Source organism: Aulonocara stuartgranti, assembly GCF_965226115.1.
Source record: "Aulonocara stuartgranti genome assembly, chromosome: 16".
NCBI lineage: Eukaryota > Metazoa > Chordata > Actinopteri > Cichliformes > Cichlidae > Aulonocara > Aulonocara stuartgranti.
The window spans coordinates 35,263,408-35,335,496 of NC_138952.1; the positions used below are offsets into that span (position 1 = coordinate 35,263,408).

General features: G+C 42.4%; 1 long non-coding RNA gene across 1 annotated transcript; it reads left to right on the forward strand.

Moving 5' to 3' along the window:
• The first annotated feature begins 27,414 nt into the window (after nucleotides 1-27,414).
• On the forward strand, nucleotides 27,415-28,133 carry LOC309691387. Its single transcript, XR_014271987.1, has 3 exons — nucleotides 27,415-27,588; nucleotides 27,778-27,885; nucleotides 28,004-28,133. It is a non-coding gene; the product is annotated as an uncharacterized lncRNA (long non-coding RNA).
• The last annotated feature ends 43,956 nt before the right edge of the window (nucleotides 28,134-72,089 follow it).

Here is a 72,089-nt window from a genome sequence, read left to right on the forward strand (position 1 = left end):
GAAGATGCATTCAGTGCTCTTGCGGGTTCTAAGTGGTTTTCGGTCCTAGACCTCAAGTCTGGATACTACCAGGTTGAGATGGAGGAAGCAGACAAGAATAAGACCGCATTTGTTTGCCCACTTGGATTTTGGGAATTTAATAGGATGCCCCAGGGGATCACAAATGCGCCTTCGACGTTCCAGAGATTGATGGAGAAGTGTGTAGGAGATATGAATCTCAAAGAGGTTCTGGTGTTCATTGATGACCTGATTGTCTTCTCATCATCCCTGGAGGAACATGAACAGCGTTTGAAACATGTCCTGCAACGACTGATGTCATATGGCTTGAAACTGGCACCAGAAAAGTGCAAATTCTTTCAGACCTCGGTAAAATACCTTGGTCACATTGTTTCCGCAAGAGGAGTAGAGACTGACCCTGACAAAATTGAGGCCTTAAAGACCTGGCCCATCCCCACAAATCTTAAGGAACTTCAGTCCTTTTTAGGATTTGCTGGATATTATCGAAGGTTTATTCAGGGGTACTCTGTCATTGTCAGACCACTTAACGAACTAACCTCGGGCTACCCACCAATTAGGAAGCGGAACAACAAGCCAAGGACACGCGCAAATTCAGAGTATCGCAACCCAAAGGAACCCTTTGGTCAGCGTTGGACACCTCAATGTCAGGAGGCCTTTGACCAAATAATAGCAAAGCTAACCTCCGCTCCAATCGTGGGATTTGCAGACCCCCAGCTTCCATATGTTTTACATACGGACGCCAGTACCATTGGCCTTGGTGCTGCCTTATATCAGGTACAAGATGGACAGTCCAGGGTCATAGCTTTTGCAAGTCGTGGTCTTTCAAAGAGTGAGAGGAAGTACCCAGCCCATAAGCTGGAGTTTTTGGCCCTTAAGTGGGCAGTCACGGAAAAATTCTCTGACTACCTATATGGTACAGACTTTGTAGTAGTGACTGACAGCAACCCTCTTACATACATCTTGACCTCTGCAAAGCTTGATGCAACAGGGTATAGGTGGCTGTCCAGTCTTTCCACCTATTCATTTAGTCTTCAGTACAGAGCGGGAAAACAAAATATGGATGCTGATGCGCTCTCGCGTCGTCCTCACAGTCCACCAGAGGATGATTATGCATCTAAGAAGGAGAGTGAGAGAATCCGGCAGTTCACACTGTACCATCTGAGCAACCCTGAGAGTCCAGAGACTGTTCCCTTGGATGTAATTCAGGCTATTTGTGAGCGCCATATGGTCACCTCAGCCGTAGCTAATGTTGGATCCACCACTTCTGGGTTGACCTTAGTTGAATCCCTCACTCACCAGTCCACAGCTATTCCCGACTGCTTCCAACAGGAGCAAGTGGATGGGCTTCCCATTGTCCACTCAATTTCTGAGAAGGAGTTGAGGCAAAAGCAGACATTGGACCCTGCTATCAATGCAGTGATTGTACTCTTGGAGACTGGCGAAACTCCACCTCCCAGCCTTAGGTTAGAGCTACCAGAACTTCCCCTGTTACTCAGAGAGTTAAATCGGCTTGAAATACAGAACGGGGTGCTCTACCGTAAGCGGCAAGATGGTCCCAACACCTCATATCAGCTTGTGCTCCCTGAGGAGCTAAGAGCCACAGCACTTACAAGCCTTCATCATGATATGGGCCATCTTGGAGTCGAATGAACAGTAGACTTGGCAAGGGCCAGATTTTATTGGCCGAAAATGCACATGACCATAGAAAAAATGGTCAAATCTTGTGAGCGATGTATTCGTCGAAAAACACCTCCAGAGAAAGCTGCTCCATTGATAAACATTAAGACCTGCAGACCTCTCGAACTAGTGTGCATGGACTTTTTATCAATAGAGCCAGATCGCTCAAACACGAAAGATGTATTGGTCATAACTGACCATTTCACAAAGTATGCTGTGGCAGTGCCAACTCCAAATCAACGAGCACAGACTGTAGCAAAGTGTCTCTGGGACAACTTCATTGTCCATTATGGTTTTCCCGAAAAGCTTCTTAGTGATCAGGGTCCTGACTTTGAATCAAAGACCATCAAGGAACTCTGTGAACTTACTGGCATGAAGAAAGTGCGTACAACCCCCTACCACCCTAGAGGGAATCCGGTTGAGAGATTCAACCGCACTCTTCTCCAGATGCTTGGGACACTGGCTCGGTCAGATAAACTCCACTGGAGAGACTTCGTCAAGTCTCTGGTACATGCTTATAATTGTACGAAGAGTGACGTGACTGGATTTTCCCCCTATGAATTGATGTTTGGGAGGCAACCAAGACTGCCCATTGACTTAATCTTTAGGTTGCCCACTAATGCTACTAAGCAGACTCATTCCCAGTACGTCGGTAACCTAAAATCTCGCTTGGAAGAAAGCTACCGGATTGCCACAAATAATGCACAAAAGAATGCAGGTCGCAACAAAGCCAGATTTGACCGACGAGTGGTTGAATCAACATTGCAGAGTGGAGACAGAGTTCTTGTACGAAATGTGAAGCTGCGTGGAAAACATAAGCTGGCAGATAAGTGGGAAACGGATGTTTATATTGTCCTTAAGCGAGCTGGAGAAATGCCGGTCTACACAGTTAAACCTGAGGGTAAAGATGGACCCGTGCGAACTCTACATCGTGACTTGCTTCTCCCATGTGGATTTCTGTCAGCAGCTGCAGAACCCGAGACAGTCAAAACCCATCCAAACAGGAGACCCAGAACAAGGCAGTGTTCCGTTGTCGAGGGTGAAGATGAAATTCCCTCTGATATGGATGATGTATCTGATTGGACATTTCGCCCTCTCATTACATCAAAGTCCGATGTATATGTCCCAGTACATGAAACTCACAAGTTGAGTAAACCTCCTTGTGTGGTCAGACAATCAGCAGAACCAGAGGTGCCTACAGTTTCACTTCCACCTGATCCTCCTGCCACTAAATCCCTTGTAGAGGAAGGTGAAGGAATGATTCAGGATGTACCTGACCGTGACAACTCACCTGAACGTGACAACTCACCTGAACGTGACAACTCACCTGAAGCAAACATATTGCATGGGCTTGACTCAGCCAAAGGACTTCCTCAAAGTTCAGAATTGCAGCAGTCTGAGGAAGCTCCTCAAGATGATGGGACGAGCTCTGATGCAGCATGTGAAGAAGGATTAAGTGATGTGAACAGACCTGTTACTGAACAGCCTGAACCTGTGATGATCCAGAATAATGGACTTCAAGATACTGAGCCATCTCTTCGTCGTTCTAACAGATTGCAAGCAAAGCCCAAGAGACTGCATTATGTGACACTTGGGAATCCTCTGATAACGGTGGTGAATTCTCTTTTTCAAGGCCTAAGTGAGGCATTGACTAGCTCTTTAAATGGATTTGAAGATCCAACTAGTAATTATGTTGGAAAGGTCAAAGCAGTGTAACTCAGTGCCACCCTGCAGATGCCCAGGGACGGGCATACCATCAAGAGGGGAGGGTGTAACCCACATAAAATGGGGGTACCACTTTAAGGACTGATATGAGGAGAGATGGACAGCCTGCCCAACCAATCGAAATGCACAGGTCCCAGTATGTTTTGACCAATGGGAGAGCAGTCTGCCGCTGTATGTCCCACCTACGTGCTCTGTGTTTGCTGCTATGTGTGGAGGTAGTCGCGTGCTGGCAGGAGAAAAGAGAGACTGAAGCTTTTGAGCTGGAAAAAAAGTATTAGATATAAGTTGCAACCAACTGTGTTGCACATAAGTTCACTGGTTATCAGCTACCTTTCATGTTAAAAGTAGCCACAGTGAGTAAGCAGGCAAATGCTGCATTTTTCTGGTGACTTTAAAAAGTACCGCGTGGCGCTAAACTGTTAGCCTTTGTTAGCTCTGGTTGCTATCAACTGCCTGGAAGTTCATCTCAATCTGCTTCCAGAAGTAAGAGCCCTGCATTTTCCGACCGAGAGACACTATGCCATTGTCTTCGGCCGTGATGCGCTGAGATCGGTCAGGTTTTTTTTGTATGCTGAATTGTTCCTGAGGTGGATTCCTCCGGTGAAATAGGATTCCTCCGGTGAAATAGATGGCGAGCCTTCCCACCTGGACTTAGAGAGACTGAGATTCGCTTCTTTTCCACTTGATGATCTGCTGCACCTTGCGGTGTGGTAGGACTGTATCACTCACACTTTCACGCACAGCTGGTTATACATAAGACCACTGACTGACATTCTTTCATCCCTATTTTCTTTCACACCCTAGGAATTTTTTGGACTTTACCCCTTGGACATTTTTTATTTGGGACTTTAAATAATGAGCTGTTGTGTAGAGCATTCTCCACATGTGAAAAGAGTGTGAGATTTTCATTTGAATGTACATTGGATTTGTGTAATCTGTTTCTATAAGAGTTAAGGAGTCAGGTTACTAGGGTGCACCCGAGCATTGAAACCCGAACATTGAAAACCAAAAATAACACTTGGCCAAGTCATTGCTTTAGTAGTTTGTGTTTTACTTTTCTTTAAATTTTTGTAAGTTTCCTTTCTACCATTGTAAAGTGTCTTTAACCTGTGCTTGTCAACCTTATGGTTTATGTCACTAAAGTTGGCTGGTTCTTTTGAGTTACATTCTTGTCTCTGTGTCTCATTTGAACACACCCCTGTGCTCCTATAGTCGAGCCTATTGGCCCATTGATATATTCTTTTCAACAATTCCCCTTACTGTGTTACACATCCGTGTCACATTAACAAAGGGTGGACATTTCCAACCTGAACAGCAAACAGCATTTTTGGCTGTTTCCACATGTGATTGTTTGATGAATCACATGCAAGGGTATTTACCCCGATAAATCAAATTTACACTCTAATTTATCATTTTAACAGATATGTTTTTCCTGCTAATCAAATTGGCCAACATCCACCCACCCATTGTCTTCCACTTATTCAGTTCACACATGTTGCCTTTAATGTCATACAAGTCTTGTTGCAGAAAAAGATGCCCAAGCGCTGTTGGACTAAGCTACATAACCTTCAAAGCTTTTAAAGGGATGTTGATGTTTTTAAAAATATTTCCAGTTTACACGCAAAATATTGTATTCCAGCTGTCTTTGTTACTTCCCATCATTTGAATGTTTTAACTTAATTTTATAGGCATGACTCGAAGGGGCAAACATCTCTTTTGTTCTGGCACCAGCTAAATCTAGTCTTTTCCACAGCTTCTTTTTACCAAACCTGCACCTTTGTGATCGATCTCAGTTATAGTTCAATCCAATAAAAGCTTCAAGCTATCATAAATTATTTGTGATATCTGATACTAAATTGTGCACCAGCCCACAAGAACTAATTATTTTGATAATCATGGCCAAGATCAAGGTTAATGACTCCCTCAGGCTAGAGTGTGGGTTACATTATCTTCAAAAACAAGACAAACATTTACATTTACTTTATTCATGAATAGTGCTTTTTCACCTGAAAGAAAATCCTAAAAAACCCCATGAAAGATGATGGGGTATGTGGTTGTATTTGTGAGATACCTTTTCAGCTGAGTAGAAGTAATTCTCCTTGATTCGTTCCCAGTCACACATCCAAATGAGTTTGGATGAGAAACACAGCAGGGGGCCTGATGGTGCCCTGATATCCCAAACCCAATCTAATCCATGCCTCTACATGGAATCATTGTCCCGTCTGTTGAATCTGCAATGAATTTATGCATTGCAGATGTGTTTGTTGATAAATAAATACATACATAAATACACAAAGAAAGAAGAAACACTCTAAACTGAAGTCAAACAAAAGGAACGGCTGAAAGAGTCATTTTTAATGTAGTGGCTTCAGTTTGGTATCCCAGAGTGCAGGACAACAGACGGTGTTTTGTGATGAACTGGAATTTTTCTGTATGTATTTATCCGTGACACAAATGCATATTTTCTGTTTAGATATAACAGTACTTCTGTCCTGGAGAAAATACATTTACATGCTAAGTGTCAATCAGTTAATTCACAGAGCGTTATAAGCACACAAAGCTTATCAGCATGTTTTTATTCACTGCTTTGCTTTTATGGATGCAATTTGACAGTTTTTGACAGTTTTTGGGACATACTTTACATCTTTATAATGGTCACTTTGTGAAAAACATGAGGCTTTTCCAGGAAAGGAGAATCTTTTGAATATATATGAATCTTCAGCTTTTCTGCCGCATAATCAAAGATAAGAATTGGGCTCTAACCCTCTTTTGCCTTGAAATACTGATATTTCACCAACTGCAATAGTGGCTTGCAAAAGTATTCGGCCCCCTTGAACTTTCCCACATTTTGTCACATTACAGCCACAAACATGAATCAGTTTTACTGGAATTCCAGGTGAAAGACCAACACAAAGTGGTGCACACGTGAGAAGTGGAACCAAAATCATACATGATTCCAAACATTTTTTACAAATAAATAACTGCAAAGTGGGGTGTGCGTAATTATTCAGCCCCCTGAGTCAATACTTTGTAATTGTAATAATTCCCTCAATTACTTTGTAAATAAGGTGATGGACTTGAGATCCAAAATTTCCTCAAGTTCCACCCCTTATGAAGATACCCCTTGCTGTCTTGGATCATTTACCTCCTTTTCTCCAATCACACTTAATGACTTAATTATAGTTTTAGGTAAAGTGAAATCCTCATCATGCTCTACATTCTAAAATCAGCCAGGTTCTTGCCTCTTTCCGTCCTTCAGTCAAGTCAAATATTGAATATCTTGGAGTAATATTTAACTCTTCTCTGGGCCTTGACTCTCATGTAAAATCTTTGTCTCATTCCTGTTTCTATCATTTAAGAAACATCTCTAAACTGCGACATATGGTGTCTTCAGCTGAACTGGAAAAACTCATTCATGCATTTGTGTCATCACGCTGAGATTACTGTAATTCCCTGTTTACTAGTTTGGATAAATCATCTTTCTCTCGCCGCCAGGCAATACAAAACGCAGCAGCCAGACTACTACACTCAACAAAAATATAAACGCAACACCTTTGTTACTGCTCCCATTCCCCATGGGATGGACGTAGAGACCTAAAATTCATTCCAGATACACAATATAACCATCCCTCCCAAACAGTGGTCACAAATCAGTCCAAATGTGTGGTAGTGGGCACATCTGCTATATTGAGATAATCCATCCCACCTCACAGGTGTGCCACATCAGGATGCTGATCTGACATCATGAGTAGTGCACAGGTGTACCTCAGACTGCCCACAACAAAAGGCCACCCTGGAATGTGCAGTTTTTTGCGCTATTGGGGGTCTGGGGACCCAGAACCGGTCAGTATCTGGTGTGACCACCATTTGCCTCATGCAGTGCAACACATCGTCGCATGGAGTCTATCAGATTGTCAATTGTGGCCTGTGGAATGTTGGTCCACTCCACTTCAATGGCTGTGCGAGGTTGTTGGATATTCGTGGGAACTGGTACACGCTGTCGTATACGCCGGTCAAGCACATCCCGAACATGCTCAATGGGTGACATGTCCGGTGAGTATGCTGGCCATGCAAGAACTGGGACATTCTCAGCTGCCATCTGCCCTGAACAATGTGAACCATGATTCATCCGTGAAGCGCACACCTCTCCAACGTGCCAGACGCCATCGAATGTGAGCATTTGCCCACACAAGTCTGTTACGGCGACGAGCTGGAGTCAGGTCAAGACCCCGATGAGGACGACGGGCATGCAGTTGAGCGTCCCTGAGACGGTTTCTGACAGTTTGTGCAGAAATTGTTTGGTTGTGCAAACCAATTGTTCCAGCAGCTGTCTGGGTGGCTGGTCTCAGACGATCTTGGAGGTGAACCTGCTGGATGTGGAGGTCCTGGGCTGGTGTGGTTACACGAGGTCTGCGGTTGTGAGGCCGGTTGGATGTGCTGCCATATTCTCTGAAACGCCTGTGGAGACGGCTTATGGTTGAGAAATGAACATTCAATGCACGGGCGACAGATCTGGTTGACATTCCTGCTGTCAGCATGCCAATTGCACGCTCCCTCATTGCTTGTGGCATCTGTGGCATTTTTCTGTGAGACAAAACTGCACATTCCAGGGTGGCCTTTTGTTGTGGGCAGTCTGAGGTACACCTGTGCACTACTCATGATGTCAGATCAGCATCCTGATGTGGCACACCTGTGAGGTGGGATGGATTATCTCAATATAGCAGATGTGCCCACTACCACACATTTGGACTGATTTGTGACCACTGTTTGGGAGGGATGGTTATATTGTGTATCTGGAATGAATTTTAGGTCTCTACGTCCATCCCATGGGGAATGGGAGCAGTAACAAAGGTGTTGTGTTTATATTTTTGTTGAGTGTAACTCGTCCTACCAAGCGTGTTCACATCACTCCCATCTTATATTCTTTACATTGGCTCCCGATAGAGTTTAGAATTTGCTTTAAAAATCTTGTTTTAACATACAGAGCACTAAATGGCCCCAGATTATTTATCCAAGCTTCTTATAAAATACACTGCTGCTTGTCGTCTCCGCTCAGACTCAGAGTCTGTTGGTTGTTCCCCTTACACGACTGAAGACAAAAGGGGGCGGAGCCTTTTAGTCTGTTGCACCAAGGCTGTGGAATAGTTTACACTACAATTACGTTTGCTTGACTCTGTGGATTCTTTTAAAAAGCAGTTAAAAACGTTTCTATTCAAACAAGCCTTTTGTTGATCTACATATTTTATATTCTTTACATTTGATCTTTTACACTGTGTATAATGTCTATTGATTGTATTGTTTATTTTAATATTTGTGTACAGCGCTTTGTGACTGCCTGTCTGTGAAAAGCGCTTAATAAATAAACTTTACTTACTTACTTTGTAGAACCAGCTTTTGCTGCAGTTCCAGCTGCCAGTCTTTTAGGGTCTGTCTCTACCAGCTTTGCACATCTACAGACTGAAATCTTTGCCCATTCTTCTTTGCAAAACAGCTCCAGCTCAGTCAGATTAGATGCACAGCATTTGTGAACAGCAGTTTTCAGATCTTGCCACAGATTCTCGATTGGATTTAGATCTGGACTTTGACTGGGCCAGTCTAACACATGGATATGTTCTGTTTTAAACCATCGCATTGTTGCCCTGGCTTCATGTTTAGGGTCGTTGTGAACCTCCGCCCCAGTCTCAAGTCTTTTGCAGACTCCAAGAGGTTTTCTTCCAAGACTGCCCTGTATTTGGCTCCATCCATCTTCCCATCAACTCTGACCAGCTTCCCTGTCCCTGCTGAAGAGAAGCCTCCCCAGAGCATGATGCTGCCACCACCATATCTGACAGTGGGGATGGTGTGTTCAGAGTGATGTGCAGTGTTAGTTTTCTGCCACACATAGCGTTTTGCATTTTAGCCATGATCCAAAACAACAAGGGGTATCTTCATAAGGGGTAGCACTTGAGGAAATTTTGGATCTCAAGTCCATCACCTTATTTACAAAGTAATTGAGGAAAGTATTACAATTACAAAGTATTGACTCAGGGGGCTGAATAATTACCACACCCCACTTTGCAGTTATTTATTTGTAAAAAATGTTTGGAATCATGTATGATTTTGGTTCCACTTCTCACGTGTGCACCACTTTGTGTTGGTCTTTCACCTGGAATTCAAATAAAACTGATTCATGTTTGTGGCTGTAATGTGACAAAATGTGGAAAAGTTCAAGGGGGCCGAATACTTTTGCAAGCCACTATAGTTGCAGCAGTTTTGTCGGCTGCACATCCATGATGCAAATCTGCTGTTACACCTCATCCCAAAGGTACTCTGTTGGATTAAGGTCGGATGACATTAGAGGAGTAATTCAACTCAATTTAATTCATTTTTATTTATATAACTCCATATCACAACAATAGTTGCCTTAAGCAGAGTTAACTCACTGTCATGTTCAATAAAGCAGTCTGAGATCATCTTACTAACATGTGACAAGGTGTGTTATTCTGCTAAAAGTCAGAAGGCTGGCTGTAGCTCAGGAGGTAGAGAAGGTCATCTACTGGTTGGAAGGTTGGTGGTTTGATCCCTGGCTGCCAAATATCCTTGGACATGATATTAACCAAGATGTGTCCATCAGAGTATGAATTGTGTGAACTTAAACATGAAAAAGGTGCTCGTGTGAATGAGAGATGTTGTATAAGAGGGCTCTGGGAAAGTAGAAAAGCTTTATAAGAATCAGCCCATTTAAGCTCGGCATACACGATTTTTCAGTCGTGCGACCACTTTGGGGATCTGCCCGAGTTTGGCCTTAATCGTGTATCATGCATCTTGTAGTATACATGGGGAAGCAATTAACACCTCACGACCAGCTCCCGATCATCAGTCATATGGTCTCAAGAAAATCAAACCTGTTTGAAATCCTGTCGGCCCTCGTCAGAGTGTCAACGCTGCCTCTCACACTGCACACGCGCAAACAGAAATGGAAGTAGAAAGATGGAGCAGCACGGCAGTGCGGTGTGAGATCTGGACACAAGTAATGGAGGCACAACTTGTAGAACTTTGGCAAGCTCATCCGAGCCTTTTCGATGTGGCCTCACAAATTTATCACGACCAAAACAACCGTGAAAAGAGTTGGATGGAAATTGCTGCTCAATCACAGCTGCCTGGTCAATGTTCTCCATTAGCAATTTAGCAAAGTTGATGGTGGTGGTGTGTATCTGAGTGAGTGAAAGACAGAGAGGGAGGGACAGATTTTGTGTTATAAGCTTCATGTTATGGACGCACAGTGTGAGCACTCAGGTCGCATCAGAGCATCAGGCCGTATAGTGTGAGACTCTGCATCGTGACCTACGAACTTCTAACCCCTGCGATTCAATCGTACAGTTTGAGCTGGAGCTGAATAACATGACTAAAAAAATTGCACAGTGTTTGCCCAGCTTTACCAGAAGAGGGTCACTGTGGTCATAAATGGATAGAGAAGAATTCTTGGGTAATCTACCCTCATGAAGGGAAATTTAAATGCTACAGTATTATGTATTTAAACACCATTTAACCAATACCCAAGTAATGCTCTGTGGGCTCTAAAGGACCAAAGGGTCTCAAAGAAAATATCCCCCAAATCATAACAGCACCGCCATCAGCCAGAATCATAGATACAAGGCAGGATGGATCTGTGCTTTCATGTTGAAATTATGACTGTGCTGCACCACTGAAATGATGGGCCAACTCATCTCCCGTGCAACATATTTATTTTTACAGAAAACTGTAAAGACAGAAAAATGTCTGATTAATCAGTTCTTTCGGCGCGCGGGCCGTACGCTGCCTCTTCACCACTACACTACTTCTTCTAGTCTAGCGTCAGCTACCGATGCGTACAAGACCGAGCGCCCTCCTCTGGTGGAACTTATACAACAGTAAAACTGACATTACAGTGGCCCGCTAAAAGAAAGTGGCTACTATTTTCATGTCTCTGTCTTTAACATAGTGCCACAACTGTATCATCTGAACATTGTAGAAACCAAGACTCATCAGACCTCGTCCAAACCTGTCCACCTGGTTATTTGTTTATTTGTCGTCTCCTTCTCTGTCCTCTGGAATAAACAAGGCATTTCTCAGAGTACTGCCAGCCGCTGAATATTTTTTCTTTTTCAGACCATTGATATGTGCACAACATGTTAAATTGTATACATATATGATACATATATTGTATACGAGGCAGAGAAAATGTGCAGGTGATTGTGTATATAAAGGTTTCACAGGCTGTGGAGGTGAACCTCACTCTGTGATGACATACACTGTCTATTTAACTGTCAGAAAACCTTTCCCCATCTTTGTACAATATAAACTTTAATTTGCAGCACACAAATGTACAGTACACACATTTTCACCCTGGCATCAGGTGTGATGGCGCATGGCAGCAGGTTGTCTACTTATTGTGAAGCAGCTTATGCAGGTGCCTCAGAGGTCTGAGAGGGTCAGGGGTGTGAGGCAAAGGGGACACTCATCCTTCCACTCCTTACAGCTTCTTACCCTGCACCTGTCTGCAATGTGGAGGTTTGCACAGGAACTTGAGCTGGGTCAGGAGGAGCAGTTAGCAGCTCCCAGGACACATTTTGGGTTGGTGGAATGTCCAGAGCATGTGTTGTGTGTCTGCATGTTTTTGAAGCCAGTTTGAAGTGTTAAAGCTAAACCTTTCCCGGTTGCTTTATACACTTGTGCTTATGTAGATACGACTTAACATACTACATAAGCACGGTGTCTATCTCAGTTATATGCAGTGTTGGTCAAGTTACTTGAAAAAAGTAATCAGTAACTAATTATGGATTACTTCCCCCGAAAAGTAATCCCATTACTTTACTGATTACTTATTTTCAAAAGTAATTAGTTTCTTAGTTACTTCTTACAAAATGATTTACAACCTGAATAGGTAATAAAACAATAGATCTTTCAGCCCAATTCTACTTTTTCTGCATAATCCATCATATAAAATGTAATCAAATGAAAAAGTCTCTTTTTGAAACTAGTTTTATTAGTTTTAATCTTTTAACTTTACGCATGAAGCAAACATTAAAATATATGCAGCATTCTCTGACTGGAAGAAATTAGTTTAACATTTAAACCTATTTTCTGCACATTCCAGCACATAAAATAAAATAGTTTTTTGTGTTTACACTCACTCTTTCAAATAAATGCACGTAAAACACAGCAGAAACTAAATAAAGTCAAAGACTCAGCGGTCCTGTTGCTCTATTTTCACCTGTATAGGAGGAGTGGGGCAGGCGGAGGTTTGCCCTGGTGCAGGTGTGTCGTAGCGGTCAGTGGAAGGATCTGGGAGTTTCACATTCTCGTGGCAGCGTACTGTCGGTGCTTGCTCAGACGTTTAGGGGTTTCTTTCGCTGTAAAAAGAAGTTTTCTTCCCATGCAGTGAGCAGCAGACGCTAATGTTTTTGTCACTTTTTACGGAATTTAGTAACGCAGCGTGCTTATGGGAAAGTAACAGTAATCTAATTACCTTTTTTGCAATAGTAATCCCTTACTTTACTCGTTACTTGAAAAAAATAATCAGATTACAGTAATGCGTTACTTGTATCTCTGGTTATATGTAAGAACCTGCTCTACAGATGCAGGAGGCCCTTTTGTTCAGATGCTTAGGTTTGAAACATAACATGACTATAAAGATACACAAAGCAACCAAAGGATATATGGATATGGATATTCTCACTGCATTTTCCTTTTCTGTTAAGTAATGGATTAGCTATGATATAATATACAGTGCTCCCTCGTTTATTGCGGGTGCTACATTCAAAAAATAACCCGCTAAGTGAATTTTTTTTAAACAATTATTATATATAATTTAAGGCTGTAAAACCCCTCACTGCACACTTTATACACTTTTCTCAGACAGGCATTAACATTTTCACACTTTTCTCTCTTGTTTAAACTCTCTTTAAGTTCAAACCTTCGTAAAAGTCCAGTGTTATAGAATGAAACCAAAGATCAAAACCTGTTTTCAGTCCCAAACATTTATTTGAGAAATAAATATACAGTATATTTGTTTTCCTATAATTTATAATGACGGATTTTAGAACTAACGAATTAAAATTTAATGATCAACCTACGAGGTCGGATACATAAGAAATTATTAATAGTGACTCAGGAGTATTTCACAGTTCCTCTGACCACGCCTCTTCGTCCTGGCGTCGCTTCACTGTAGTGTCTTTTTCCACTGAAGGCCAAGGTGCCGGTGTCTTTTTACGAGATAAGAACATAGTTATGGGTAGTTGTTGGCGCTCTTTTTTCTTCTGGTCAAGTAGATTCTTATAAACAGACATGCCACCTTCGATTATGTTTGAGAACTGTAATGAACGAAACATCAAACATCTTGCGCAGCTAGCTGAAGTTCATTTGCCATTCTCACCATGGTTGCCAAGCGATCAAATGTTAGTCCATCCTCCTTGTCTATATCAACACTTGCGTCCTCTTCATCCTCTTCTCCCTCGTCCTCGCTTGTCAGCTTTGTCATCTCTGCCAGGTCTTCATCAGTCAGCGGTTGTGACTGCGTATCAATCAGGGCATTAATGTCATCAGGAGTCATATCATTAAAGCGATCTCCCCCAAGCAGTTTAGCCAGATTCACAGCTGTATCTACCGCAGAGTGATGGATCTCATCAAGAGAGCATTCGGTAGGGTTGTGCACTGCTTCAGGCCACAGTTTTTTCCAGCAGGCATTTAAAGTTTCAGTTTTCATCTCCTGAATGGCTCTCTGAGTATTTTTGAGACAGGGCGCAATGTTGCATTCACGCCAGTAGTCCTTTAGTGAGAAATCTTGATCCGACTCCATAGCCACAACAAGATGTTGCAGGGTGTTGTGCGTATAGAGAGCCTTGAAAGCAAGTATGCTACCTTGGTCCATGGGCTGAATCAGCGGTGTAGTATTTGGCTGCAGAAATTCAATTTGCACACCATCATATGACAAATCATCAGCGTGGCCTCCAGCGTTGTCTACGAGCAGAAGTTTAGTCCTTTTCCTCTCAAATAATGCTTGACCTCCGGGATGAAACACTCAATTCAGATTGAGGCTTTTTTCATCCAAGCCTTTGCTTTGCATCCAGTAAACAGGCAACGCATTCTTATTTTTGTTTTTTAGTGCTCTTGGATTTCTTGACCTATAAATAAGCCCCGGTTTTATCATAGAGCCTGCAGCATTTCCACACATAACCAGGGTCACGCAATCTTTTTGGGCCTTGAATCCTGGGGCTTTGGCTTCGTCCTGCATTATAAATGTGCGAGAGGGCATTCGTTTCCAAAATAAGCATGTCTCATCCATATTAAAAACTTGTTCAGGCTCATATCTCCTTTCCTCGATGATCGCTTTAAATTTGTTGTTGCTTCTGCTCCAGTGGTATCTGCAGAGGCGGCCTCTCCATGCAGTGAAACACTTTTAAGCCCAAAGTGTTTCTTAAATTTCTCAAACCAGCCCTTGCTGTCATTAAATGAGCTTGGTTCTGCGTAAAAAGCACTCATCAATGGCCTGGGCTCCGCATCATCCTGCTCCTCGCTGTCAGCAAAAGTTTCATAAAGCTTTTTAGCTTTACTGCAGATAATGTTGGTATCCAGCGTAATGTTCTTTTCCCTGCAGCCACTGATCCACAAAGCCAAAGCAGACTCCATCCTTACGATGGTCTTGTTGCGGAAAGTTACAACCCTTTTTGCATCCTCGTTGAAACTTGTTGCTGCTTTCGTCCTTATGTTATTTTCCTCCTTCTTTATGTAACGAACCGAAGATTAATTTCGTTACTACAGCCGCGTAACTTCTACCTTCCTTTAGCATGCAAGAAGTGTAACTTTTTGTTTGATGGTTAGCATCTTTCTCTGTCTTTTGGGTGGTACCGCAGATGCCTTTGGACTTATGGTACAGCACAGCAGAGTCACACTGCTAGCATCCAAGATTTATGTTACTTTGACAAGCTGTAATGTATGGGAGACATGGCACGGATGAGACTGGTTGAAAATGGTCTACAGCCGATCAGGACGCAGACCACAATGCACTGTTTAAAAAAAAAAACGAAACAAAAAACAAAATACGCGAGGCCACGAAAAGTGAACAAATGTATTAGCTTTGGGTTAACTATGGGATTAGTACAGAATTAGCTAATAGATTACCTATCTTCTACTACAAATATTAGGTATATCATTTAGCATTTCCATGACTCTTTTGGGTCCTTGAAGAAAAGGCAATGCTCTCTGATTGGTTAGAGAGACACAGGCTGACTTCTGGATATTTCTACATTACTGTTTGCACCAATCGCTTTGCACTATTAAGAAATGTGTGCTTGTAAAAAGGTCATTCAGCCTCGATATTCACGCTCTGTCCAACATGTATGAAGAATATGAACGGACGCTGTAGTGAAATGGAGAGCTAACCATCTGAATGTGTACTGTGGATTCAGCCTGACCACCTGTTAAAAGTAATGCACTAGCATGGCTAATGGTAGCATCATTGCATGGACCCCATCTCTATTAAAATCATGTTAGCTTACATATAGGGCTTTGGAGTTGCCATTTTAGCTGGCCACGAATCAAAACAAACACACTGTGTTGGAAGGAAGATTGCTACGAACCATACTTAAAAGCAGCTCAAAAGAAAAAGGACGTTATAGAGACAGATTGTGTCCGGATGGAAAGAGACGGTACTTGCAAAAAATAGCGTGCATCGGAAATGTGGACCCGTACGAAATACAGCAGTGGAGTAGAAACCCTGAAGACCAACCGCTATTGACTTAGCCTGATATGTTGTCGTACCTTGTCTGTGGAGTCAGCGCATACATGGCGAACCAATTTCGCAATTATAAATCTCTAGAGGCGCACATCCAATTCACCAAGGATCGGGTACAAGATTTGGCTATTTTTAAGCCTTCACGTTGTGAATTCGCTGTCATTCCAACAAAGGTAAGTCAGCTCGAGTACTGCAAGTAAAATGCGTTTGATTTCCCTGCAAACATTCAGATTAGTGCAGCATAAATTCATTCATGAGGGGGAAATTACAGTAAGAACATGTGGAGGCTGTTAGGTGGATAACATAGTGAGTTCAGTGCACTGATGTGACATTGTCCTGAAGCATTTAGTCATTCTCTATGGTTAAAGAAATTGCACTAATTAATTCATATTTATTATAAATAAGATAAGATAACCTTTATTAGTCCCACACGTGGGAAATTTGTTTTGTCACAGCAGGAAGTGGACAGTGCAAAAGTTATGACGCAAAAATTAGAATACAATAAGAATAAATACAGTACACAACTGTACAGAATAGAATAAAATACTATATACAGTAGAATAAAATATAATAAAATATACAATAAGATAAAAATAGAATACAAATGCTATATACAACTGAGTAAAAATACAACGATGCCAGAAAAGATTATTGCACTTAGTGTTATTGCACACGTGTGGATGTGTGTGTTTCATCAGTTAAAGTCTTTATTGTGGAGTCTGACAGCAGTGGGGAGGAAAGACCTGCGAAATCTCTCCGTCCCACACCGTGGGTGCCGCAGTCTCCCACTGAAGGAGCTGCTCAGTGCTGTCACAGTCTGCTGCATGGGGTCGGAGATGTTGTCCAACAGGGATGACAGCTTAGCCGCCGTTCTCCTGTCACTCACCACTTTTGAACTTTGGCAGGTTCTTGAATGTTTTTAGTCAAGTCAAGTCAAGTCAAGTTTATTTATAGAGCACATTTAAAAACAACCAAGGCTGACCAAAGTGCTGTACAGTAAATACAGATAAAAATACAATAGAACACAATTTCGTAATAACACCTCGCTGATAAAAATAAAATAAAAATATATAAAACAAATAAATTAAACCTTTCTAAAAGCCAATGAAAAGAGGTGAGTTTTAAGAGCGGTTTTAAAAGTTTCTAGGCTTTTGGAGAGTCTGACGTGAGGAGGTAAACTGTTCCACAGTCTGGGTGCAGCCACAGCAAACGCCCTCTCTCCCTTTGTCTTTAATTTATACCTGGGAACATCTAAAAGCATCAGGTCGGCTGACCTCAAAGATCTCCTGGGGCGATAAGTACTAAGGAGTTCTGACAGGTAAGAAGGTGCAGTGCCATTTAAAACCTTAAAAGCCAGCAATAAGATTTTAAAATCAATCCTAAAGGCAACTGGGAGCCAGTGGAGAGAGCAGAGAACCGGAGTGATGTGGTCTCTTTTTTTTGAACCGGTCAACAGGCGAGCGGCAGCGTTCTGCACCAGTTGAAGGCGATGTAGACAGGAACGATCTAGGCCAGCATAGAGGGAATTGCAGTAGTCTAGCCGTGAAGTAATAAAAGCATGGACCACTCTTTCTAGATCGTTCCTGCAAAGGTAAGACTTGACTTTGGCTAAAATCCGCAAATGATACAAAGATCCCTTAACTACAGAGCTGATTTGTTTATCAAGTTTAAAAGCATTGTCAAAAATAACACCAAGACTCTTAATGGAAGAAGTGCAATCGGAGGTTAGGGGTCCCAAAAAGTCAAGAGAGAAGTTGGGATCTTTAGGAAGCCCAAACACAATGACTTCAGTTTTGCTTTCATTAAGGTGTAAGAAGTTAAGAGTCATCCAAGTCTTAATGTCAGACAAGCAGTAGAGTAGCGGCTGCAAAGAAACATTGCAGTTCAACCTCAGAGGGAGGTAGATCTGAATATCATCGGCAAAGATGTGGAAGGACACATTATGTTTACGGAGCACATCGCCCAGAGGGAGCAAGTACAGAATAAACAACAGAGGGCCTAGTATGGACCCCTGAGGTACGCCACAGGTTAAAGGAGCTCTGGGAGATGACAGTTCACCAAGGTGAACAGAAAAACTCCTATTATTCAAATAGGACTGGAAAAACTTTAAGACAGTGCCCTTTAAACCGACACAATGTTGAAGGCGGGATAGCAGTATGTTGTGATCAACAGTGTCGAAGGCTGCTGTCAGATCCAGGGTTACTAAGACAGCAGCACAACCAGAGTCAACAGTTAAAAGCAAATCATTAAAAACTCTCAGAAGGGCGGTTTCTGTGCTATGCCGAGCTCTAAAACCAGACTGGAACTTCTCATAGAGATTGTTATTGTCAAGAAATAGCTGGAGCTGCGTGAGGGCGGCTCGTTCCAGTACTTTAGACAGAAAAGGGAGGTTGGAAATGGGCCTATAGTTAGAGAGTAGGGATGGATCTAGATTAGGCTTTTTAAGGAGAGGTTGAACAACAGCGTGCTTGAAGGGTGTTGGAAAACAACCAGAACTGAGGCAGGCATTGATCAGGACCAGAAGGAAAGGTCCGACTGAGTCCAGAACCTGCTTCAGAAGCCGAGAGGGGATAGCATCGGTGGAACAGTTGGTAGTCTTAATCTTGCAGACTATTTCATGCAGCTGAGAGAGAGAGATTGGTTCGAACTGATTAAAGGCAGAATGGCACAAAGACAAAACACAGGGATTGGAAGGTGAAGATGGAATGACAGACTGCAGGGAGGAAATCTTGTTTACAAAGAACTTTAGAAAGTCATTACAGAGGGTGGCAGAAGGTGTGAGGCTGGTGGATGTGTAAGGATTTACAATGGAATTTAAAACACGAAACAGAGTCTGAGGTTTATGGACACTACTGCTAACCAGGTTTGATATGTAGGAGGACTTGGCCTCTTTAACGGCTTTCTGATAGGTTGAAAGAGAGTCTCTGAGGATATTAAAAGAAACGTGCAGCTTGTCCTTTTTCCATTTTCTCTCAGCACACCTACAGGTGCGCCTGAGAGCACGAACAGAGTCTGTAATCCAGGGTTCAGCGTGAGCTTTGGGACGGAGTGTTTTTAGGGGAGCGATGAGGTCCAAAATAGAAGTACATGTTGAGTTGAAAAGAGCAGTTAAATCTTCTGCACACAAGGAATCAATCCAGTCCACCGTGGAGAGCTCAGAGTTGCTAAAAGCAGCAGAAAACTGAGATGGTACATGGGTATTGATGATCCGGTGACGGCGTGAAGGAGGTTTAACTGCAGCATCAGAACAATGTGCAGTGGCAGAAAATAGAACAGGAAAATGATCGGAGATACACGCACTCTCACAAATTTCAGAGATGTGGATACCCAAGCCGTGAGACATGACAAGGTCCAAAGTGTGACCCTTCTCATGTGTGGAGCCAGACACACACTGAGTAAGGTTGAAGGAATCCAACAGTGAAACAAAGTCTCTAACCAGGGGTTTAGATGGACAGCACACATGAATATTCAGGTCACCAACAATAAGAAAATGATCGAAATCTACTGAAAGCCCTGAAAGGAATTCCCCAAACTCACTGATAAAGTCCTTGTTAAATTTGGGAGGACGATATACCACTGCAATCAGTAACGGAGTGGATGAGTTTAGTTTAAAAAGCTGTAGTTCAAAGCTGGAAAAAGAGGAAAAAGAAATCTGATGGCAGTCATAAACAGATTTAAAAACACAGGCGAGGCCTCCGCCTTTGCCAGAGGACCTGGGAGTGTTTAAAAAACAACAGCCTGTTTTTACAAGATGGCGCCAGTATGTTCGGCTCGCCGTCACTCCTCCTCCTGTTTTTTGGTTTTTTGTTTGCTGTTCTTTGCCTTAACTGTGGAAATCAACTCGCTCCGGACTTATGACCGGCAAACTCTCTTTATTATTCGAGACTCAGCAGTGTCAGCACCTTTGTCCTCTGTCTTTGATGGACAAACAAGCGGTGTGCCTCCACTGTTCGATGGTATTCCACCTTACCTACGTCGCACCTGGTTCCTCCCTCCCAAGCTACACCGGAAAAAACGTTGGAGAAGACGAGGGAAGCGAAGTGGTCTCCTGGCTCGCACAAAGGCATTTCTATCACTCTCCTGCCTGGCTGATCCTCCCCTCGCTCAGATGGGTTTCTGCTACTCTGCTGCGGTGAGGGGCTCACTCCAGCCCAGAGGACCCTGGGTGAAAACCGTCTCTCAAACTCCGCCTGCTGTTGCTCCGGCTTTACCGGTAGGCCCGCTTCTTGGCCCGCGCCTCCCTCGGTCATCTGGCTCACTCCTCGCCATGCCGGCGGCGGCGTTCTCCTCTGGTAGGCGACTCTCTGCCTGGTGTTTGCTCCCTTCCTGCGTGACTCTCCGGGTCCGTCGCTCGCTGTTTCCGTTCCGGGTCCTCGGTCATCGGCTCTCCTACAGCCACGGATCCGCAGATTTGGTGCTACAAATTCTAACCTACGCCCACTCACCCGCATATCAACCCCGATGACAGCTACTGATCTCACCTTATCTATGGCTTTGATCAACACTCGATCCCTCTCCAATAAGACGTTTCTGCTCAAGGATTTTTTCTCTTCTTACGACTTGGATTTTATGTTCCTGACGGAGACCTGGTTACGCGCTGGTGAGACTGTGGCTTTCTCTGAGCTTCTTCCTCCAGGCTGTTGTTTTTTAAACACTCCCAGGTCCTCTGGCAAAGGCGGAGGCCTCGCCTGTGTTTTTAAATCTGTTTATGACTGCCATCAGATTTCTTTTTCCTCTTTTTCCAGCTTTGAACTACAGCTTTTTAAACTAAACTCATCCACTCCGTTACTGATTGCAGTGGTATATCGTCCTCCCAAATTTAACAAGGACTTTATCAGTGAGTTTGGGGAATTCCTTTCAAGGCTTTCAGTAGATTTAGATCATTTTCTTATTGTTGGTGACCTGAATATTCATGTGTGCTGTCCATCTAAACCCCTGGTTAGAGACTTTGTTTCACTGTTGGATTCCTTCAACCTTACTCAGTGTGTGTCTGGCTCCACACATGAGAAGGGTCACACTTTGGACCTTGTCATGTCTCACGGCTTGGGTATCCACATCTCTGAAATTTGTGAGAGTGCGTGTATCTCCGGTCATTTTCCTGTTCTATTTTCTGCCACTGCACATTGTTCTGATGCTGCAGTTAAACCTCCTTCACGCCGTCACCGGATCATCAATACCCATGTACCATTTCAGTTTTCTGCTGCTTTTAGCAACTCTGAGCTCTCCATGGTGGACTGGATTGATTCCTTGTGTGCAGAAGATTTAACTGCTCTTTTCAACTCAACATGTACTTCTATTTTGGACCTCATCGCTCCCCTAAAAACACTCCGTCCCAAAGCTCACGCTGAACCCTGGATTACAGACTCTGTTCGTGCTCTCAGGCGCACCTGTAGGTGTGCTGAGAGAAAATGGAAAAAGGACAAGCTGCACATTTCTTTTAATATCCTCAGAGACTCTCTTTCAACCTATCAGAAAGCCGTTAAAGAGGCCAAGTCCTCCTACATATCAAACCTGGTTAGCAGTAGTGTCCATAAACCTCAGACTCTGTTTCGTGTTTTAAATTCCATTGTAAATCCTTACACATCCACCAGCCTCACACCTTCTGCCACCCTCTGTAATGACTTTCTAAAGTTCTTTGTAAACAAGATTTCCTCCCTGCAGTCTGTCATTCCATCTTCACCTTCCAATCCCTGTGTTTTGTCTTTGTGCCATTCTGCCTTTAATCAGTTCGAACCAATCTCTCTCTCTCAGCTGCATGAAATAGTCTGCAAGGTTAAGACTACCAACTGTTCCACCGATGCTATCCCCTCTCGGCTTCTGAAGCAGGTTCTGGACTCAGTCGGACCTTTCCTTCTGGTCCTGATCAATGCCTGCCTCAGTTCTGGTTGTTTTCCAACACCCTTCAAGCACGCTGTTGTTCAACCTCTCCTTAAAAAGCCTAATCTAGATCCATCCCTACTCTCTAACTATAGGCCCATTTCCAACCTCCCTTTTCTGTCTAAAGTACTGGAACGAGCCGCCCTCACGCAGCTCCAGCTATTTCTTGACAATAACAATCTCTATGAGAAGTTCCAGTCTGGTTTTAGAGCTCGGCATAGCACAGAAACCGCCCTTCTGAGAGTTTTTAATGATTTGCTTTTAACTGTTGACTCTGGTTGTGCTGCTGTCTTAGTAACCCTGGACCTGACAGCAGCCTTCGACACTGTTGATCACAACATACTGCTATCCCGCCTTCAACATTGTGTCGGTTTAAAGGGCACTGTCTTAAAGTTTTTCCAGTCCTATTTGAATAATAGGAGTTTTTCTGTTCACCTTGGTGAACTGTCATCTCCCAGAGCTCCTTTAACCTGTGGCGTACCTCAGGGGTCCATACTAGGCCCCCTGTTGTTTATTCTGTACTTGCTCCCTCTGGGCGATGTGCTCCGTAAACATAATGTGTCCTTCCACATCTTTGCCGATGATATTCAGATCTACCTCCCTCTGAGGTTGAACTGCAATGTTTCTTTGCAGCCGCTACTCTCCTGCTTGTCTGACATTAAGACTTGGATGACTCTTAACTTCTTACACCTTAATGAAAGCAAAACTGAAGTCATTGTGTTTGGGCTTCCTAAAGATCCCAACTTCTCTCTTGACTTTTTGGGACCCCTAACCTCCGATTGCACTTCTTCCATTAAGAGTCTTGGTGTTATTTTTGACAATGCTTTTAAACTTGATAAACAAATCAGCTCTGTAGTTAAGGGATCTTTTTATCATTTGCGGATTTTAGCCAAAGTCAAGTCTTACCTTTGCAGGAACGATCTAGAAAGAGTGGTCCATGCTTTTATTACTTCACGGCTAGACTACTGCAATTCCCTCTATGCTGGCCTAGATCGTTCCTGTCTACATCGCCTTCAACTGGTGCAGAACGCTGCCGCTCGCCTGTTGACCGGTTCAAAAAAAAGAGACCACATCACTCCGGTTCTCTGCTCTCTCCACTGGCTCCCAGTTGCCTTTAGGATTGATTTTAAAATCTTATTGCTGGCTTTTAAGGTTTTAAATGGCACTGCACCTTCTTACCTGTCAGAACTCCTTAGTACTTATCGCCCCAGGAGATCTTTGAGGTCAGCCGACCTGATGCTTTTAGATGTTCCCAGGTATAAATTAAAGACAAAGGGAGAGAGGGCGTTTGCTGTGGCTGCACCCAGACTGTGGAACAGTTTACCTCCTCACGTCAGACTCTCCAAAAGCCTAGAAACTTTTAAAACCGCTCTTAAAACTCACCTCTTTTCATTGGCTTTTAGAAAGGTTTAATTTATTTGTTTTATATATTTTTATTTTATTTTTATCAGCGAGGTGTTATTACGAAATTGTGTTCTATTGTATTTTTATCTGTATTTACTGTACAGCACTTTGGTCAGCCTTGGTTGTTTTTAAATGTGCTCTATAAATAAACTTGACTTGACTTGACCACCTCCACTGGGTCCAGAGGACATCCTAGAACAGAGCTGGCCCTGCGGATCAGCCTGTTCAGTCTCTTCAGCAGAGATGCTGCCGCCCCAGCAGACCACGTGATGACATCCTTGCATTGCATACTTCAGGTTCATTTTCTGCAGGCAGGTTTCTGACAGAGAACAGGCAGATTTACACTATAACATGCAGCGTTCTATAGATGGACACAAAAAGAAATGAAAATTTACATGTATGTGCCAACTTTCTAAACACTTTGTTACATTTATGATTAAGCAGATAAAACACATTTGTGTCTGGCTCATAGTTCTTGTCTTTAAATTAACTTTGTGTGTGTTTCAGGTCCTGCACTCTCAAAGACTGAATGAACCAGCATTGCAGCCATGGGTCATTGTGAGCATCACAGGGAAGGTTGAACCTGTAAGGCCGGAGTCGCGGAGACCTACACCCACGTCACTGCTCTTCTGTTTAATGTAGAAGCAACTGTGTTGATCTGTGGCACAAGGACTGTTACAGATGAACCTGCATACTGGGTTTTGCTGGGTAATGTGACCAAGATACAGCCAGAGGTTGGCCATAAGATAGACTTCTCCTCTTCAGCTGTCCAAAAAAAGTCTCTTGATCAAAACAAACAGACCATCCGTATTGACAGGTAAAAGGAGGCGTCCTCAAAAAAGAAAAATCCCACCTGCTACTGTGGAGGAGTTGTCACTGCTATTGGATACTGTGCTGGTACACAGTAAAGCTGTGGGTTGTGGGAATGACCCATAATGTTTTATCTAGGGGTCTAGATTTATGCCTGTAGTGCACTGCCGTGCAAATAATTTACATTTACTGAGTATGTACTGACTGAGTCCCACTGTTCAAAAATTGAATAAAGAAACAAACTAATTTTTGCCTCTTTTTTTTTTTTTAAATTAAAACCACCTTATAGAACATCACATCAGTTCCAATGTAGCCTGCTGTTGTTACCACTGTCCTGTTTGAAATGGAATGAGTGCATGTGCCGATATTAAACCCAAGGTACTAACTAGCTAACTGACTGCCCATTAACCTTATAACTCGTGGTGTGTGTGTGTTCATAATGAGACCACCAGGTTCATAATGGATATAAGGTTTTTTTTTGGTTTGTTTTTTAAAAAAAAAAGGAGATAAAAAAAAGATCCGTCAATCAAGAATAATGTTGGATCAGTGTTTCAATATTTATCTTTTATTAGATGTTCGTGTGGTTTGTTATTTGCCTTTTGGTTGAAAGTACACTGAGAGAGGACTTTATTAGTGATCTTCAGTATTTTTTTTCATATTAATGTAATTTTTTCATCTAATTAAATACAGTTCAAGGAGGGAGAGAGGAAAGAGGGAACGTGAGGAGATAGTACAAGGTCAGGAAGAACCAGGTAAGAAAACAGACGGAACAGTGACAGGCACAACAAACTGTTAAACTGACAAAGAGAAAAAAAAAACTAATTTTACTCATAATCTGGAAGTTTTGTTCTCCCTGTATTAAAGCTGCTATACAGAATCTGCAAAACAAACTGGGTTGAAACATTTTGACCCTCTTTAACAACATTCTAACATAACGTTATCATTGATTTTGGAGATTAAAATTAATTTTTTTTTTTTATGTGGTTCAGCCACAACTCTACTAAAATCTCAGCCAACAATAGGTAGGCCAATCTTTGGCTCATCTAGTTGTCTGTATGACTGCCGCAGTACATGCGTCACATTTGCGCACTATCAGAAAGTGCCAAACGGTGCCCTGGTGCAGTGAGGAGCTGTAAAGGGAAGCAGAATGCTCTGTTTATAAGCTAGTTTGTTCCATAGATTCTGTACAGCAGCTTTAAATGTTTTCCAAAAGCACACATACACTTATCTGTCATGGCTGTGTACCGGCAGGCAAGGAGGAAGGACCCAAAATGCAGGATTCAGTGAGGCGAAGTTGAACTCAAAGTAAACAGCTTTATTTGCAGGTTGCAGATGAACAGCGGATTTACTACACTGGGAAAATATAAACAGGGACCGAAACACAGAGCATAGCCTGAGGGCGAGTAGACATTAACAACGTAACAGAGAACAAAGGAAACACAGGGCTAATATACACACGGCAGTAAAGAGGAAAAAAACTGACCGGTTTCTTGCCAAATAGTGAGCCAAATGTGTTCACCTATATATTTCATCTAGAGTTGCTATATTAAACATTTCAGACTAAGTTACTATCCTGTAAGCACAATCAGCATTTGTAAACATATTTTTTATCATATAAAATTGTACTTCAGAAATGCATTATAAACATCCACAACTATCAATCGGAGCTTTGTTGTAAAGTGTAAAGCATAAAACCATTTATTAATGAATAATAAATATTTATAAATGCCAAATGGGAGCCTTATTGTAAAGTGTAAAGCATAACACCATTTATTAATCACTAATAAACATTTATAAATGACAAAAGATAGCTTTGTCGTAAAGTTTAAAACATGTCAACATTTATTAAGCACTAATAAACATTTATAAATGCCAAAAGTGAGTCTTAAATGTATAATGTCACCATTTATAACACTTAGACCTAAATTACAATCAGTGCTTGAAATAACATTTAACTGCTGTCAAAAATGGCAATGTATTGTAAGAGTAACACATGTAACATTAAATGTGTTTTTTAAAACACCAAACAGTCACCCACTCCAAAAAAAGTTCATGCCAGACTGGTTCAAACTGGAAATATTTTTTGTATGTCCTTAAATAAGCGTCCCAGTGGTCCATCAGGGTGTCGCGCTCCAGTTCCTCCTTAAGAAAAGTCAGTTTCTCTTGCTCCTTGTTAAGAAGGGCAGTTGCAGTAGGGGCAGGATTAGAAGAAGAATCTAAAGAACAAACAATTATTAAATTACAACACTAAAATAAGTTATAATCTAAACTTGGGAAACTCAAATAAAATATTGATTAAAAACGGTTACAACTTGAATTTATAAAAAGCCACTTTGTAAAAATTATGTTATATACACATGTGGTGGTTCAGACATTTCTAAAACAAGGCAAATAATTCTTATGTGTACTGCCTTACCAGGGTGTTTAATATAAATTTAATGATGCACATAAACAAAACTAAAAATATACAACTAAGTGATATCAATCGTTTGGAATAACCAATAGTAATAGAGCTATTCACATGTTATGTGACGTTAGTTAGCCACTGTAGCTAGCAGCCAAATGGCTCGGTAGCTAGCTAGCTAGCATTATACTCACCTTCATGTCTAACTGCTGACGTCGTTGGCTTAGTGCAATCTAGATCATCCAGTCTCTGCTTTTTGTATCTCTTCGAATGTGTGCTAACTGTGTAAGTCGCAGACGCACACAAATTTTTATCTTCTGCTCCATCCATGGCGCAGCAACTTGAACGAGCGCCTTCAGTGTGTCTGTTCGTGCCCCTTTGGCTTGACCCTCCACTGCCTGTCGCGCTCTGAGAGGAGGGGCTTTCCTTAATAAAGTTAACTGTGATTGGATGCTTGTATAAGCTCCTCTGCGTTTAAATTAAATTTGTTTTCCCTCCCTTTGGCAGCAGAACATATTTTTTTAGCATGAATCCAGCAGGTTAGATCTACATAACAAAGTCGGAGATACATTATAACAGGTGAGACAATCCTCTCTTTTGCGTGGGACTATTTTTGATTATAGGGTTTGTTTTATATAGCATGTGAAGTTCTTTAACTCTGAACCGATTTGCACTAGACTCCCATAGAGTATTTTACGGTGTTTCGAGGTGATAATAAAATAAATTACTCATTTTTTTCCACCAGAATGTCTTTGGGAATGAGATTGCGTGCCAGAATAGAAGGAAAACAAACTAAATATAAGGCACTAAGGCTCATTAAATGGCTGCAGAAGAAACACCTGCTAAAAAAGAAGCTTAGATGTCCTGTTTGTCACCATAAGATGAAAATGATTTCCGTGGTGAAGAAAGACCAATATATGTGGTATGTATAATGCATGATAATGTAGTGCATGTAGTAAATATAACAAAATATTTCAGTTATCAATGCAAGAGGGAGCATTAACCTCTTTTCATTATTATTTTCTTCATACTTAATTTTGTGATTATCTTTTCAATTAATGCTCTTGTTTAAGGGTCCATTTCTTTACTTAACTCATTGATATGTTCTCAGGTGCTGCAAAAGAGCAAGTCATAGGAAAGTTTCCAGAACAATTAGAACTGGCTCCCTCTTTGAGAAATCAAAAACATCTCTTTTCAGTTGGATGAAGTTCATTTACAGGTATATGTAGATGTAGACATTAATAGCAATGCACCTTTCATAATTGAACACCAATACGAGACTTGTGAAATAAAATTAGGGCCTCAGTAAGTAATAATTGCCTCAATTTCTATCACAGATTTTCACAAGGGCTCAGGCTCAGACAAATAGATATGATCGATGATGAAGTGGCTGGCAGCTCCAGAACACTAAGTAGCATGGCAAGACACATTCGACATGTTTGTATACGTGCAATTAAAAGACACAGAATAAACTATGGACACCGTCTTGGTGGTGACAGAGAATTTGTGGTTATAGATGAAAGCTGTCTCCGTCATCAGCGAAAGGTTGGTAAACTCTCAGACAGGTTTGTTAGAATCAATGCAGATCTGACTGTGTCCTCTAAACATGGAAACCTTTACCATAAGTAAAAAAAATTAGTAGAAGCAACCATCTTTTTGAATGTTTCTTTGTAGATATTTAATTTTATTCTTTTTAATTTTAATTCTGTTTAATTTTATTCTTTTTGTTTTCAGTATGCACGTGGACGCTTTGGAAATGCATGGAAAAGGAAGAAATGGGTATTTGGAATGATGGGAATTAAAGACAAAAGGCGAAGGCTCGTGTTAAAACTTGTTGAAAAACGATCAAGGCGCCACCTTGTTCCTCTGATCAGACAGCATGCTAAGTTGGGTAGTGCCATTATCAGTGATGAGTGGAGAGCCTACAAGAATGTTTTGACAAACATAGGGTACAGACATTACACTGTAAATCACAGCAGGTGGTTTGTAGATCCTCAATCTGGCAGTCATACACAGCATATCGAAAGGGCTTGGATGACCATCAAAGGACATGTCCGTAGACTAAGAGGAAATTGCACTGAGAAGTTGCTGGAGGAACACCTGATGGTTCTTGAGTGGTCATCTTGGCTTGGTTCGCGACACCCTGATGGACCACTGGGACGCTTATTTAAGGACATACAAAAAATATTTCCAGTTTGAACCAGTCTGGCATGAACTTTTTTTGGAGTGGGTGACTGTTTGGTGTTTTAAAAAACACATTTAATGTTACATGTGTTACTCTTACAATACATTGCCATTTTTGACAGTAGTTAAATGTTATTTCAAGCACTGATTGTAATTTAGGTCTAAGTGTAAAAAAATCGTGACATTATACATTTAAGACTCACTTTTGGCAATTATAAATGTTTATTAGTGATTAATAAATGGTGTTATGCTTTACACTTTATAATAAGGCTCCCATTTGGCATTTATAAATGTTTATTAGTGATTAATAAATGGTGTTATGCTTTACACTTTACGATAAGGCTCCCATTTGGCATTTATAAATATTTATTATTCATTAATAAATGGTTTTATGCTTTACACTTTACAACAAAGCTCCGATTGATAGTTGTGGATATTTATAATGCATTTCTGAAGTACAATTTTATATGATAAAAAAATATGTTTACAAATGCTGATTGTGCTTACAGGATAGTAACTTAGTCTGAAATGTTTAATATAGCACCTCTAGATGAAATATATAGGTGAACACATTTGGCTCACTATTTGGCAAGAAACCGGTCAGTTTTTTTCCTCTTTCTCACCCTTAACTAATGCATAATAAACCATTAATAATGGTTTATAAAGCATTTACAGATTAATTAATAATATAGCTATAAACTATTTATTAGCATCTATAAGGGGAGCCTTATTGTAAAGTGGTACCAATATAAAAAACTGAAAAAGCTGGGTCAAAATGACCCAGAACCGTGACATTATCAGTGTTTCTCAAACTTTTTACAGTGTGTACCACCTGAGAAAATGTCAAGCTCTCCCAAGTACCAAGCATGAAACTCATAAATCTTACAACAGTATTATTGTAACAGTAGTATTAGTAAATTAGCATCTGCAGCAGGTTGCCCTGCAGTGGAATGAACCCGCCCCCCGACCATACACACACAACACAGACATCACATGGGGATACAAGTCAGAGAACGGTTGCATTACAGAAAGATTTTTTCATACATTGTATACATTGTACCACAGGCAAAGTTGCCTCCATTTTTATAGTTTTTTATTAATATTTTGTACATTTGTGCATTTCAAGGATTCTTCTGTTTTTGGAGTGTATTTGTTATGTATCTGTATTATATTATACAAATTCAAATTCAAATTTTATTTGTCACGTACACAGTCATACACAGTACGATATGTAGTGAAATGCTTGGACAACTGCTCGTGACCTAAAGAAAACAAAAAAGGAAAAGGCTATGAATAAGATAGGAAATAAATATGAAAAATTAAAAAGGGTAAATTTAACTAGGAAGGAATAAAATATAAATTAAGGTTAAAAATGAAATAACTGTACAACACAAATTAGAATGAAGGGTAAATTTAACTGGGAGAATAAGATAAAATATATAAATTAAAGTTGAAAATAAAATAACTGTACAACAAAATACACAATATAGAACTATATAAGAATGTATGAAGAAATATAAATAAATATATACACAATAACAGCAGCATATACACAATAACAGCAGCATGATTTAAGTGATGAAGTGAAAACAAAGTCCAGAATGTCCAGTGTGTGTAAGAACCATATGTGTGGGTCAGTACTGTGTGGTGGTGTGATTGAGAGACTGTATCGCCTGCGGGAAGAAGCTCCTCCTCAGTCTCTCTGTGTTGGTCTTCAGGGAGCGGAATCGCTTTCCTGACCTCAGCAGAGAGAACAGTCTGTTGTTGGGATGGCTGAGGTCCTTCACGATCTTCCTGGCCTTGGTCCAGCACCGCCTGCTGTAGATTGAGTGCAGGTCAGGGAGCTCGGAGCGGATGGTGCGCTCAGCTGACCGCACAACCCTCTGTAGAGCTCGTCTGTCCTGCATGGTGCTGTTCCCGAACCAGGTTAAGATGTTTCCCGTCAGGATGCTCTCTATGGTGCACGAGTAAAAGTTCCTGAGCACCTTGGAGGGCAGTTGGAAGTCTCTCAAGCGTCTGAGGTGGTAGAGACGCTGACGGGCCTTTTTCACCACGGTGTTGATGTGACAGGACCATGACAGGTCCTGCGTGATGTGAACTCCGAGGTATTTGAAGCTGTCCACTCTCTCCACTGGGCACTCGTTGATGACGGGGGTCTGGTAGTTCCTCTCCTGCTTAGTGCTGAAGTCCACTATCAGCTCCTTTGTCTTACTGACGTTTAGAAGGAGGTTGTTCCTCTGGCACCAGTTCTCCAGATTCCTAATCTCCTTCAGGTAGGCCGTCTCGTTGTTATCAGAGATCAGGCCCACCACGACGGTGTCGTCAGCAAACTTGATGATGGTGGTGGAGCTGGTAGTGGCCACACAGTCATATGTGTACAGAGAGTACAGCAGGGGGCTCAGAACACACCCCTGGGGGGCTCCAGTGCTGAGAGTGGTGGAGGCTGAGACATGTCCGCCCATCCTTACTGCCTGTGGTCTGCCAGTTAGGAAGTTGGAGATCCACTGACACATAGATGAGCTGAGTCCCAGATGCTCCAGCTTGGTGGTGAGTGTGGAGGGAATTATGGTATTAAATGCAGAGCTGTAGTCTATGAAGAGCATTTTAACATAATTCCCCCTTCTAGTGTCCAAGTGAGTGAGTGATGTGTGGAGGAGATGAGAGATGGCATCGTCTGTGGAACGATTTGGACGGTAAGCAAACTGTAGTGGGTCCAGTGTGTCTGGTAGTGAAGAAATGATGAAGTCTCTGACCAGGCGTTCAAAGCACTTCATCACTACTGAGGTGAGGGCTACAGGGCGATAGTCATTGAGAGAAGCAGGGTGGGGTTTCTTCGGGACAGGAACAATGATGGACTCTTTGAAGCATGTGGGGATCACCGACTGAGATAAAGAGATGTTGAATATCTCAGTGAACACAGGAGCTAGCTGGTATGCGCAGTCTCTGAGGATACGACCTGGGATGCCGTCTGGTCCTGCTGCTTTCCTGGTGTTCACTCTCTTGAAGGCTCTCCTTACTTCATGCTCGGAGATGACGAGCACGTTTCCGGTGCTGGCAGTATCTTCCTGTCTGCAGCCGTTAGCGCCGCTAACACTAGCATTGTTGGAGTCCTTAGCTGCAGCCTCGAAGCGAGCATAGAAAGCGTTCAGCTCGTCTGCCAGAGTCACGGCCGCGTTCGTCATACCGGTTGTTGGTGCTTTATAGTCCGTTATTGTCCTTAGTCCCCGCCACAGGCTCCTAGAGTCACTCTGTTGGAGTTGTGACTCTAGTTTCCTCCCGTAGCGCTGCTTCGCCTCTTTCACCGCCCTCCGCACGTTATATGACGCGGCTTTGTACGGGTCCATGTCCCCCGTCATGAGTCCCGTGTTGTAGGCAGCGGTGCGGGATCTCAGAGCGTCGCGGATGGTTTTATCCACCCACGGCTTCTGGTTGGGAAACGTTGTGATAGTCTTTGTCTCCACGGTATCATCCGCTAGTTTCCCGATGAATCCCACAACCGCTTCCGTAAACACGTTGACATCATCATCGGAGCTGTTTCTGAACATGCCCCAGTCTGCGTCATCGAGTGCGTCCTGTAACGCGGCCACCGATTGATCCGTCCAGCGCGCGACCTTCCTCTGAACCGGAACTTCCTGTTTCAGCCTTTGTTTGTATTTTGGGATGAGGAAGATGGTGGCGTGATCAGATTTGCCAAAAGGAGGGCGGGATTGTGCCTTGTAGCCGTCCTTGACCGTAGTGTAGCAGTGGTCCAGTGTCCTTTCACCCCTGGTGGGGCAGGTGATGTGTTGATAAAAGTTCGGCGCTGCGCGTTTGAGGTTGGCGCTATTAAAGTCCCCCGTCACAATAAGCGCAGCGTCCCGGTGTTGTGTCTGGTGCTGTGTGAGTGCCTCATGCAGCTTGCATAAGGCGGTGACCGTGTCCGCTTGTGGTGGAATATAAACGGCACTTATAATGACCGATGTAAATTCCCGAGGTACATACACATTAAAAGTGAATCTCTGTCCAAAAAATGCACTCAGTTTACTTTTTACTCACTGTGAGCATCATTCATTATTCTCCCAGTAATTAAGGTTAGGATATGTATTTATTCTATTCCAATCCATTCTTCTTTAGCAGCATTTAAATAACCTTTATCAGATTTGATGGTTTTGTTACAGACTTTTCAAAAAAGTCTTTTGCTTTTCTTTCACAAATGTGGGATTAAATTGTTAAAATGTACAAAGCAGTGATGTCATGTTTTGAGACGAGGACCCAGGCACAGAGAGACTTGATGAATTTAAGCTCATGATTTAATAAAGAAATTTGCAGACTTGCACAGAGATGGTAAAATTATGATGACTGATGTTGAGTATTGCAGCATCGACAGCGATCAACTCGAAGGAAAATGACGACGGAGGCAAAAATGTCCTTAATATTTTGGGAACTTTATTCCTCATCAACACGCGGCAAAACTTTTCTCATGGGTGCCATTTTCGTTGTGGTATACTTTTTTTTTCTTAGGGGCGTGATGACGCAGCATCCGTGCTCTTACAATGAAACAGTGCCTCCTTGTGGTGGCAACTAAAATACTGTCTCTGTTAAACCACAGTAACCATAATGCAGTTAAACACTGTACAACATGAGTACACACAATGAATATCTTAACACCCCCTCTTGTACTCAGGTTGCTGGAATCAAAAAAAAGTTGTACAATAAACGATAAACAGTTGTACAATCTCTACCACACTTCCTTTTTTTTCTCTCTCTCTTTTTTTTTCTTTTAAGCACCAAACATAACGTTAGCAAACTTAGCAAGTTTTAGCTTAGAAACAGGTTTGGTCATAACATCTGCAACCATTTCTTCAGTGGTGCAATATAACAGACACATTTTCTCTTCATTTACAATGGACCTTACAAAATGATATTTAATGTCCACATGTTTGCACCTCTGTCGGCTCACAGGGTTTTTAGCCAGGGCAATTGTTCCCTGGTTGTCCTCGTACACTATTGTTTGAGTGTAGCTGTAGTCATCTATACCTTTCAAAAGCTGTTCTAAATATATACACTCTTGCATTGTGGAAGCCAGAGCCATATACTCTGCTTCACAGGTAGAGAGCGCCACAGTGGGCTGTTTCTTGGTCTTCCATGAAACTAAAGAACTGTTGTTACATAGACGTACACAGTAACCAGTAGTGCTGCGTCTGTCGGCAGTGTCACCTGCCCAGTCAGCATCACTGTAGGCCACTAGACCCAAATTTTCATCTGTGTTTCTTCTAAAACACAACTTCTTATCTTTGGACCCTTTGAGATATCTCAACACATGTTTCACAGTTCCCCACTGTTCTTCTGTAGGCTCATGGAAATGTTGCGATAACTTGCTTACCACAAAACTCAGGTCAGGACGGGTACCTGATGCAAGGTATATAAGACTGCCTACAGCCTCTCTATACATCCTCACATCTCTTATCTTAGTAGCACCTTCTGTGTAACACAACTTCTGATCACAGGGAGTTCCTCTGGGTTTACAGTTCTGCATGTTAAACCTCATCAGTATCTTGTTGACATAGGTTTCTTGTGACATTGTTACACATCCATCAGACTGAGTGAAATCAATACCCAGAAAATGCTTAAGTCTGCCCAAGTCTTTCATCTTAAATTTGACTGAAAGCATTTCTTTCGCATCCTTCATTACCTTTTCATTGCCAGCAGCAATTATCAGGTCGTCCACCCAGATGATCATAATCACCTTACCATCTTTTGTCTCTTTGGTATAAACACAGTGGTCTGCTGGGTTTTGCCTGAAACTGTTCGCTGTTAGGTATTCATGCAAGATCCTATTCCAGTTACGACCAGATTGTTTTAACCCATACAAGGATTTTTGTAATCTACAGACTAGCCCTTCTCCCTCTTCATAACCTTCTGGCTGATCAATGTAGATTTCATAATCAATGGGAGCGTGTAAATATGCTGTCTTCACATCCATTTGATGGAGTAACAGGCTCTCCTGCGCTGCTTTCTGTAACAAAACTCTTATGCTGGTTAAGTTGGCTGTTGGTGAGAATGTCTCTCCATAATCTATCCCCAACTGTTGGCTGTAACCTTTGGCTACGAACCTTGCCTTGTATCGGTCGTTTCCCTCAATGTCACTCTTAATGGAATAAACCCACTTCCCCCCCACTGTTTTCTTTCCCTTTGGCAAAGTGGTTAGGGTAAAAGTGTCATTTTCCCGTAACGAGTGAATTTCTTCATCCATGGCTTTGATCCAGTTCTTTGAGTTAGCTGATTCTATGGCTTCCTTAAATGTGTTTGGGACACCACACACTGCCCTGTAGCAGTAGTCTATGGTAGTGTGGATCTCATCGCCGCCACTGTTGGCAGCTACAAAGTCATTTAAATGTCCCGGTTTTCTTCTCTCCCTAAGAGGATACCTTTTGTTGACAAATCCATCACTTGTCACATTTGTCTCTTTTCGTTCACGCTCATCAGGTATACCACTTTGTGGACTTGTGTCTGTCACAATAGGTTCTGGAACCTCATTGTCCTTGTCACCTTTCTCTGAAGGTCTGTTAGCCATAGGCTGTCTTACTCTGCTACAGTCATCATTTAGTTCTCCCTCATCTGTCTGTGTTTGTCTTTCTACATTTACTTTGCTCACAAACTTAACAAGTCTATGTTTCTGAACTTTCTCAGTTTCAGGGTGGTAAACTAAGTAGGCGGGACTGTTCTTATCATAACCTACAAAGAAACCTTGGTCACATTTTGAATCAAGTTTCCCCTTGTCCTGTTTGTATGCATAGCACACAGACCCAAATTTCTGCATTTTTGACAAGTCTGGCTTTTTACCTGTCAGCATTTGGTAGGGTGTTTTCCCTGTTCGCTTATTAAAGCATCTGTTCCGTGTTACAGCAGCAGTTTGAATGGCATAGTTCCATAGGCATTTCGGTAGCTGACTCTCAATTAGCATGCACTTGCCCATCTCGAAAAGAGTACGCCACCCCCTCTCGGCGGTACCGTTCTGATGGGGTGAGTACGGGGCTGATGTCTCATGCTTAATGCCATTTTTCCTTAACAGGGTTTGGAAATCTCTGCATGTGAACTCTGTCCCATTGTCTGATCTAATGCATTTTACGTTGCCATATGGTGCAACATCCGCTAGAAATTTCTCTGCTGCCTGCACTGTATCAGTTTTCGTCTTCAGGAAATATACAAACACTGAGTTTGAATAATCATCAGTGAATGACTGCACATATTTGTACCCATCAATAGATTCAGTGGCTATCGGACCTGCTAAATCTGTGTGTACCATTTGTAAAGGAGCCTTTGCTCTTGTATCCGGATCTCTGTTTCGGGTTTGTGCAAACTTTCCCTGGATACACACTTCACATTCCTTTTCAGGTCTATCGGTTCTCCCCTTAATCTGCATACCGTTAACCACACCTTGCAATCTTACTACATCTTCATAGTTGCAATGACCTAATATCTCATGCCATGCCTGTATGTCATGACAGGTGTTACACTTATCATTACCCTCAACTTCAGTCTGCAAATAGTACAACTTGCCATACACATGAATGTTAAAGTTAGTACCGTCTTTGTGGGTCAACGTGTCCTGCCCTTGTTTAAAGGTGACTGTTGCTCCTAATGCAGTGGCTGACTTTACAGAGAATATGTTCTGGGGGTATGATGGAATAAACAGCGCATCTTTCAGCGTTGCTTTGCGTCGCTGGCCTGTATTGTCAATCAGGAACACCTCTGCGTCCCCCCTCTGTTGGGCGACGCCTCTGCACTGGGTACCGTCTGCCAGTTCTACGCTGTGTGACTCCGGTCTGAACGCGTCGTCGAAGCTCTTGAACTTGGCGATGCTGTTAATGATGTGTGAGGTAGCCCCAGTGTCCACCAACAGGCCTTTCTCCTCAATGCTGTACGCTGACTGCTGGACTTTGATGTCTACGCCCTTAATCCTGAAGGCATAATCTGGCGTTTCTGCTTTGGATCCGTTGCCGCTCTCATCTGCGACCTTCCGCGCGCCATCTTGTTTGTCTTTATGTCTACATGTGGTATCACTGTGTGTGCTGCTTTTGCAATGACTGCACCACGTCCTCCGTCTGCACACTTTTGCTCGGTGGCCTTTTAGTCCACACTTGAAACACACAATGTCCACATCGCTCTTGTATCTGCATTGTGCGCTGGATCTCGTGTGCTCACGCCCGGTTCTTCCTCCTGTTTTCATTACGTTGTCGCTACACTCGGATGCGCTTGACTTTTCAGTGTCTTCGAAACTCCGTAGCTTTGTTTTGAACTCAGCAAATGTCATATCGTCTTTATCGTGAGTAACGTGTATTGCAAATGGCTTAAAACTTTCAGGTAGACCTTTTAAAACCATAGCAATCAATAATCCATCACCTAAAGTCTCTCCCGCATTGCGCAGTGCTGTAATGGCGGCCTCTGCTCTGATGACATAGTCTGTGACAGTCTCTTCCCTCTTTTTCTGAAGCGATGATAGCGTGGTGTACAGGTTGATGATTCGGGGCTTCCCCTTTCCAGCGTAGTAGTCCCTCAATATTTCTAATGCTCTTCTCCCATTATCAGGGGCATCTCTCATAATCAGTGAGAGGCTTTTATCGTCCAAAAATTGGATTAACTCAGCGTAAGCGTCAGCGTTCTTCTTACCGTCTGCTGCTACTTCAGCCTCACTGTTCGGTTCCTTCAGAACAGTGGCTTTTAATCCCAACAAGTGCAAATATCCTAGCACCTTAGTTTCCCAAAGTTCATATCTGGTCTCATCTCCGTCAAACATGAGTCGAGGCAGCCTGCTTGCTCCTCGTTGATCCATGTTGCTATTTAGCCGTTAGCCCGCTATCCGTTGTGGCTCCGGATCTTCATGAGAAAAAACTCTTCTTCGAGTCGGCCCTGGGCCCATAACCTGTTGAGTATTGCAGCATCGACAGCGATCAACTCGAAGGAAAATGACGACGGAGGCAAAAATGTCGTTAATATTTTGGGAACTTTATTCCTCATTAACACGCGGCAAAACTTTTCTCATGGGTGCCATTTTCGTTGTGGTATACTTTTTTTTTCTTAGGGGCGTGATGACGCAGCATCTGTGCTCTTACAATGAAACAGTGCCTCCTTGTGGTGGCAACTAAAATACTGTCTCTGTTAAACCACAGTAACCATAATGCAGTTAAACACTGTACAACATGAGTACACACAATGAATATCTTAACAACTGATAACGGAGACGACGACAACAGACGACGAGGACAGGGAGGAACAGGAGTTTAAATGCACCAAGGAGACATTCAGAGAAAACTCAGGGCAACTGGAGACATTTAAGGATGCAGGGACTGACGGAGACGGGGAAGACGTCTCACCCCCAAAGCTCTGATCCTAGAATCACCCCTGGCGCTCACCCCAAACCGGTAGAGGCAGATGGCCTCGCCCCTCCTTAAACAGCTTTCTTTCTGTTTAAAGGGAGTTTTTTTTCCTACTGTCAGCAAAATGCTTGCTCATAGGTGCTCATCTGATTGTTGGGGTTTCTCTGAATTATTGCGACCCATGATCGGATAGATGGGTCGCAAAGGGTAAAAAAAATCGGATTTGATGCGCTTTCGCCTGCAGTGTGAACGTAGCCTTAGTTTTTCCAAGTTAAGACAACTCAAATAAATTGAGTTGATCAGCATTTTTGCATGAAAAAAGTACTGGTAACTTATTTAAATCTAGTTCTAATAACAAATTGATAAAAACTGAGTTCAGTCTACTTAATATTTATAATTAAAAAGAATAATAAATTTTACAGTGTACTTAGTGTTTGTGATGACAGATAATGAGTCTTTCATATCCCTGGGGAGGAATTTGGGCTAACTTTTCTTTGCTGAAGGTTTGCAGATTTAGCCACACTGGAGGGTTTTTGAGCATGAATGCCATAAATGGACTGTTTAGTCACGCCAAAGCATCTTAACTGGAGTTAAGTCTTTCACACACTTGCTGGTGACTTTTGAATCATTGCCTTGCCTTCATATCCCAAGTGCACTTGCACTTTAATCCATGAACTGAGCCATACATTAGCCACACAGGTCCTAAAGCAGTAAATCAGCCCCAGACAATCACACCACTACTGTTATACAGAAATGCTGAAATTATGAGCAAGGCTATCAAAAACAGTGGAAACTATACTTTCATGTTTCGCACATTACACAGCGAAGCCACTTTCACAGAGCAATTAGTCAGCTGATGTGTAAATGTATCTGTTTTCTTTACACCTAAATAGACTGCAACTGCAGTTCTCAATTCCACCTAACATATTAAACATCTTTTACTATATGTTCAATAAATTTTCCTTTAACAAATTACTCACAACATAACAACATAAATGTACTCTCTAAAGTGTTGGATGTCATAAAACTGACCAGGCTCACATTTTAATTCTAATCCTGTTCTGCAGTGCTTTGCGAGTTTTTATTCGCAGCTTTGCTTTCAGCTGTGTTTGCATCACTTGTGCTAGAGTTTACGGTTTCCATCTTTCTGGTAATTTTAGCACTACTTTGTTCTGCTGCCTGTCACCCACTGCAGTAATGTCCAGTGCAGGGTTGTCATTCACTGTCTTCTTTTTTTATTAGTCACTGTGCGACAGTGTTCCAGACAAAGCTTACTTAAAAGTGCAATGATAGATTCAATAAATAAAGTAAATTTACAGTTATGCGACTTAATGTAAATTGCTACTTTCCATCTGTGTCATTTGTGTTATACTTCAAGACACCACGTAGAATAAGGCAGCATAGTGTGATCAGAAAGCCTCTAACAAAAGAAAACTTGGCCAATTGCTTTATTTTATAGTAGCTAAAAGTTTGAGCAGGACTGTTTTTCTTGGCTGCTGATCTTGATAATTAGGAATACACAACTGCCAAGTTATGAATTCAAAAAGATGACTGATTAACATTCCTCATAAACAACTTATTAATTTCCTTTCAGGCAAAATCCTTTCAATGTCCTAACAGTTCATAAGGAGTATGTGTGAAATATTTATAAGATGGGGTAAGTGGGCAATTTGTGCCAAACTAATGACAAGAGCACTAATTACTTAAGTTGAAATGGGATTAGACAGGTTTTTTTTGACTGGAATAACTACCCACATCAGCCATTCACTGCTGACAAGAACCCAGGCTGTTGTGACACACAGCACTAATAAAAGTGTGCCATTTAATTACGGCTCAGGTTTTTTCTCATAATAAAGCAATGCATTTTCAAGACTACGCTTGATGTTTCAGGAGATTTGTATTTACACCCCCAGATGTAATTAATAAGACAAAATATTGCCGGCCGCTGGAATTTGAATGGCAGTGCTGGCAAACACACAAAGCTGTTAATAAACAATATGGAAATGGGATTTCCTGACCACCTCTGGAGGTTTCGACTATTCCAATGTGCTTGTGCACTGAATACAAACGAATTCAACCTTTTGAAAGTGGCGCAGGGAACAGTTCAAAATCCTTGTTAATAGTTCGACATTTATTTCAGTCCCCCAGCAGTGGGATAATGCTCAGAACCACAGTAGGCGACAGCATCCGCCCCCTGAATCCACCCCATACAGCTGAAACAGAAGGTTATTGCTGATACGGCTAGGCTATGAGGGCTTTTATCAGACAGCAAAAAACAATTAAGGGTGTCAATAATGAGAGAATAAGAGGGGTCTTTTGTAGACAGCCTTTTGTGCCCGAGGCCCCTCTGGCATGAAAAGACCTAGACACACTATTGGACCTCCCCCTCGCTGGTGTCCCTATGTAGTCATTAGCTACTGATAAGCCAAGGGAGGAGGCACAAAAGATTGAACACAGGATCCAATTTGGGAGGAAAAAAAGATGAGATGGCAGATGCTGTGCGCTTTACATTTATGGTGTATATGTTGCTCTCATTAGAAAGATTTCTAATCGAGATCAAAATATATTATACTGCCTTTTATTGTAGGATTTTTCATTTCATTTTCATCACCCGAACACAAAATGTAGTTATAACATGACTGCTGTTCATGGTCTTCCCAGATAAATATTCAGCCCAGGATTTTTCCTCACTGTCCTCCTTCTGACTGTGATTGACACCTGCATCCGTCATGGCTTGGGAAGCAGCCAGCTACGCTTGTGCTATGGGTCTGCATGGCCGATCATGGGGGTCCCACCCTCGGACCCTGGCTGCTGGAGCCTGACGGGGAATCGCTTGCCCCCGATGACACGTTTAGGAAGTAGTGCTGGCTGGTAATTGTCCTGTGCCAGCAGGGAAGACAGAGGAATACAGGCCCAAGACAAAGGGAGGAGAGGATGAGCGTGAGGGATGAGGCCTCCAAATCTTTCATGGGAAAGGACGTGTCTAGACATCACTGCTTCAGAGTGCTTTTCAGTATGACATTGAGTAACTGTTGCCACCCCCCACCTTTTGGTGGCATTAGGATGGGAACGTTGGTTTGTATTTGAGGCGGAGGTGGCGAGTACAGATTCAGAGATCCACAATAGAACTGGTGCTCACCCTTGCTGATACGACTCAATGGCAGACATGTGATACAGCAGGGTCACATGTGATACTGCACACTCATTTCTATTAAATATGATATTAGATTTATGTTGCATGCAGGCGGATAATAAATTGTACATTTAAAGAGCTTTCATTTAAAATAGTCCAAACCAAGAGTTGATTCTTAGCCACACTGAAGGCTTCTGACCTGAGATAACAGTAGGTGCATAAGTGTGTATAGTCAAAGTTGAGGGGTTTATTTTGTTTGTTTTCATTTTATGTAATTTATTTTAATGAGATGGATTTTGTGAGACTGCATCCGTTCCTTTAAATTTGCAAGACAGACATTATCATGCTCAGGGTGTTATGGCCATAATGTATATTTTTCAAGATAGAACAATGGCATAGTTGGTGGATCAGCTGTATTTTTGATAATGTTTGGTGGTTGCATAATAACAACAACAACAACAACAACAACAACAATAATAATAATAATAATAATAATAAGAGACATTTTGCTTTCTTTTCATCACTCGTTGTTGTTTTTTGAGCATCTTACAATTTGCTCCTGTCCTGTAACTGTTTCTGAAATTTAAGTCATAAATGTGTAACGAGGTCACCATCCATTTATGAATGATTTATGCAAATGTACAACTTAATTAGAATCACAGAATATTACGAAAAAATGTCTGAGTTCTTTACACTAAATTTATTATTTTAATTCAAGCTGTGTGGATGAGGTGGCTAATTTATACCTTACATATATTTGTTATAAAATTATACTGTTACACATTAACAGTGACAGCTGTGACTACTCTTTGCTCCTATACTTTGAATTTAAGAGTCAAACAAGACAAATATAGACGGGAAAATTTAATGTACCTCTACATACACAAATATATATGGAGTTATAAATGGGAACATCTGCAGTACAAAGCTGGGGTGATCTATGCCCAGATCCCATCAACATTGCATTTGAACATGTGCTAGTGCTCTGTACATGCATGTGTAGGGCAGGAGGGGGATGGGGACAGAGAGAGGTCAGTGGGTCAAGGCTTTAAGCAGGTTGTATTTTGAACTACTTACTGGTTCTTTAATAAACCTTTGACACCCCTCACTCCCATGGGGCCATATATCCCTAAACAACTGTGCTGCCCTGCTGCCACCCACAGTGGTGAGCTACAGGAGGGAAACAGAGCTGCACATTTAGCCTTCTAACAGACGCATACAACCAGTGTTTATTTCTTCTTAGTTGATGTTTTTTCAAAAGACTTTGTGGGTGCTGTGAATGTATGTTGCTGTGGTAATGACCACTTCATGTTGCATCTGCTGATGCACTGATCAATTCAGAACTCCCGCCATCTTCAAAGACTTTGCAACAAGTAAAAGCATAGGATCACAGTCACTGCGCTACAGATATATGGAATGAATATATAGGTATGTTAGAGGTATATAGAGAAATTCTTTATCATATTATGGTCATTTAATAGGATATTCCAGATAATGACTCCAGGGTGTACACCACCTCTCACTCTACGGTAGCTGGGACAGGTTCCAGCCCTGCGAATCTGACAAAGAAGAGAATAGATGCATAATAATAATAATAGGGCCAGGGCTTTTCTGTGTGGAGTTGACGTGTTCTTCTTGTACTTGTGTTGGTTGGTTTCCTCCTGCAATCCAAAGATATTCAATTCAATTCAATTCAATTTTATTTATATAGCGCCAAATCACAACAACAGCTGTTTATATTGTGAGGTAGACCCTACAATAATACATACAGAGAAAAAACCCAACAATCATATGCCCCCCTATGAGCAGCACTTTGGTGACAGTGGGAAGGAAAAACTCCCTTTTAACAGGAAGAAACCTCCAGCAGAACCAGGCTCAGGGAGGGGCGGGGCCATCTGCTGTGATTGGTTGGGGTGAGAGAAGGAAGACAGGATAAAGACATGCTGTGGAAGAGAGACAGAGGTTAATAACAGATATGATTCAATGCAGAGAGGTCTGTTAATACATAGTGAGTGAGAAAGGTGACTGGAAAGGAAAAACTCAACGCATCATGGGAATAGCCGGCAGCCTACATCTATTGCAGCATAACTAAGGGAGGATTCAGGGTCACCTGGTCCAGCCCTAACTATATGCTTTAGCAAAAAGGAAAGTTTGAAGCCTAATCTTAAAAGTAGAGATAGTGTCTGTCTCCTGAATCCAAACTGGAAGCTGGTTCCACAGAAGAGGGGCCTGAAAACTGAAGGCTCTGCCTCCCATTCTACTTTTAAATACTCTAGGAACAACAAGTAGGCCTGCAGAGCGAGAGCAAAGTGCTCTAATAGGCTGATATGGTACTACAAGGTCATTAAGATAAGATGGGGCCTGATTATTTAAGACCTTGTATGTGAGGAGCAGGATTTTGAATTCTGGATTTAACAGGAAGCCAATGAAGGGAAGCCAAAACAGGAGCAATCTGCTCTCTCTTTCTGGTCCTTGTCAGGACTCTTGCTGCAGCATTTTGGATTAGCTGAAGGCTTTTCAGTGAGTTTTTTGGACATCCTGATAATAATGAGTCGTCCAGCCTGGAAGTAATAAATGCATGAACTAGTTTTTCAGCGTCACTCTGAGACAGGATATTTCTAACTTTAGAGATGTTGCACAAATGGAAGAACGCAGTCTTACATATTTGTTTAATATGTGCGTTGAAGGACATGTCCTGGTCAAAAATGACTCCAAGGTTCCTCACAGCGTTACTGGAGGCCAAGGTAATGCCATCCAGAGTAAGTATCTGCTTAGATACCATATTTCTAAGCTTTTCAGGGCCGAGTACAATAACCTCAGTTTGATCTGAATTAAGAAGCAGAAAGTTAGCGGCCATCCAGGTCTTTATGTCTTTAAGACATTCCTGCAGTTTAACTCATTGGTGTGTGTTATCTGGCTTCATGGACAGATAGAGCTGGGTGTCATCTGCATAGCAGTGTAAATGTATGCTATGTCTTCTAATGATGCTGCCTAAGGGAAGCATGTATAATGTAAACAGAATTGGTCCTAGCACTGAACCCTGTGGAACTCCATAATTAACCTCAGTGTGTGAAGAGGACTCTCCATTTACATGCACAAACTGGAGTCTATTAGATAGATATGATACAAACCACTGGAGCACAGTACCTGTAATACCTACAGCATGTTCTAATCGCTCTAATGTCAGAGGCCATAAGAAGATCATTTGTAACCTTCACTAAAGCTGTTTCTGTGCTGTGATGAGCTCTGAAACCTGACTGAAACTCTTCAAATAAACCATTCCTCTGCAGATGATCTGTTAGCTGTTTGACAACTACTCTTTCAAGGATGTTTGATATGAAAGGAAGGTTGGAGATTGGCCTTTAATTAGCTAAGACTGCTGGGTCTAGAGATGCTTTTTGAGTAAAGGTTTAACTACAGCCAGCTTGAAGGCCTGTGGTACATAGCTGATTATTAGAGATAGGTTGATCATATTTAAGATCGAAGCATTAATTAACCCTTTAAAGCCGGTCAGAGCGGGCACACTCTGTTTTGCGTAACTATTTTTAAATCCTGGTAGAAGTGCAACAACGTAAGTTAGCGCAATAATTTTTTTTGCATATGAAACCAGAGGAGTTGTACATCTGATGCCATCAGCTTGTCCTAGGTCACAGTTTCCTTCCACATATAGCTTTGCAAAAATTGCATAAAAACCACTTGCAGCAATAAAAACACAATATTCCAGAAACACGCTTTACTGATCTGATCAGCTGTTTGTAACACTTCCTATGTTGGAATAGATCATCAGCGCAAACTATGTCCGCCATTACCTGCCCGAAACCGGAAGTGACGTCATTTTCTCGGAAATGTAGTTTTTTTACCTTCAGGGCCCCATCAGCCTATACTGGTGTTTTTAAAAGTTGTGTTTGACTTTTATGACTGTATTGTTTCTGGGATGCTTAGAAGTCATATTGCACTGCTGGAAATAGTTTATTTTGATGCATATGCTGTTTTTTTGCAAATTTGCATTATGATATTTAGGTTCGTTTTTCCTGTAGTAAATAAAAATTGGTGTATTTCAAAAATAAAACTATGACGACACTCAAAATTTATTTCCTGTGGTGGAAAACTATTTTGTGCAACTTTTTTGTATTTACAGTTTTGAGGCATAAGCCTCTTAAATTTCTCTAACAGAAATATATGTTAAAAAAAACAAAACTGATCAATTTTTTTGTAGTTTATTGCACCTTTTTGCAATTTATGTAATTACTATGCACTTAATGCATTAAAATTTGGGCTATAATGGTTGTACTGATGTATAGCAACTTGGAATGCTCCCAAAAATGGCACTACAGCATGTAAAAATATAATATAAGCTCTGGCGGACTTGGTTCTATAGTAGGTCTTAAAGGGTTAATGGCAGGACTTCTTTGAGCAGTTTTGTAGGAATGGGGTCTAAAAGACACGTTGATGGTTTGGAGGAAGGAATTATTGAAGTTAACTCAGAAAGATCAGTTGGAGAAAAAGAGTCTACATGAATATCAATGGTACTGAAAGTAGCTGTAGATAATATTACATCTGTGGGATGATTATTGGTAATTTTTTCTCTAATGATTAAAATTTTATTTGTAAAGAAGTTCATGAAGTCATTACAGATATGCACTGTTACTTTCATTGTTGATTCTACAAACCTGCAGGTGTGAATATGACTGCATCTCTATGTTAGCCCTGCAATAAAATGCTAGCCTGCATAGTGGTAATAATAAGAATATCTTACAGTGCATGTTAATGAACATAAATGTAAAAAAAATTACATGAATGTAAACATACCAGATTATAGCCAAGGGCTAATTTCCATCTGTATGCAAATGCAAATGTCCTAAATGCAAAATTGGACTTCTTTGGCAGGTATCCCTCATAATAAACTATACTTGCTGATGAGCATTTGCTCCTTTTCCTGTTTCCATTTGTGTGTCCTATTGATGTTGTGACAGAGGGTGGTAATGAGTGTGTGTTGCCCTAGGACCAAATGCAGATGGAGCACCTCCTCCTTATTTAAATGTCTAAGTATTTTTTAGGTAGCTTTTCACCGTTGGCACAGTGTGTTTTCAAACTGTCATTTTTGGCTCTGTGACCCTCTGATGTGTGCCAGGTCAGGGGTTTAGCCTGGAACTATGCCCCCCTTCTTCACTTTTGGTGTCGTATTTCCCCCTCAGTCACAACGCAATAACACCCTTTAAAATAATATAATTAAGTGTCAATGAGTGTGAGGAAAAGGTGGGGGAGGAGTGGCATTAGGTGAGGTTGTGCTCCAATTAACTGGAGGCAAGAAATAATGGATATATATAGGAGCTGTATCACACGTGTGCCACAAACATGTGTGACATATAAACTCGCTTGCAAACAGCAGCACATGAAAAATGCTTTTAAACCATTCTGAAAATTATGGTTGGTGACAATTATTTTCTGAGAGATGTGCATTAGCATTGTCCAGCATTCTTAAATGCAGGCTCAGATCTGTGTAACTGTCCATTTCCAGACTGTTACAGTTGCATTTTAGTCTTTTGTCAGGCACAAAATCACAAACTGTCTGTGGTGCTTGTCGGACAGGTAAGACCGAAACTGACTGTGATTTACTGACATTAAAAGGAGACATGAGCAGTTCACTTGTAGAACAAATGTATAAAACTTGTTAACCATCACACGAGGAAAACAAAAACAATGCTGTGTTAATTTAGTGCGTTTCTTGTTACATTTAAGGTTTCAAATGCAGAGAACATGTAACCATATCTGCAGTGAAGCCTACAAAAAGACTAGTTTTAAATTAGACACATACTGATAATATCTCATATAATTCAGTCCAATTTAGGTTTATTTCTACAAACCAAATCACAACAGTCACTTCAACTCGCCTTATAGTTTAGGGTAAAGACCGAACAACAATACAGAGAAAACATGTCTGTCAAAACCAGTGAAGCAGGCCGGAGTCGGTGTGGATCTCAACCTTCTCACCTTTGATGAATAGTTTTTCAACAGACCCTGAAACATCAGATGGACGTGAGGCTCCTGTTCAGAAGGAGAGCTGGAAAAGAATCAGGATGTCGTCTAGACAGACAAACACAAACCTGCTGAGATAATTTCTCACAACAGGTGCGTTGGTGAGACCAAAGGGTATAATCAGATGGTTGAAATGACTAAAGTGAGTATTGAATGCAGTTTTCCATTCATCCCTTTCTTTGATCCAAACATGTTGTTCTTAAGAGTTATATCAGTCAAACCACAAAAGTTAATACATGGTCATAAGGTTTTATCCTTCTTATCCACAAAGAAGAAACCAACTTTTTTTTTTTGCCTGTCCCGTTTGGCTCTTTTGCCATCAGAATTGTTGTCTAAAGGCAAAGAAAGATGCCCAACGGATTTACTTTACCAAATTGACCATCCCAGCCTTGCCGTAATGGTCCATTTGATTCACCTTTTCTTGTTTATTTTATTTTCACTTGCTGAATACGGGACAGACTTGACTGGAGGAAAGAAGGGGAGAAAGAAAGAGGGAAAGAGAAACAGCTGAGAAGAGGGACGGGGGAGAAGGGCAAAAGACAAAAACCAACAGAACGGGCAGAAAAAAAAGAAAAAAAATGCATATATCAATCACCTGGGTCACCTGCTGAGAAAGAAAAAAGAAAACAAGCAGAAGAGAACAAGAGTAATAGAATAAACAACATCACAATGATATATGGGAATATGACAATAAATACTAAATTAAACATTATTGTGCAGCACATAAGATCAACAGAACACAGTGTGCTTTGAGGTAGGAGCCAAAAAGGGTGTAGTTTGTGGGTGTGATCACCCGTGTGTACACCTGTGAGCATGGATGCGCTTGCTTTTTTAAAAGGTTCCTTCATGTAATGATCTGCTAGAGGGTGTGGGGGGGCCACAGCCCCGTCCTCCAGGGCATGAAGCAGGTATGGAGGAGATCAAAACTCCAGACATCCAGAGGTCCCCAGAACACAAGAGACCAAGGAAGACCAACAGAGGGGCAGCTGCGCCACTGTCCCAGAAAGAGCTGAGGAGAGTCCCAGATGAGGGCTCACTCAGCAGCCGCGGAGCAGAAGCCAGGGGGAGTTGCAGTGACGCGCCCGTGAGCTCCGCCGGCAGCCAGCCGTGCCTGAGTGACCGAGCCCCAGGCCGAGAGGCCGGGGGCACCCCACCTCCGAAGTGGCCCGAGCGAGCCCCAGGCTCCGATAAGCAGCCGCCATCCCCACCCCGGACACAAAGAACCACCAATGCACCGATGTCTGAGGGAGACCGCCCAGACTCCGCAGCAGCAGGGAGGCCCCACACTCCAGACCGCTGTCGGACGGCCAACTCCTCCTCCTAGCCCCCCCGCTCCAGCAGGCCGCAGAGAATGGGGGTGAGAGAAGACTCCAAAAAGGAAACTTTAAAGACTTAAAAGTAGAGACAGTGTCTGTCTTCAGAAACTGGGAACTGCCACCACAGAGAAACTTCATAGCTGAAACCTTGGCCTCTGATTTTACTTTTGGAAACTCACAACTACTGTTCTGTTGAGATAATCTGATACTTTCAAGGTCTTTAAGATAGAAATAAAAGGTTCCCAGAAGAAAATTGTACCATAATTACATTAGTGCTCCAAATAATGTGATTGACATATATATAGTAAAGTGTGTTACAGCATCCAACACAACGGAAAAAAAGCTTATGGGAGGAATGTCTGGTCAAGGTGTTATGTAACACACAGTAACGAGCGCAGAATGTAGGGTGGGTGGGGGTAGACTGTGTGTGTGTGTGTGTGTGTGTGTGTGTGTGTGTGTGAGGGAGGGAGAGAGAAAATTAGCTCTTGCTGTCAGACAGGTCACTACACCCCTGATCCCCCTGTCCCTCCCCCTGACGTTAACTTCCTCCTTCAGCTCTCCTTGCTCTTCAGAGCTTCAAACATTCCTCCCCTAAGCTGGCCACTCTGGCCACAGTACCGATGCGCTACATTAGCTCAATGCCAAAGAGCAGAGGAACGCTAATGAGACACGGGTGTAGACTCTGTAGCTCGTTCATCATCCTGCCCTCTCCAATCCCAACGCCCTTTTATCAGGCCCCAGCTGGGCCCTGTGTCATCTCCTCTGACATTAATCAGCTGTACAGCCAGCCAGGGAGCTGATAATGTCCTATTAGCTGCTGAGCTCCAGAACCATCATAGACCAATGAAAAGGCCAAGGATTACACTCCCTCTCACCCTGATCCAGGTGAGAGAGAGAGTCCCGGAATCAACAATGATTGACCTGGAGGGACATTAGCAAACTGGCACAATGGCTTAGACTCAGGAGGGGGCTCGCTTGGCTTGTTTCCCATTACTCTATCACCCAAGCTTCTGTACTAGAGGAATACATTTCTGCCATTTTAGAGGCTTTTGTTTCAGTTGTCATCAGAAGAGCTTCTGTCAAGATTAGGTTAGGCTTAATAGCACAAGCTAGGCTTCTCTCCCAAAAACTCAACACTGATGTAATGATGTATTTGGGGTTTCTGTTGGCTCACAACCCGTGCGCCGACAGCCTCAGTTTCCCAGCTGAATACCTCTCATCTTTCAGCCCGTTGCCACAACTCATTTATTACTACCAACAGGATCTTTACAGGGACCAGTGCCTATGAATGTCATCAGAGAGGCAGAGCATCAAAATCCTCTGTATTAATTTGTCTGTATGGATCATAATTATGAGATATGCTTTCACTTCCCTTTCTGATAATCTGTATGATCGAGCGAGCGGGCGTAAGACGTGGCAAAACATTCATCATGTACAGACACAGGGAGATTAGTAGTACTAGCCTGGTGATAGATAGCTACTAAAGAGGTAATGATTAGGTCCTTAAGTGTCCACAGAGCCAAACCTGCTGATATCAAACTGTCCTCCAACAGACATGCAAGTGGAGCCGATGAGAGCCCATCTGTATTAATTAGAACGGGGAGTTAGCGTGTAAAAAGCTATTTCTCTTTTTTCTGCTTTCTTTCTCTCACATACAAAATATGAACAGCATCAGGAAGAAATCTATTCTGAAGCAAAATATTTGTATGACGTGTTCACACGTTCACACCTGCGTGAGCTTCACACACTGGCTTTCTGCAGATTTGCCATCTTTGCTGAAGTGCAGCTTTAAAGGCCAGTTGAGCTGACAGGCCTGTTTGTCTTAGCAGTGAAGATCTATGTTGGATTACTGCAATGCTTTCTTGTTAGGATTGCCTGAGAAGAGCTTTACTGGTCTGCACATGCAGCAGCCTGCAGTCTGACTGGCTCTTCTAAATATTTTCAGCTCCTGTGCTTGCGATTCATTTGCAGTTTGTAGTGTAGGGGTGAATATCTCCCACTCTGACATCTGCTGGGAGCGACTGCCGCGTGAGGACTACCTGCCGCCTGTGACCGCGAGGTGCCCATGGCAGCACCCGCTGCTTGTTGAGAATAAGAACGATACGTGCGTTGACGTGAACAAAATGTCTCCAATAACATCAGAAAAAGTTGCCAGATTTGTCGCTAGTCTCCTTTTTAGAAACAAAAATCAATAAGGGGGTCTGAAAAGTCACTAAATATAGTGACAAAGTCGCTAAGTTGGCAACACCGAGTGCATGTGATGAATGTAGAAGCTGTAATGATGTTGTGAGTAACAAAGGTAAAATAGCCAATAGTGTTGGCTATTCCAGTCTTCCAGTTTGGATTTGGGAGACAGACACTATCTCATTCACCTCCCCTGTATATATTTTTTATATTCTATTGTTTTGTTTTCTGTAGATTTATATATTAATACTTTAATACATGTAATCCTGTTACAGAACATTTGATCTTGAAGATATTCTAACAACATGTAAATTTAGCAGCAGTCTGTAGTTCAGTGTCTGCTCATTAACTGGATTTGTTTTTGTTTCTCAGTACACGTGTTCCTGAGGTGAGACGAGAAAATGAGCCGGCCAATTAAAACATGATGGAGATTAGGAGACATGTTTGATATTCTAATTAGTCCAATGGGGCATTTTACAAGATGTTCGTTCCGTACAGTTACCTCTGATGGAAGAAAAGCAACACTAATAAAATCCTCAGGAGCAACTCAGTCTTTTAGTCTTTTTTAGTCTGAAGTTATGATTCTCTCTGAAGTCATCAAAACTATGAATGAACGCATATGGAATTATGTAGTAAACAAAAAGTGTGAAATAACATTTCATATTTTAGATTCTTCCAAATATCATCCCTTTGCTTTGATTACTTTGCTTTGCTCACTCTTGGCATTCTCTCCATGAGCTTCATGACGTCGTCATCTGAAATGGTTTCCAACAGTCTTGATGGAGTTCCCAGAGATGCTGAGCACTTGTTGGTCCTTTTGCCTTCACTCTGCGTAGGTCAGGTGACTGTTGAGGCCAGGCCATCTGGTGCAGCACTGTCACTCTCCTTGGTCAAATAGCTCTCACACAGTCTGGAGGTGTGTTTGCGGTCATTGTCCTGTTGAAAAATAAGTGATGGTCTAACTAAATGCAATCTGGAGGGGATGGCATGTCTCTGCAAGATGCTGTGGTAGCCATGTGTAACCACTGACTCATTTTAAATAGTTTAGGACAGCCAAACTACGGACCAGTTGCTAGGTTCGGCAGGGCTACAATAGAAAGCGAGGCGAATGCAGAATGAAATGGCTGGAGACAGGAATTTGAGCAGCAACAGTTATTATTTTGCACAAAAATGAAATAAACAAGACACAAATTCCACATTGACAGTAGTAGTGATAATAACCATAACAATAAGAAGAAGAAGCCGGCAAAACAAAAATAACCCCAAAAATAGTCGTTTGAGCTCAATATTCAATTGTCTTTTTGTCTTTGGTCATTTGTCAAGTCAAAAATTCTTAGTCTAGTTCTTGTTCTCTTTCGTTTGTGGTTTGTGTGTTACCACTTGGGAGTCTCCGTCGAGGAAGAAGAGTAAGTTCCTCTGCAAAGTTCAGTCTGGGCTCAGGCTCGCCATCTCCATCCGGAGAGAATCCATTGGAATCCAAAATCTTAGTTCCTTCCACACGGACAAGGGAAAAAAACCTAGCCTGCACAACAATATTAACATTATTGTACACAGCCAGCTCCGTTTCTTCTCTTGTATCACAGCTATAGCTTTAGTTCTTTATCTCTTTTCACATTTCTTTCACATTACCACAGTAATACATTACATGCATGCTTTGAATATATCTCTCGTTATACATGAAATTATTTTAACCATGTAAAACAACAAATGAATTTCTTGTTCTCTTTTTAACCATGAAATTATGATTAATAGGTATAACCAGCAAGATAATACATTTTTCCAATCATCCTTCGAGTATGCTAAACAAATCCTACCACAACAGCATTTCAACCGTTTTTAAACAGCAAATTACCACTCGCGAATCGGTATGAACAGAAGAAACAACTTTTAGCAACAGACTAACACATTAACTTTTCAAACCCATGGGCTCAACTCACCAAAATGTTAGAAAATTCCGCACGAGCTATCCGTGGCCTGTCTCATCTACTTCCACGTGCGAAAAGATCTAGCTCATGTGAAATGATGGTCTGGTGTTTCGGAAGACGGGGCTAAAACCACCTTCAACCAATGAAAAAGGTATTTATCCCTTGTGATCCGGCAATAGAAAAATAAAGTTTGCTAGAGGATCACACTTCCTTTTTTCAAAATAAATGTTTCTTTTCAAAATAAAATAATGAAAATACATTTATACAAATAAAGCGAAAACAAGAAAAAAATAACAAAAGGTAGTTTTCTCTACTGGGTTACACTCTCCCCAGCTAAATGTCCTGCACGTCTCGTTGCATGTGTAGCCAGTACTGTCCCTCTGTACTGTTTAGGGACTCAGAAAAGGCTATGCTCAAACCCTGGAAAAGTGATTTCACAACAGTAACTAGAGAGTTTCCTAAATCAGGATAATCAAGTCTTTTAGGTGGATGTCTGATTCTTGTTGACTGTCTTACTGGTTGAGTTGTAATGGGATCACAACTGTCCATCTCATCAGGTGAGTTAACAGGCTGGTTTCCTGGTTCTTTAACCAAATCCTCAGGTGATTCATCCAATACGGTTCCCGTTCCATTGTCCACAGGATCGTCAATTCCAATCTCATCTCCATCTGGTAAGTTTTCAACAAGCACATGATTGGTAAGTTCGTCTTTGCTTGCATCTTTATCCATATTCAGCTCCTTGTTGCTAGCAGTTTCAGAAAGGTCACAATCAGGTAAGTTTGTAATGTCTGGTTCATGAGAAGGTTTTGGATATTCATGTACAGTAGTAAATCTGGCTATTTCTTCACATGGGGAATCATCAACCCATTGAATGAAAAGTTCATTGTCAAGTTCCATTGATTCTTCATCCTCATTGCTTTCTGTGACAACAGTTTGACGCGTTTTAGGACGGTGAACCTGCTGTGGCTCAGATGTGTCTGCGGTGGCAACCGGGAGGAAACTGCAGGGAAGCAACAGGTCTCTGTGTAAAGTTCGGGAGGGACCTTGCTTGGACTCGGGTTTAACAGTATAAACGGGTAGGTCGCCTGCACGTTTGACTACCACATGGATGTCTGCCTCCCATTTATCAGCAAGTTTATGCTTGCCACGCAGCCGCACGTTTCTAACTAAAACCCGGTCCCCAGGTTCAAGTTCTGAAACAGTTATTTTGCGATCAAATCTGGCCTTATTCTTGTCTGCCACTTTTTGTGCGGTTTGAGAAGCTAACCTATAGCTTTCCTCTAGCCGTTTCTTGAGACTTTCAGCATATTGCGAATGTGTCACTTTTTGATCTTTGCTGAGAGGAAGTCCATATGCAAGATCAACAGCTAATCTGGGTTTTCTGCCAAACATCAACTCGTAGGGTGTAAACCCTGTTGCATCACTACGGGTGCAATTGTACGCATGTACTAATGGCATAACATAGTCTTTCCAGTGAGACTTTTGTTTGGATTCCAGTGTTCCTAACATACTAAGTAGTGTTCTATTAAATCGTTCAGTAGGGTTACCACGTGGGCGGTACGGGGTAGTTCTTATTTTCTTTATCCCAGAGATCTCACACAGATCTTTTATCAGTTTTGCCTCGAAATCAGGACCCTGATCGCTGTGCAGGCGCTCAGGTATGCCGTAGTGGACAATGAACTGGTCCCACAGGCACCTGGCGACCGTTCGTGACTTTTGATTAGAGGTGGGCAATGCGAGGGCAAACTTAGTGAAATGATCGGTTATCACAAGGATATCCCGTGTGTTGCTACTGTCTGGTTCTAGACTGAGAAAATCCATACAGTCGAGTTCTAAAGGTCTGGTTGTTGTTATGTTGACCAGTCTAGCTGCTTTTTCAGGGGGACTCTTTCTCCGTATACAACGATCACATGTTTTCACTTTCTGCTCAACCTGTGTCGCCATGCGTGGCCAATAGAATCGGGTTCTGACCAGATCAAGGGTTCTGTCGATACCTAAGTGGCCCATGTCATCATGCAAACTTTGGAGCACTGAAGCTCTGAGCTCCTCAGGAAGAACAAGCTGGTGGGTCACCTGGTCTCCATCTTGTCTTTTTCTGTATAACACCTCATTGTGCATTTCCAACCGATTGAGTGCCCTAAGCAAAAGAGGGAGATCTGGGAGTTCTTTTCTAACAGTCGGTGGAGGTGTCTGACCATGTTCGATTTGTTTGATAACTTGGCTGATTGTCGAGTCTGCTCTCTGCTTATCCTTAATTTCTGATTGGGACAAGGCAGGGATGGTTGGTAAGCCATGATGTTCTTCTGAAACATAGATGTCTGGAATCGCGTCAGCTGAGAGGGTAAGCGATTCTACAAGTGTAACACCACTATCCTGACAATCATCACTGACTTTTACAAGGTGATTTTGACAGATTGCTTGGACAACATCACTATCTACAAGCTTTATGGTGTCAGTGGTGTCAGTGTCAGCTAGGTGACGCTCTACAAATTGGCTTACACGCTCCTGCTCTTTCCTGGACTGGACATCATTTACGAGTTCTCCATGAGGACGTCTAGACAACCCATCTGCGTCTAGGTTGTGCTTGCCCGCTCTATACTGTAACTTAAAGTTGTAGTTAGATAAAGCGGCAAGCCACCTATAGCCAGTGGCATCTAACTTAGCAGAGGTCAATATGTATGTGAGTGGGTTACTATCTGTAACCACAGTGAACTGACCACCGTACAAATAATCGTGAAACTTTTCAGTCACTGCCCATTTGAGTGCTAAAAATTCCAACTTGTGGGCTGGATATCGTGCTTCACTTCTTGATAACCCACGACTGGCAAAAGCTATGGCTCTGAGCTGACCCTCCTGCTCCTGGTAGAGTGCTGCACCTAAGCCAGTAGTACTGGCATCGGTATGGAGCACATAAGGCAGCTTCGAGTCTGCAAAGCCTAAGACGGGGGCTGACGTTAGCTTTTCAATGATGGAGTCAAAAGCTTTTTGACACTCTGCGGTCCATTGGTCCTCAAATGGCAGTTTGGGATCAAAGTAGGTCTGGTTGGGTTCTTTGGACTTTGATTTCTTACGTAGTGGTGGGTAACCACGAGTGAGGTCATTGAGTGGGCGTACTATGGACGAGTACCCTTTTACAAACGTCTGTAGTACCCCGAGAACCCCAGGAAAGATCTTAGTTCTTTGAGATTCTTGGGCCGTGGCCAGGTCTTTAGGGCCTGAATCTTTTCGGGATCCGTCTCAACTCCGCTTTCAGAGATTACATGCCCAAGATACTGAACTGTGGTTTGGAAAAATTTACATTTTTCCAGCGATAACTTCAGGCCATACTCTTTAAGGTGATGGAATACCCGCATAAGTCGGCGTTCGTGTTCTTCCAAACTATCTGAGAAGATGATGAGATCATCTAAAAAGACGAGCACTTCATGTAAGTTCATATCACCAACACAGCGCTCCATCAGCCGCTGGAAGGTGCTTGGGGCGTTGGTTATGCCCTGCGGCATGCGGTTAAACTCCCAGAACCCAAGCGGTGTCACAAACGCGGTCTTTTCTTTGTCTGCCTCCTCAACTTCGATCTGGTAATACCCAGATTTCAGATCGAAGTTGAGGAGCCACCTGGATCGTGAAAGGGCAGAGAATGTCTCTTCCAGATTTGGAAGTGCGTAAGAGTCTTTTATTGTTTGCAAGTTCAGCTTGCGAAAGTCTATACATCATTGTTCCGCTTTCTCACCACAACAATGGGAGACGAGAAAGGTGATTGAGACTCTCTTATCACACCTGCAGCAAGCAGCTCCTGCAGGTGTTTCCGGACAGCCTCAAGATCTTGAGGGTGTATAGGGCGTGCACGGTGCTTGAAGGGAGTCGGATCATTAAGCTTGATGGAATGTTTCACCTTGTTCGTACACCCAAAGTCAAGATCATGAAAAGCGAATACTTCCGGAATGTCATTGAGTTGCTTGGTTATCCTCTCTTTCCATTCATGTGGAATCGGAGAGTCACCAAAATTGAAATTCAGCGGTGTCTTACTTGTGGCTGACTCATTAACACTGGTGACATTATGCTGGGACATGATACAATGGAAAGCTCCCAGCTCTGCAATGACACAAGTAGACGGGATAGTAACATCTTGTTCTGTTTCATTTGTAATCATAACAGGCACTTTGTGTGGAGCTCGGGAAGGAAGTGTTATCAAGCAAGTTTTAACACAAAGGCCACCAGGCAAGGAAGACTGAGAGGGGTGTTCAACTATGGCACACGTGTCTGCTGCAGTACAATGAACGTTAGCAGATCCCTCTAAAACTACTGTTTGGCCTGCTGGAACTACAACTGTAGCCTTGCCTGACAGGGTAACTAACCCAATGCTCCCATCTTTGTTCTGTGTATGTCTTAGTTCTAGAGTTTTCAACAGGGCTCTAAACCCGCAAGGACTAGGTAAGTAGTCAGAAGTCTTAAGGTCCAAAAATTTTTCATAAAGGACATCAAGCGTGTTTGTTCCCACCAACACTGGGGTCTGACTGTTTGGATGAGTGTCTGGAACAACAAGAGCTAAGGTTGGTATGTCCATCTCTGCATCTAAGAAGTCTTTTGGAAAAGTAATGCATGTCTCTATATAACCCAAATAGGGGACGGGCTGACCTGCAGCACCCTCCACTTCCAAAAGATCATAGAGTGGGTTAAGGTTTTGATCTGGAAAGTTCTGTTTGTAGAACGACTCAGCGACTGTGGTCACTTGTGACCCTGAGTCCAGGAGACAATTTACATTAACGCCAGAAATGCTAACTACTGCTGTGCATTTAGAGCCAACCAACCCTTTTGGCAGACTATACTTCTGTGGCTTAGTGACAGATTGCTTACAGTTAGCATGTTGCATGTACTTAGTGGGACATGATCGCCTGGCTGCAGTCTCCATTTGCCCCGCAATAGAGACTGTTTTCAGTTTAACTGTTCCTTAGTGGCTGGAGGGTTCTCAACCTCCCATTTCCTCTGTTTCTCTTTAAACAGTTTGCGCTTTTCAGCAACTAGGGCTGGGTTTGGTTCATTTTCGCAGTTTGGCTTGATGTGGCCATCTTCTCCACATTGGAAACAGTACCACGGTTTGGGTGGGGTACTTTGAGTTTTAACTGTTCGTTCTGAGGGCTCCTTGCTCACTTTGTCTGGCTTTCGGTTTTCTTTAGACTTGGTATGGGAGGCATATCTGGAATTCTGCGCTTTTTATTTCGCGGTCAGCTGCACCAGTTGGGCCTGGAGCTCTGCAACTTGCTTTGAGAGTTCTTTAATTGAGCTTAAGGTGGTTGTGTCTTCATTTTCGTCTAAGCAGCCTTTGACTGTTTGGAGGTGGTATGTCGCTTTTTGTTTCGTGATGTTCAAATGTTGCTTCATTCGCATTGTTTTGGTAGCATTTTGGTCTTCTTCTGTGCGTAATAAGAGAAGCAACTCAGGAAAAGATGGGGGGTTTATCCGTTTTTGTTTTAGTTGAAGTGCGTTTAAAAGGGAATCATCCCAGCAACCACGACAGAACTGCGTGACAAGGAGTCTGTCAACATCATTGCTTAAAGCACCACCCCGTTTTACAGTGTGAGTTAAAGCTACCTGAAGGCGTTGTACGTATGACGACGGTTTCTCACCTGGATTTTGGAAGGTGTCAAGAAATTTGGCGTAAAGCTCTCCACCATCTTGAACTGTCCCATAGGCAGAATCCAACATTTGAAGGTAGTCTGCAGGTGAGCTGTCTGGGTTCAAGTGCTTAACTACGTCAGCTGCCGGGGGTAAGAGAGACTCAAGAATCTTTCGCGATTATTGCAGTTGCGACATGGAAGTGTCACTCAAGATTAGTTCAGCACTGGAACGCCAAGTATCATAATCTGGCTCATAGGTTGGCCGGGGGTCCTTGCCAGAAAAAGCTCTGAGTTTTTGTGAAAAATGTTGCACTGAATGATCATCTCTTCTCACAATGTGCTCAACTACTACACGCTGCACCTCAGGAGGGTTTAAATCAGGTGCAGGTATGGTGGGTACACTATGAGCTGGGTTTCTTGCAGTGTGATTTGACTGGTTCGATTGCTGTGCACCATCAACACTGGGTTCAACAGCTGAAGGCTGAAACCCAGCCAAGGGAGATTCAGGTAAGTCAATTTGCTCTGATTGATCATGTTCAGGCTCTTTGATTGATTCAGCTATCTGTGACATCATGTCTTTCAGAACATCTGCAAACCCTCGGCCGCTCATTTTGGCTAGGTTTTTTAACTCAGTGAGATATGACTTGGTTGTATCATTCCCCACACATCGCGTGTATACGCTTGCAAGAGACTGTATTCTATACTTAACCCCGCTATCGGATATGTGGTTGTAAGGTAACGGCTCAAGAGCATCAACAGCAGTACCTGAATTGTACTCAACAACAACACTCGAGATAAACTCAGATTTACCATCATCTACCTTTAAGACGGACAAGGGAAAAAAACCTAGCCTGCACAACAATATTAACATTATTGTACACAGCCAGCTCCGTTTCTTCTCTTGTATCACAGCTATAGCTTTAGTTCTTTATCTCTTTTCACATTTCTTTCACATTACCACAGTAATACATTACATGCATGCTTTGAATATATCTCTCGTTATACATGAAATTATTTTAACCATGTAAAACAACAAATGAATTTCTTGTTCTCTTTTTAACCATGAAATTATGATTAATAGGTATAACCAGCAAGATAATACATTTTTCCAATCATCCTTCGAGTATGCTAAACAAATCCTACCACAACAGCATTTCAACCGTTTTTAAACAGCAAATTACCACTCGCGAATCGGTATGAACAGAAGAAACAACTTTTAGCAACAGACTAACACATTATTAACTTTTCAAACCCATGGGCTCAACTCACCAAAATGTTAGAAAATTCCGCACGAGCTATCCGTGGCCTGTCTCATCTACTTCCACGTGCGAAAAGATCTAGCTCATGTGAAATGATGGTCTGGTGTTTCGGAAGACGGGGCTAAAACCACCTTCAACCAATGAAAAAGGCATTTATCCCTTGTGATCCGGCAATAGAAAAATAAAGTTTGCTAGAGGATCACACTTCCTTTTTTCAAAATAAATGTTTCTTTTCAAAATAAAATAATGAAAATACATTTATACAAATAAAGCGAAAACAAGAAAAAAATAACAAAAGGTAGTTTTCTCTACTGGGTTACACATGCAATTACACAAATGAACCCTGACAAGGCACACCTGTGAAGTCAAAATCATCATCAGGTGACTACATCATGAAGCTCAATACGAGAAGGCCGAGGGTTTGCAGCACCCTCAGCAAAGCAAAGGGTGGCTACTTTCAGGAATCCATATTTAGAGTTATTTGTTTTCTTTGCTACATAATTTCATATATCTGGTTTCATTTATTTCATGCCTTCAGTATGTATCTACAATGTAGACGGTAGTAAAAATAAAGAAGCACTGAATGAGAAGGTGGGTCCAAACCTTTGACTGGTAAAATATTCTCCTCTCGCCCCTGCGGGTGGTCTTTGTCCTTCAAGCTTGGTTCATGGACCGGCAGGTGATTGACAGGTTGCTGGATCAATCACTAGGAGCTGCTCATGTTGCTGATGTGTTTAAGGACTGGTTCATAAACTGCATACAGAGGATTTAATTAATCAGATGAGACTGTGCTAATTGAAGATCTGGAGGAACTGCAAGAATGCGGAGGAGATGAATGAATCATGAATTGCTTAATCTCCCTCATCGTCATCAGGAGTTCCCTCATAACCTCATCTTGGTTACTAGGTCAAGGAGCAGGACATGTCTCTTGTCAGCTTTCTGCCTCTCCGTCAGGACCCTGCAGCCCATGTGTGTCTGTGTCAATATGCTGGCATTCAGTTTGACTGTCTCACATTTGCACTTCTAGCTCCAGGATACTGAACCTCATACTGTTGCAGGTAAGCAGGAGGTCGACTGTCACGACTGGAACGTCTCAAACCTTAATGGCTGCTGTGAATCATGACAATAACACCACTCCGGCTTGAAGGACCATGTTGAGGAGGTTGAGGTTCAGAAGAAGCGAGAACTTGTTACCATTGTGGGCTCATCCAGTCACAATGATAAACAGTCATCACTTACAGGTTTCTTGTTTTATTGAAATAATCAGTACTGAGGGACACAAATGGACTGCTAACTCTGAAACGAAACAAGGTGTGATTTAAGTCACTCATTAACTTAATATAATACATGAACTCAGGAGACCCAAGCAAAAACTTACCTCAGCTGCTGCCCTATGTGGGAGTGAAGAAAAAGTGAGCTGTAGGTGAGTGCGGTCCTTATATAATGTGTGACAGGTGAGTGCAAGCACCACACCCAATCAAATAGAAACAAGGGGAATCTGGTGAAGTGAGTGTGCTGGTGAGTCTTTACAACAACAGAACTCACCGCCACACCCCCAATTCAGTTTGGAGTGGAAGTCCTCTAACACAGACCAGCCCAGTGTTTCTGGTTAGAACGCCCCACTGTCAGTTTCAAAATAAAAGCACCAGTGGAAAGCAACGGGGGGATCATGTCGCTCTCAAAAAGGAGGATTTCTCGGTGGATCGAGGTGCCTGAACAGCACCAGTACTGTGAGTCCACTCTTCTGGTTGTTTGTGAGGTTGCTGCTGTAGGCTGAACTTTTTGTGCTGCTGAGCACAGCTGTTTGGGATTCCCTTTGTTGGAGTGGAAAACGCGGAGTGGAGTTTTCTTCCTATGTTGTTTTTCATTTTGTTTCCCTGGAGCTGACCTGTGAGTGATAGAACGCTGACTGTTACTTTTTTTCTTTTTTGGGGGGACTGAATTGAATCAAACACGAGCCATGGACTATATTTAAGTTAAGGAACTGTTAAAGAAAAGAATCATTGTTGGATGACTGTTGTTTCCTGTGTGTGAATACATTTGAGTTTTGTGAAGATGGGTGTGTCTAATTGTGAACCACAGTCACAAACTGGGGTCATGATGAGTATTTAGCGTCATGTCATCACCTGTACAGAAGTCAGTTCTCTGATAGGATCTGCCTCCTGACACAACTGATGTTTGCACAGTAATTTATGAGAAACTAAGGATGTGGTGTTGGGCTGCCTGAAGACAATAACAGGCGTCTGTTGCTGTCTGGAAAGAAAGAGGAGGATGTAGAGTCCCACTGATTATCTGGTGTGGTGTCCTTTAACACATCCTCAACTAACCTGATAACAGGGCTTATTCTAAATGATTTGTGAGGCCAGAACTAAACTGCCTTGAAATGCTTATATTTCCCTTGTGGGAAAAGGTGAATGTAGCTGTTTGTTGATGCTCTTCCTTCATTTTGTGTCAGTTTTTCTGTGAAATATTTTCAGAAAATACAAACCCTTTAACAGGCAATTTAGTTATCACTGTTTTTTTTTAATCTAATTTTACTGCCTCATATAATAACTTTTGTTTTTATCAGGAAGACATAGCATACGGATGTTATCGTGACATTTATGACCACGATGATTGTAAGTAAACATCTGGCCCCAATTATACATTCAAAGATGCAACCAGTTTATCATGCTATAGTCAGGTTGGTGCACAGCTGGCAGTCCTATTTGACAACTGTTAGAATTCATATTATTGCAAGAACCAATCAGCTAATTAAAGAGAAATAACAGCCCATCGTTACTTTAAGAGCTGAAGGTCAGTCAGTCGGAAAACTGCTAAATCCTTGAATGTGTCCCCAAGTGCATTCACACAAACCATCAAGACCTACGATGAAGCTGTCTCACATGAGGACCACCCCAGAAAAGGAAGACCAGGAGTCACATCAGGCCTTCATGTTCAAATAGATGCTAAGAAACCACAACTAAGGAAAAGCAACAAGCAGAAGAGATTTGTTTGGGCCAAGAAACACAAGGAATGGACATTAGACCAGTCGAAATCTGTGCTTTGGTCTGATGAGTTCAAACTTGAGCTCTTTGGTTCCACCCAGTGTCTCTGAAAAGGTGAACGATGGTCTCTACACGCATGATTCCAAACGTGAAACATGGAGGAGGAGGTGTGATGGTGTGCAGGTGCTTTGCTGGTGACACTGTTGGGGATTTATTCAAAATTGAAGGCACACTGAAGCAACATGGCTACCACAGCATCCTGCAGCAACATGCCATCCCATCCAGATAGCATTTAGTTGGACCATCATTTATTTTTCAAGAGGACAATGACCCCAAAAACACCTCCAGGTTGTGTGAGGGCCATTCGACCAAGAAGGAGAGTGATGGAGTGCTGCGCCAGGCGGCCTAGCCTCCACAGCAGGGCCATGCAGCGATGTCTGAAGGGGCGGATGCTCAAAGTTAAAAAGGAGCACATAGAACCAGGCTGAATCACAACCACCCACATTCATCAAGAATCTAATATGGAATTACATCATACCATTATCATCAGGTGAGGACAATGCAAAGCAAATGTAGCCTGTGTTTTACCTGATGAGGTAAAAATGTTGCTGTTTAGGGGTTGCTGCACTCCTGCTGCTGATAGTGCTGGAGGGCAAGCTGAGATCCCAAATGTAAAATTTGATTTTGATTTGATGCCCCAGGGAAAACGGTATAGGTAAAAAAAACTAGTTAAAAAACCTTAAAGTTAAAGAGTTTTATATTTTCTCTAGTACCATCATCAGTGAATTTAGTGAAATTCTATATAAGTGGTTGTATGTGTGTGCTATCTTACATGACGTTTCCCTCACTTGTCCAAGGTGAATTTCTCTCAAAGAAGACAATAAAGGCTAATCTAATCTAATCTAATCGAGGCTATACATTGTTTGATGGCAATTAAAATAAATAACCTACAGAAGGCTGAATTCTAAGTGAAAGTAAAAACTGATGGAAAAGAAAATGATAATTTCATTGCAGCAACAGCAATTGCAGCAATGGTACTCAGTAGTTTTTATGGTCCCCATGGGATTATGTGCATGCCTGACAGTGCTCCTAATGAGATGATGGATGTTGTCTTGGGGAAATCTTCTCCCAGATCTAGACTAGGGCATCGCAGAGACTAGACTACCTGGACTGTTTGAGTTATAACCTGTCAGTGTCGACGGACCGTAATGTCACAGAGGTGTTCTACAGGATTTAGGTCAGGTGAGTGTTGATCCAGTCAATGATATCTATTTCTTTATGCTCCAAGAACTGTCTGCATACTCTTGCCACATGAAGCTGACATTGTGGTCTACCTAGAGAAGCCCTGCACTATTTTAGGATCTTGAGAGTGGGCTCAAGGATTTCATCCCAATATCTAATGGCAGTGAGGATACCATTCCTAGCCTGTAGTGGCCTATGCATCCCTCCATGGATATACCTCCCCAGACCACCACCAAACAGTCATCTTGTACAGTGCCACAGAGAGCATGTCCTCCATGGCATCTTCAGACCCTTTCAGTCTCGCTCAGGGAGAACCTGCTCTTATTTGTTAAATATACATGGCACCAGTGGTGGACCTGTCAGTTCTGGTGTTCTATGGAAATCCCAATTGGTCTGGCAACAAGCTTTGCCAGGCAGTGAGCGTTGGGTATGCTGGAGGATGTCGGGCCATCAGGTGAAAGTCTGTTTCATGAAGTCTATTTCTGATTGTTTGGTTAGAGACATTCACACCAGTTGCCCCCTTGAAGGTCATTTTTATGGCTCTTGTAGTGCTGATCCTGTTCCTCCTTGCACAAACGAGCACAAACTGTTCCTGCTGATGGGCTAAGGACCTTCTATGACTCTGTGCCAGCTCTCCTAGAGTAACTGCCGGTCTCCTGGAATCTCCTCCATGGTATCAAGACTGTGCTGCGAGACACAGAAAACCTGACAATGGCGTGTACTGATGTGTCATCCTGGAGGAATTGGACTATCTCTTCAAGCACAGCTTAACTAAACATATACAAGATGATTTTTGTAGTAGATCACTAAGTTTGCACATATTTGAGGAGGGACAAACTCCTGTTTACAGAATCCTTTAGATTGCTTGGCTGCCACGTGACAAATCAAGCTTCAGCTCCCTCCCTAGATTTTCTGTCTGACTGAGGTCTGGAGACTGGTTCGGTCACTTCATGTGCTTCTCCTGACAGGTTAGACAACTCAGTTGCTTCATTGTTGGTTTCATCTGACCGTAGACTTTCTCCCATATAGAATTATTTCTATGTCAAAAGTCGGGTTAAAGAAAAATGCAGTCCTGGGCAAATAATTTCATTTCACTGGAGCAGGTATTAATTCCCACTCATACAATTAAATTCTTGGATAGATTAAATTAAATTCTTCAACCACCCACCTACAAAGAACTCTGCAGGCACATGCACAATGAAGCCAACGTGAATGCAAGTGTTTGCTTTGCGAACACTTCAGCAGATTCATGGGTAAATCTGCTCTGCATATTAACTATCAGCTGGTTTTATGGTAGTCACAGTTGTGTGACCACTGAAGGAAATGTCTTCTCCTCACAATAAAAAAAATAAAGTGCTTTTCTTCTTTATAAAGTAGGATCTATGCAGAAACTATGTATGCGTTTTACTGGGAAAAATGATATAAGAAATGTGCCAAAACAGGTGAGAAAAACTGTACGATATGTGGTGTTAAAATAAAGCTTTCTCCCATGAAAATGTCAGCATCATCCTTTGAGCAGGTAAAACGTCTTTCTCATGGACCCTTAAACAGGAAGATTTTTTGCCATCTTACCTGGCATGATATTAAATGTTTAAATGTACTTTACCGTCTTGGAAGCTGTTAACCCCGACCTTTGCAGGTGAGCATTGGAGGCTCCTGCTTTAATTAGGCATGCCATTTTTTGGCTGCTGCATTTGAAACCAATGTAAACTCCATAGCCCTTCCTCATAAAACTTTGGATTTTCATATTCTATTGCTTTATGGCCTCTTTCTGCCTACACAGTGTCAACCTGGCTGATGGAGTGTATTAGTCATGACCTTTTAGAAGGAAGAGCAGAAGAACTGTTATTAGGAGGCTAGCAGAAAGATATTATCCCACTCTGGTGACCTACACAGATGTTATTCAGATAAGGGATGAAAAATCACCTCCTTCTCCTGGAAAACCCCAGCAGGACAAGAATGTCTTCACTGCCCTGCTGTTTTTTTCTCTCAGCACATGATTTTCTTTCTTTCTACCAGGCAGGTAGGAACAACTGTGAACTTTCAGCCCCAGAGATAAAACAAAAATGAACTGTGGTTAAAAAACGAAATGTGGTTTTAGAAGCAAAATGTGCCGTTATAGTTAAGCTGTATGCTAATATGAAGTGAAAAGGAACTAGCATTGTTCTTCATTTTATGGTCTGCAAATTTGCAAATCTATCCTCCACAAATATTTACAGTGTTTAGAACATATAGGACAGGTAAAAAAAAAAAAGGCTCGCCTTTGGGATTTGCTTTAAATGAATTCAATGTTTTTTTTGGCTCCTACAGCTATTTCGTTAAAGTTTCGACAAGCCATCAAAGTGAGACAATACTGTATAAAACAATTATATTTAGACTCCAAGCAGTTCTTCAGAGTACTGTTTTTATTAAAAATGCCACAAAAAAAGGCAAAGCTAACGGGGTCCTCAGTGAAGGCCTCAGTGAAGCCTCGGGGGGAAATGACGACGTTAGCCCGGGCGCCAGCCCTGCTAATGAGGCGCTCACCTGAGGCAACCAACAAGAGCTAACTGCAATGGCCTCTGTGGATCCCAAACTGACCCAAATGAAGGTGGACATTTGTAACACGCTGCAAGGGGAGATTGCTGTGCAGAAAAAGACATGGCCAACTCCACTTTAAGAAGGGAGATGAAGAACCACATTGCTCAACTTAAAGATGTTGAGGACTCCACTGCAAGCACGTCAAACTCCGTGGTGGAGCTAGAAAAAAAAGTTACACAACTATCAGGTCAATGTATAGATTTGGAAGGACTTTCTTTTCTTTTCTTTTTTTCTTTTGCCTGTCCCGTTTGGATCTTTAACCGTCAGAATTGTTGTCTGAAGGCCAAGAAAGATGCCAAGCAGATTTACTTTACCAAGTGGATCATCATGGCCTTGCCATATTGGTCCATTTGATTGACCTTTATTATAATTATGCATTTATTTTATTTGATTTTCGGTTGTTACAGATGGGACAGACATGACTGGGGGATAGGACAGGGAGGAAGAATGAAAGAAAGAGAGGGAGAGAGAGAAAAATAGAGGAGGGGAGAAGAGATGGTGAGAAAACGGGGAAGAAGAAAAAAGAAAAACAAGCAAAACACCTGGATCACCTGTATGGAGAAGGGAAAAAAAACACAAAAGAGCAACATAATAAATACAACATCACAATAAACTAGCTAACAGTAGATAACAGTAGATACTAAATATTAAATGTTGTTGTGCAGCACGCAAGATCGACAGCGCACAATGTGTTTTGAGGCACCAGCCAAGAAAGGTGTAGTTTGTGTCTGTGTACACCTGTGTGCACACCTGTGTGGATCAGCACGCTTGTATTCAAAATGTTCCTCCATGTAACGATCTGCTAGGGAGTGTGGGGAGCCATAACCCCGTCCCCCAGGGCATGAAGCAGATATGGAGGAGATCCAGGCCCCAGACATCCAGAGGCCCCAGAGTACAAGGACCCAAGGAGGACCACCAGGGGGGTAACCGTGCTTTCCCACCCCCATATACACAAACAAATACAGAAACAATTTGGAAGGACATAAGGTTCGGGGTACCAGAAGGTAAAGAAAGTGGACAGCGAGTGAGTGATTTTGTGTTGCGACTGTTACAAGACATATTGGACGTGGATGAGACGCTGCTTCTGGACAGAGCACACACAAGAGATACCGTCCCAGCACCTGATTGCAAGGATCCACTACTGATACAACATGGAAGAAATACTATGTCAAGTTTCGAAACAAAGAACTTGAAACATGGTGACAATCGCATTCAGATTTTTCAAGATTTGGCACAGGCTGTAGTGAAGTGCTGCGCAGCCCAGCTAGGAATCTGCTCCAAGATAAACTCTGAGTTAAATTTGGACTTTTATATCCTGCCAAACTCAGGGTGACACAGCGGCACAGAGCTTGTGTCCACAGACCCCAATGAAGCTCGCCATTATGCACAAGAACAATTTGGACCTTGACAGGGACAAGTCCGAAAAGATGTTTTCTGTTGGATGTCTGGACCCAAGTCATGGACACTATTGTTTATATAAACTGCTCAGACCAGGCTGCTGTATGGTAAATGCAAACACAAACATTTTAGGCTGAATTTCTTTTTATCTAGGCTTCATTTGTGTTGAAATGTGTCCAGTGTTTTTGCTACAAGCGCATTTTCTGATCCAGTGATGTTCACTTCGTGTCCCGGTCCTGGGTCAGTGACCCGGTGTTTTTGGTTTTTGTACTTTTACTTTAGATTTTATAATGAATTATGACTGTTTGTGTTTTGGTTTCCCAGTGTTTATTCTGTGCTCCCTCTGTTTTGTGTCATCCCTGCCTGTGTATCCCCTCTAGTGTAGTCAGGTCTCTGTGTTGAGCCCGTGTCTCTGAGTCTGTGTCTTTGCTTGTGTGCATTTCCTGTTTTACTTTGAAGGTCCGTGTCTGATGTCAGTGTGTTCAATTTACGTTTCCCCAGTCCTGTCATGTCTGATTACTCCCAGCTGTGCCCTCCTTCTGTGCCTCATTCCCTCGTTATTCCTCTGTGTATTTAAGCCTTGTGTCTGCCTCTGTTATGTTAGTTGCTGGTTTGTCTGCGTAATCTCCCTACATCATCTTATGTTTTCTCGCCATGTCTCCCTGCATCTCTGTTTTTGGCTTCAGGTTCGTTTTGTTAGTTTTTTCCAGTTTAGGTTTTAGTCTCGCCTTGGCGTTTCTGTTTGTTTTCACCCACCTCTCAAAATATAGCTCACTCGCATCAAAAGTTGCATCTTGGGTCACCCTTCCAACCTCTACTCGTCTGCCAACGCAGACGTGACAGTACAAACCAGCCATCATGGACCCAGCAGCACTCGACCCCCCCGAGGAGCTCCGTGAGGATATTGTTTACTCTGTGGACAGATTGATTAATTTGTGGCTGGAGCATGAGGGGAAAGAACTTCGCCAAGCTGTGGCTAACTGGCTACAGTGATTAGTTTCCGGTCTCCCCTGGCTGCTCAGCTCACTTCACCTGCTCGCACAGAATTTCGTTCTGAACGAGCTTTGCCTTCACCCCCCGGCTGCTACCACCCACCCAGCAACTAATGCTTCGCTGTCTCAGTCTCCAGTGTGACGCGTCCCCGCTACCTGTAGCTCAGCGTGACGCGTCCCCGCTACCTGTAGCTCAGCCTCCAGTGTCCCCGCTACCTGTAGCTCAGCCTTCAGTTCTGTCAGCCACTCAGCCATCCATCATCTCTATTCAGGGAGAAAATCTCATTCTCACCCAGGGTGTTTCTTACAATCTAGATGTTTTAGGGGCAGTTAGTCACTCCAGGGCCTCCCCAGAGGCTAGGTCTCATTCCCCAGCTGATTCTGGACCCCTGAAGCAGCCCCCTAAGAACTGAACCGTGTCAGCGCTGCCTGGGCAGAGCCAGTGCCCTGTGCAGCTACCTTTGTCCCTGGCAGAGGTCTCTGTGCCTGCTGGTTCTGTTCTGTCCCTGGCAGAGGTCTCTGTGCCTGCTTTCCCTGAGCCTCCCTCCGCTGGAGGGTCTGAGGGGCCGTTCAGCAGCCTTCCTTCGTTGAGGGGCCCAAGGAGCCACTTCAGCCATCGGTCATCACTGTGGGGTTGGAGGAATTGCTTCAGCGCCTTGTGCCCACTGACAGCTCTGAGTCCACTCAGCCACCTCCTGTGTTTCCACCAGTGGTTTCCACACCGTCGCCTGAAGCGGTCGGCCCCCTGTACTGAACTGTTTTGAACTTCTGTGTTGCTGTCCTCCAGGTCAGCCTCCTGAACTGTTTTTGAACTGCTTCCTGTGCTCCAGTTTTTTTTTGTGGTTGTTTTGTTGCTCTAGAACCCTTGGCAGAGACAATTTGCACTCTCCCAGATATACATGGTTACAACGCAGCGTACACTACTAATACCATATCACTGTACGCTGATGACATCATATTATATATAACACAACCACAAACTTTTGTCCCAACAATTCTTTCTGTTGTTGATAACTTTGGAACCTTTGCAGGTTACAGGATAAACTGGGGGGGGGGGAGTTAATTATTGCCCATAAAATTTGAAAACAATGAGTAGCTTGCACCTCTACCATCAAAGTGGCTTCTGAAAAGATCACCTACCTGGGCATTGTAATAACCAAAAATTAGAACTCTCTCGTGAAAGAAAAATTTCTTCCTCTATTAGAGAAGTTTAGGAATATCATTCAGTTTTGGAGAATGCTTTCTATTTCATTGATAGGAAAGGTGAACTCAATAGGGATGGTTTCTCTCCCACAGTATTTGTACCTGCTCCGTCTTTTTTGCCCAAATCATTTTTCAAAAGGTAGGATGCAGTTACAGCGCCATTTATATGGAATTACAAATCACACAGAATAAAAACAGGGAACATCTTTGTAAACACAGATCTGCTGGAGGTTTGTCACTATCTAACTTCATGCATTATTATCACATCACAAAAATCTCTCTCCTGTTGGATGACACAGCGTTGTTACCTGAAGGGTTGCAGATGGAGCGGGAGGACTGCCTTGCTTACTCTATTGGCGCAGTATTACTCACCTGTTCCTCTGACAGGTGCACACTATAATCATAACCCAGTGATCCACAGCACTGTAACAATCTGGAAACAAGTAACCAATTAAAACGTAACACTGTCATTTTGTATACCTATTGCATCTAACCCCTCTTTTTTCTGTCCTGTGCTGATGGGGCTTTCAACTTGTGGCAAGAACTGGGTGTTTGTAAAGTGAAAGACTTGTATTCAAATGATACCGTCATGTCATTTCAACAATTACAAGATAAATTTCGATTACCAAACAGTCAGTTTTTTAGATATCTTAAACTATGTAATTACATGCGATCATTTTTGCCGCAATTTGAGAGGGCAAAGCTTGATGTGCTAGACAAGTGCCTAAGTGAATGCCTAGGGCCTATTCTGTAGTTCACTTCATTAGATCAGCACCCCTTCTACTGTTTCAATTTAAGAAGAGTGGGAGATGGAACTTGGGAATATAAGCACAACTTTTGTAAATGCCCGCCACAACTTGATCCAATATAAAATTATACACAGTGAGAAAATTCAGAAAATCATTTGCCCTCACCTACGTGAAAAATGCACGAGTTTTGGCGTGGCATTTTTACATGTCTGTCCAGTGCTCTAAAGTCTAAGATTGACCCAACTGCAATAACTGTTTTTGGGACTTTGAAAGAAGCACGGGGTCTATGAAGGGCACAAAAATGTCTTTTGGTGAACTGGTCATTGCAAAGAAACTAATCCTGCAGCTTTGGAAGGGCTAAAATGTTCCTGGATTAAAGATGTGGATTACAGAATTCATAAACACACTTCACCTTGGGAAAATAAGATATGCTATTATTGGCAATATAAATGACCAAATTTGCTTTAGGCTGCTCCCTGTATGAAAGGTTCGAACGCAGTAACTGGGTCATTGCAGCAAATTTCAATGCAAGACACCCTACAACAGCGGTCCCCAACCTTTTTTGCGCCACGGACCGGTTTATGCTCGACATTATTTTCACGGACCGGCCTTTAAGGTGTCGCGGATAAATACAACAAAATAAAACTAGTACTGGTACCGAAAAAAAGAAGATTTATTCATAACACACGTGAAACGACCCAGGAAAACCGAGTTAACGATAAAAACGATAACAAAACAACGCTGAAAATCATACATTTCACACCTGAGCCTCAACTCTCGCGGCCCGGTACCAAACGACTCACGGACCGGTACCGGTCCGAGGCACGGGGGTTGGGGACCGCTGCCCTACGAGACCACCCATCTCCCATGCTACAGTTAGCAAACTGCTTTCTAAGTTTCGTGAAACTGGTTCAGTGTTGGATTTGCCAAAATGTGGACGCAAGAAAACTGTCACTAATGAAGAAACATCAGTGGCTGTCCTAGCTTCATTCAGCAAGAGCCCACAGCGTAGCACTCGCCGCATGTCACTGGAGAGTGGCATTAGTCGAACATCCTTTCGGCAGATATTAGCTACTCACAAATGGCACCCTTACAAACTCCAGCTACTGCAGCATCTCAACGAGGATGACCCAGATCAGCACACAGAATTTGCAGAATGGGCAAAACAAAAATTGGAACAGGACCCTCAGTTCACGCAGAAGATTTTGTTCAGTGATGAGGCAAACTTTTATGTGAATGGTGAAGTTAACAAACAAAACCACCGCTA